The sequence below is a fragment of the Cynocephalus volans genome, chromosome 10, assembly GCF_027409185.1.
Source record: "Cynocephalus volans isolate mCynVol1 chromosome 10, mCynVol1.pri, whole genome shotgun sequence".
Lineage (NCBI taxonomy): Eukaryota > Metazoa > Chordata > Mammalia > Dermoptera > Cynocephalidae > Cynocephalus > Cynocephalus volans.
In genome coordinates this window covers 97,313,266-97,380,562 of record NC_084469.1, presented here as the reverse complement: position 1 = coordinate 97,380,562, position 67,297 = coordinate 97,313,266, and the positions used below count along the sequence as shown (strand labels likewise).

Here is a 67,297-nt window from a genome sequence, read left to right as displayed (position 1 = left end):
CCACTGGAAAGAACTAAAACTGGTGGCTGGGTGTGGGAGTGGGTTAAAGAGGGCCTCTCTGAGGAGGTAACATTAGAGCTGAGATTTACCATGGGAGAAAGGGGCAGCCATGGGGAAATTTATGGGAAGAGCATTCCTGGCAGAGGGCACAGCATATGCAAAGGCCCTGGGGCAGGACCAAGCCTGGCGTGTTGGAGGAACAGTGAGGAGGCCTGTGTGGCCGGAGCAGAGTGTTTGAGGGGGAGACAGGGAGGAGGGGAGAGCAGGGAGGGGACAGGGCAGGTCGTGCAGGGCCTTGTGGGGAGGACTTGGGCTTTTCATATTAGGTGGAGGAAGTGGTGGCTTTAGCAAGAGCAAAGGATTTGAGGGGCTGGGGAAAGCAGGTTGTATTGTCTCTGGATCCAGGGCAGGCAGTAATGTCATCTCAGTGGAATCGAGGACCTGGGTTCAAATCCTGCATCTGCCTCCTCCTAGCTAAATGAGTGAAAGGCAATGACTTGGTTTTCAGAGCCTCAGTTTCCCGTCTATAAAATGGGCTCAATAACAGACCATTCTCTGGCAGCGGTGAGGCCCAAATAGACTCCAGGCCTCAGGATGCTTAGGAGGTGCTGGAATAGGGTAAGGCGAGAGAGGCACTTGCCTCGGCACAAAACTTAAGGAAGTGTCACCAACCTGTCATCAAGATAAAGAATCTTCAAAGGAACACTGAAAAAAGCCACCGTGACTGCAAAAACATCTACAGTCAACAAAATATAAAAGTGTTAAATCATGAGAGGGGGCTGGCGGGTTAGCTCATTTGGTTACAGCACAGTGTTATAACATCAAGGTCACGGGTTTGAATCCCCATACCGGCCAGCCACTCCCCCCCCCCAAAAAAAAAATCATGATAGGACCTGACCCTGCACTTCTGACTCTGCCCCACACGCCTTACCCTATTCCCAGCGCAGTTGCACACTTGGGAGGCCTTTCCTCCCCAGCAGCCTCCTGATTAAACCTTAATTCCTCATGATTAAACCCAGGGAACTGGGGGCCCAGGGGGAGGGAACTACTGGCCGGGGCGGGCCAGGCTGGGCCTCCCTGGGGGACAGGAAGGCCGCTGAGTGGCTGGAGCAGAAGCCCGAATTTAATTAGCCCCTCAGGATTAATTACTGAGCCCAGGAACAGGCTGCGAAGTCTATCACTTGAGTGATGCCCGACTCCAGATCTACTCATCTGCACATCGTTTTCTCTGCACCAACTCCTCCTTCTCTTTGTTTTCCAACAAAACATATTTATTTTTAAAATGCACCTTTATATCCTACCATGAAATCCAGATATATATATTTTTGGAGTAGAGTAGATAGTGTATATAAATTTCAGGGGATATACATTGAAATGAATCTGTAACTGTTAAAAATGATCTCCGTGGGATTGCTTAGTACCATGGTAACAGCAGCCACCCCTTTGAGCACTGAGTACATGCCGGCTGTTTACACACTATCCTGAGCCATCCTATGCTCAGGATAGCTCTGTGTATGGGGGGGTGTAAGCTATTATCACCCCTATTTTGCATTTTTTTTTTTTTTTAGTGGCTGGCTGGTTCAGGGAGCCGAACCTGTGACCTTGGTGTTATAAGGCTGCGCTCTAACCAACTGAGCTAACCTGCCAGCCTCTCATCCCAGGTTTGCAAGAGCTTGTCCGACTCTAGGATTTGTGCTTTTGAGACACCAGAGTGGGTTCTGATGTGAGATCTTGTCCTGCAAAGCCCTGCTGGCGTGCCAACTTTTTGGATCCAGTTGAGTCCAGAATTTGGGATTTTTTTGCTTTCTGCCTCCAGGGGCTTTCCTTGGCCACTTCCTCCACCAGGGGTGCCTTTACTTCCTATATGTAAATCCTCCTTGGTCTTCAAAACTCTCAGGACAAATGTCTGTAGGAGGCCTTCTTTGGGTTAGCCCACCAGATTCCCTCTGCTCGGGCTGGGGGGTCTCTGGTTCTATCTCCCCCAGCCTGGGGTCTTCTTCAGGGCTGGGTCTCAGGACCCCACATGGCCCAACTTGGGTGGGATCCCCATAATCGGGGAGGGGGGGACATTCATGGGGTCTTTGGGGCTTGGGGAGGTGGAGGGACTATGAATGAGGGAAACATCCTTTAGGTCTAACATACCTGCAAATTGGTGCCAATCACCAAGGTCCAGGGTTCAATCCCTGTACTGGCCTGCCACCAAAAAAAAAAATTAAAATTAAAAAATAAAATGAAATAAGATACCTGCGAATTGCTCGGCATCCTTGGACCATTCTACTCACTCTCCTCCCTCCTGCGAACACTATTTTCCTCCTGTATTATGAGGGGCGAAACTGAGGCTGAGAGAGGGCCAATGACCAGGCTGAGTCACACAGCAGGGAGGGGACAGGGCCTGGAAGCCAAACTCCAACATGTGTCATGGACCACCTCCCTCATCCACTGCCCCACTCCCCCGCGGCATGGTGCAGATGGGGAAACTGAGGCACTGAGAGGCAAAATAGCCTTGCTGAGGTCACACAGCTGGTCACGGTGGTGGAGTTGGGGATGGTTCCATGGTGGGAATAGAAGGTAGACCAGGACAGAAGGTAGAAAGGGTGGGGTCACCTCAGGGCTGGCGGGGGGAGTGGCTCAGGCAAGGCAGAGACGCTGCTAGGAGTTAGATGTTCTGATACTGGGGGGGAGGGGCAGAGAGCTGGGACAAAGTCGGGTGGATGGAGGGTGTGATCTCCAGCTGGGGAGACTGAGGCCCCTGTCCCTTGTCTCCCTCCCCATCTCATTCCCATCTCCCACCTTCCCTTTTCCCTGCAGAAAGACTTAAAGTTGCCTGTTGCTGGCTGTTGGGGAGATTTCACTGTTTGCTGGGGTCCAGGGTCAAGGGAATTAATATTTTGGCAGCTGGCTGGTACGGGGATCCAAACCCTTGACCTTGGTGTCATCAGCACCACGCTCTAACTAAGTGAACTAACCAGCTAGCCCAGGGGAATTAATTGAACTGGTACAGGGTCAGGTGGTGGTGGTGGTGAGGGTCTTAGAGTGAGATCCTGCCACCTCCACCCCCCATCCAAGGCTTTCTCTGGTCAACCATAGTCCCATCACCCAGATGGGAAGACTGAGGCCCAGAGAGAAAAGAAACTGGCCTGAGGTCTCCCTCTCTCACCCCATCCCCATGACCCAGACTTCATAATGCTTCCAGCCTGGGGCCCCTCCTCTCCCCCATCCTTCCTCCTCTCCAGGGCTCTGTCCTGGGATCTGAGCCAGATTTTTGGTGCTGGCCTGTAAGGGGATCTGAACCTGTTACCTTGGTGTTATAAGGCTGCGCTCGAACCAACTGAGCTAACCGGCCAGTCTACATAGTGGCCTTCATGGTAGAAACTCAAACGTCTTAACAGGAAACTGGAGTCATGGGTCCCCATGAAGGTGGGAGTGGGTGACAGAAGCCTTAATGGTGGAACCCCAGCCACAGTGACTGAATGGCCCCTGGCACTGGGAATGGGGGAACTTTGGATGTGGTGACAGGAAACTGGAGTAATGGATTCCCAGGAAGGTGTCAATGCAGATGGCAGCTTTACCGGTGGTCCCCCCCGGGCAGGGCAGGCAGAGGATGAAGGTGTAAAGTTCTAGCCACACGCCTTCTGGGGCTGCCGACTTTACCCCTTCAGGTTTCTCAGGACCCAAAGGCCACCCCCTGCCCCCACACCTGGAGAGCTCCCAGGACACACACATGTGGGCACATGCATGTACTTGCCGAAGACATGCATGTACCCACAGCAGTGCCCACTGGGTGTGTGTCCCCCCTCCCCAAGCCACACACGTCAGCCCTGTCCTCTGCCTGATGCCTGGGAACAATTATAGTGTCAGAGACTGTGCTGCCGTCGCCACCACCAGACAGACCCAGCCTCATGTTTAATTCATCTCGGGGCTAATTATAGCCAGGAGGGTGGAGGGGCTTCGTAACCTTGGCCTCCCCTACCCACTTCTTCCTGCCACCAGGGTGATTGGGGGAGGTGGAGGACGGGAGCTCTGTCCCCTGGGCCCCCCCCCCCCCCGCTCTGGGCACCATGTCGGTTCTCCAGCACCTCCTCCCCGGGTACTGAGCATCCCTACAGACGCCGCAAAGACAGCGCAAACGGTGGTAAACGCAGGCAGGCACCGGGCAGGGCAGGGCGGCGGGAAGGACGTGTGGGGATCCCAGCCCTCCCTCCGTCCCCTGCTTCCATGGCTCAGGATCGAAAATGATACCTGGGATGAGGCAAGCTATTCCACTATCTTCCAGGCGGGTCCACCAAGGCCTGAGGTCCCACGGCAGATAGGGTCGGTGGGTCACAACCACCGACATTCAGGATCACTGATATCCAGCACTGCGGCTGGCCGTCACTGGTAGCTACGTGTATTGCTGCTGTCACTGAGCACTTACTACATGCTGGGCGCCGATCACAGGGCTGCACTAGGGTGAAGAGTACATAGACAAAAAAGTTAAGAAGCCACCAACACACGCAATCATCAAGATACGCACCATTTCGGGGCTGGCCCGTGGCTCCCTCGGGAGAGTGCAGTGCTGATGACACCAAGGCCCCGGGTTCGGATCCCATATAGGGATGGCCGGTTCGCTCACTGGGTGAGCGTGGTGCTGACAACACCAAGTCAAGGGTTAAGATCCCCTTACTGGTCATCTTTAAAAAAATGAATAAAAAGATACACACCATTTTAAGCCATATTTTATTATTTTATTTTTTGGCAGCTGGCGGGTATGGGGGTCTGAACCTTTGACCATGGTGTTATAACACCACACTGTAACCAACCAAGCTAGCTGGCCAGTCCCAAACTCTGCACTTGTATAACTTGTGTGAACATTCGGATCCACCCAACAGCCCAATGAGGTGGGCATTGTGATGATCAATGCCCCGTTTTATAGATGGGGAAACTGAGGCATGGAGTGGTGATGCGCCATGCTCAAGGTCACATGGCTGCATTCTTGTCCACTCTGCCCTCCTGCCTCTTGTCTTCTGCCCCCCTCCCCCTGCTTCCCTGTCCCAGCCCAGGACAGGGCTTTGTTCCCACCATACTTTCCCCCTTTGGGTCCCAACCTGTCCCGTTCACTTGCCTGAGTGACATTGCCTGAAATAGCCTCGGGTTAACTATACCAAGTTGCTGGCGAGCTGCCCTGTGTCCCCCGCCCATGGCCCCTCTAGAATAGCATTCCTTGGTGAGAGACAGAGACCTGAACTCCGGGGCTCTCAGCATTGGGCAGCTTGGTGCCCCTGTTCATGCCTCAGTGTCCCTATCTGCACCCTAGAGCTTCTCACCCTCTGGTTTCCTGTCCAGCAAGCCTGGGGCCCCTCCTTGCCCCCATCCAGAGGGCTACTTCACCTCTAAGTAGTAATGACCTCAACTGTAAATGCAACCTGTAAAATGCCTCAGGGTTAAATGCATAAAATGAATGCACGGAAAGTTTAGGGCAATGCCTGGCATACAGTTGGCGCTCAATGAGTGTCTGACGTCACTCTTATTCCTCCGGACCAGGAGCTCCCTGCAGTCACACGAGTGTGACTTGTTTGTACAGATGGGGAAACGAGGTTCCAAGAACTGGGATACCCCAAGTGGCAGGCGGAGGGAGGATTCGAACCCCGCGCTCAGCCTCCAGCGCATGCTCTTACCTCCCTCAACCTCTAAAGGCCCAGAGAAGGCAGATGCTCCCGGGCTGCACAGCCGCGCGGTGACAGTGCCGGGAAGGCACGCAGGGCCACTCCCCGGCGGTGGCGTGGCGGCGGCGGCGCTGAGCGTTTCCATGGCAGCCTGGCGGGAGCCTGCCGGAGCGATTAGGCGTCCCGAGGAGCGGCTGCTAAAAATAGCCTGCGCCGCACCGGACTCCTTAGCTGCTGGGCTTTTGGCTGCCAGGTACCCGCCCGGGCGCAGCCGGGCTGCGGGAGGACGTGGGAGAGAGGCACAGCCCGGTCCTGGGACCTCCCCAGCCTGGACGGGCCTCTAGGCTTGGCGCCTCTTAGTCCTCCGTCCTGGGATCTTCCTCAAAGGCAAATCTGACCTCACTCCTCCCCTGCTCTAAATCCTTCCTTGGCTCCCCATTGCCCTCGGGATCAAGGCCGGCTCTTCATTCCAGCCCTGCAGACTCTTGCTCCTGTGCCCCTCCTGCCCCCCCCCCCCCCGCCAGTTACCTCCCTGACTTCATCTCTGGCTGCTCTGGGTGACTTTCAGGGACTCAAACCCCCCACGTCCCACCTCTGGGCCTTTGCTCCTGCTGTTCCCTCTGTGTGAATCACTGCCCTTCCCTCTTCAGCTTTAACCCAGCAGCGTCAACATCACCTCCTGCAGGAAGCCTGAGGCCCCGCGCAGCTCAGGGGCCTCTTCTGGGTCCCCTCCTGACATTCTGATCACCCCCTCACTAACCTGTGAGCTCTGAGAGGGAGAGGATGGGTGTCTTGGTCCCAACGTCCCAAGTAGTATTTGGCACACAGTGGCTGCTCAGTAAGTGTTTGTGGGAAGAATGAGCAAATGAGATCATCCCACTGTGACAGAAGGATTTCCGGGAGGGACAGTGGTGGGCACTCAGACTGAGGGTCCCCACTGTCCTCTGTCCCCAGGCCAGTCAGCGATCTGCCCTCTCTTGACCAGGTTCACTCTTCTGCTTCCTTTGGAGTGCACAGCCTGGCTGTGTGACTCGGCTGATTCATTCACCCTGTCTGGTCCCCTTTCTGCCTTATAGCATCACCACAGACATGGGACTTAGAGGCTGAAAGGATCCAGCTCAGCTCTCCTGGTACAGCTAAAATTTGGAAGGGAGAGGACTGGAGAGATGAATGTGAAGAGGATTTAGGGGAGGAGGATGTCCATGAAGATATCTTGGAATTAAACGAAGTCTGTTGGAGAACAAGAAGTGGGCAGCTGCAGATGGGCAGGATTTCCTGAGAAGAGCCAAGAAGGACAGTTTCCAGGCTGGCCACAAGGTGGCGCATTTGGCAGGTACAGTTTGGTTGTAGCAGGTGGGCTGGTGAGGTGGTGAGTGGAGTCAGAGGGAGATTGGGATGGGGACAGGGGAGATGATGGGCATTTTGCAGCAGGGGAGTGTTCGCAGGGAAGAGGGAAAGTCCAGAATCTGCAATATGGACAGTGACAGTGCTCAAAACTCTTGATTATTTGAGGTCTGTGTTGCCATGAAATCATGTGACCATGACTGTGAAACTGTAAGACCAGGGCTTAAATATGGGAGAAGCTTATCATTCCCTGTCCTCACAGTCTGGGCATCAGCCCAGGCTGCAATGGCAGCCCCATAATCACCGGGGACCCAGGCTTTTTTGTCTTGCTCTGCCTCCTCTGTTCCCACCTTTCAGCTTATGGCCCATAATGGCTGCTCCAGCTCCTGCCATCGTGGCCACCTTCCAGATGGGGGCAAGAGAGATGGAGGGGATGGGAAGAAGGAGAAGAGGAGCACCTGTCCTTCTCTTCTGAGGTTGTAACCTGGAAGTCACGTGCTCTATTTATGCTTACATCCTATTGTGCATAATGTGTCAAATGGTAACCCTGAACTGCAAGGGAGGCTGGGAAATGCAGTGTTTAGCTGGGCAGGTTCTGTGTCGAAAGGAGAAAGTGGGGAATGCTATTGGGGGCCATCCCAGTTTCTGCTGCTGCATGGGTTGGGAAAAAGGAGTGGACATTCTTCATTCTCTGTGTCTTTTGGCAGCCAGAGTGTGAACATGAGGTTCCTGTCTCAGTACATAAGCTCAAGTCTTCCCCATGACCCAGAAGACACTGAATGATCTGCCACCCATCATCTCCCTGACCCCATTGCCCTCCACTCTCCCCCTTGCTAACTCTGCTCCAGCCACATTGGCCTCCTTGCTGTTCCTCCAACATGCCAGGCTCAGTGCTGCCTCAGGACCTTTGCACTGGCTATTCCATCTGCCAGGAATGCTCTTCCCAGATCTCTCTGTGGCTCTAATGTCACCTTCTCAGTGAGGCCTCCCTGAAAACTGTTTAAAATTGCCACCTGCCCTCTCTCCCCAATTCTTGCCCCTTCCTGATACCTTCCTTGCCCTATTTTTTTTTTTTTCTAGCACCTAGCACTCTAAAACCCTATAGATTTTATTGATTTACTTGCTCATTATCCAGGGCAACAGGAATTTCTGCCCGTTTGGTTTCTTGCTGCATCTCCAGTGCCTGGAACAGTACTTAGCACTCAGTAGGGGCTCAGCAAATATTCTGAAGGATGAAATTCAATCAACAAAGCAGGCACAATCATTCTCCCTTTTTAGAGATTTGGAAACTGAGGTCCCAGGGGAAAGGTGATTCAGCCAAGGTCACACATTAGTTACAGCCAAAAGATGGTCATATTACCTGGCCAGTTCCCTTGGTTTCTCTCTACTGGACCCTCTTTCTCCAGCTTCCCTTCCACCCCTAGAGTTACCTCTAAACTTCATTTCTGTTTATGTTTCCTGGAGCATGCTTCTGTTGCTTGTCGCCAAGAACCTGAGATGACCAAAGCAGCCACCTACATCATGCCAGGCACGGTGCCCGGTCCATTAGCCGCCGTGTCACATTGAATTGCCACACAAGTATAATAACATTTGCAAATTTAAAATCATGCCTAAAATACTCTTAGCTGCAATTTTATAGGCATGGAAGGACTGAGGCACAGTAGGGACAGAGAATGGTCCCAGTCACACAGCCAAGAGGTGCAGAAGGGGGATTCAACCCAGCTCTGTCAATTCAAGCCCCACCTGCCTTTTCATTTCCGCACCACTGTTAGATGAGGCGCGTTGCCACCCAGGATGGTGCAAAGCTGATGGGCTTGAGTTCAAGTCCTGCCTGGGATGCAGCCTTCCTGTGTGACCTCAGGAACCTCCCTTTTCCTTCTTGGCCTCAATTTTCCCATCTGAGAAATGGGAGTCCTAAAAGCCATTCTGGGAGGCTCACACAGAATGCCCCAAACCCTGGCATGCAGAAGGCGCTCTGCTGGGGAGGGGGGGGGGAGGCGTTGCTGCAGAAGCCCCCCATACCCCCTCCACCTTCCCAGCCTCGCTTTCTATTCCCTTGGCTGCCCCGTGCCAACTTTCTGTTTAGTTTAATAATCTCCCGAAAGTTTAATTGTTGTTTTATTCATCCGTGACCTTTCTCTCTCATCTGGAGACGTATTATTGCTAATCTACAAATTTCAAGAACCAGATTTATTTGCAAAACCAATTACCTGCCTATGCAAATGACCTCTTTCCTTGCCCGCCTCCCCAGCCAGCTGGCTGGGGGTGGGGGTGGAAGGACGGGGGGGGAGCCGCTGCCCAGCCCCCCTGAGAGCCACTGCTCAAACACTTGGATGCAAACTTATCTATAATTCCTCCGAGCGGGGCAGCCCTCTCAGCCCTGGAGTTAATTAGAATCTCAGTAATCAAGGGAGGCCCTGACCTCACACCTCTTAGCTCTGACCTCCTAAGGGGCCTCTTGAAGTGGCTGGAGGCTCTGATTGCCCTCCTATCTGGACCTTCTGATGGGAAGCATGCCTGTTCATTCATTCATTCATTCAAAATTCATTTTTTTCTTTTCTTTCTTTCTTTCTTTTTTTTTATTTGCACTTGGAGGGTACAGGGATCGAACTCTGAACCTTAGTGTTATCAGCACCACGCTCTAACCAACTGAGCTAACCGGCCAGCCCATTCATTCAAAATTTGCATCAAGTCATAACTCTGGTCCAGGCACTGTTCTAGGTTCTGCAGGCAGAGCATGAAACAAGCCATCCAGAAGGAAAAAAGTCCCCATCTTTATGGAGCTGGCAGCCTGGGAGAGAGAAAACAGGCAAGATAAATAAAGAAAATGTCTAGCATGTTGCGTGGCATGAATTGCAACGAAGGAGAAGCCAGGAAGAGGGTTGGCTGCCACAGAGCATGGACCCCTTTCTCCCTCCCTCAGCTCCAGCCACAAAACGTAGCTTATTCTTAAAAGGCCAAACTTGCTCCTACCTCAGGGCTTTTGCTGTTTTCCTGTGCCGAGAATGCTCTTTCCAGACCTCTGGGCCAGATTGACTCTTCCTCCCAGTCTCAGCTCATATGCCACCTGCTCAAAGAAGCCATCCCTGATTACCCCATTTCTGTCCTTTTTCTCTTCTTCCCATTGCTTTAAAATTCTCACTGCATCCTGAAATTAGATTTGTGGGCTATCGGTCTCACTCTACTTTAGTATTATCTTCTTGAGGACAGAGGAATTGTGTCCGTTGTGTTCACAGCTGTATTCCCAGCACTGAGAATGGTACTCAGGCACTCCATGAATATTTGTTGAATGAATGAATGAATGATGCAGGCTAGTCACAGCGCAGAGGACACCATAATGTCGTGCTGTGGTCATCATGGCTTCGGTGCTTCCCCGCAGCCTCCTGGAGTGGGTGAAATGTTCCCATTTCACAGCTGAGAACATCGAGGCTGCTAGATTTGGTCTGCGGCCTGGCCCGGGAGCTCCAGCCAGAGCTGGTAGGCTGGGATCAGAAGCAGCTCTCTGCCATAAGGAAGGAGGCGGGAGGTCCCTAATTGGAGCCTGAGCTGGGAGGCAGGTCCCCTGACCCCATCTCGGGAACTTAAGTCTCCATCTGGGCGAGGAGGAGCAACGGTGGAACAGGCTTCCATCTCCCTTCCCTGGGTTTGGGACTCACCCATCTCTGGTTTCCCTCCTACCTCTCTGGCTGCACCTTCTACACTCCTTTGTCCTCTGGTCACCTCCTATGGCTGATTCTCCTATGTCTCCCCAGACATGCCCCAGGCCCCTTACACCCTGCAACACCCAATCTGGGCTTGCAACGTCCCCCCAAACCCACTCCTCATCCTCCTGAGGGGCAGATCCATCTGCCTTTCCTTTGTAAGTGTTGTTCCCCGTCTGCCCATCACACTCTTCCACCGAGAAGCCCTTCCAAGACCCCCCAGCCGATCTGGCCCCCTTCCCCCCATTACACATCCTAGAGCAGCCCGAGCGATTCTCAAGGAACCGCCACAGTTTCAGCGATGGGGTTGTGTGTTCTGTGTTCCGTCGTTTGTTTAACATTTATCTTCCCCAGTAGACGCTAAGCTCCCATTGAGCAGGGCTTGGCTGTCTCTCCTATTCCTGTATCTCCAGCAATCAGGACAGAAACGGGCACTGCGCGGGAGATTAAGAAGTGTTTGTTGAATGATCAATCAATGGGTGTATGGGGGGGGTGTATGGGTGGGCGGGGGAGGGAAGCGGAAGGATGGGGGATGGGAGCTGGAGGGTTGAGGGATGGAAGGGGGATGGGGCATGAGGGGCAAATGGATGGGTGAAGGATGGATCCATGGGTGGGTGGGTGGGTGGGGGCTACGGGTAACGGGGTGGGGGCGTGTGAATGGCTGGATGACAGATAATGGAACCTGGCTTTAATGAACTGGGCAGCCCCTGGCGGTGGTCCCTGGTGAAGTCCTCCACCCCCAGCGTGAGAAATGGCTCTGGGGATTGAACCAACTCTATGTGTTGGGGGTGGGTGGGTGGGGGGCGGGATACACACAACGCAGACCTCTAACTCTCTCTGCTGGATTCAGATTGTCTGAAATGGAGCCTGGGGGAGCCAGGCCTGCTCGTGAGATTTCACACGACCCCCACCCCCACCCTCTGCCCTGTTCCCCGCGCCTGCACTCCTGCTGCCCACAGCTAAGCGCATCCCCCCGATGAGGGCCCCACTTTTATCCCAGAGTGTGCCCACCCCCCCGCCCTCCCGCCTCCCTCTTCACTTGATTCAGTGCCGGCCGCCCACCGATTCAATTATTCCGCAGCTGGGGAGGCTGGCAATTTTCTTTCGGGTCTGAGAAGCTGCCTCGGTCTCTGTGTGACTTTGAACAGCACGGAGACCCAGAGACAGAAACACAGAGACAGAAAGAGATGAGGTGAGAGATAGAAACGGAGAGAGACAGACAGAGAGACACAGAGTGGGAAATCAGGGTCAGAGAAATGAAGACAGACAGAGAAAGGCAGAGGTTGGGTTAATCTCACTCCCCGGGCCCCAGAGGGGCTTCCGATCTATCCAAAACAGCGGTCATCCCGCAAAGAGCCCAGAATTTCTCCTCTTGACCTCATTTTACCTCCTTCCCGTGACACACTCACATGTCAAAGGGAAAAAATAAAACAATAACTCAGCCCAGATTTTGCTGAAAATGACCTTGCTAATGGCCAGAACAGCTCAGAGATGAGACCTATTGGGAGGTGGTGAGCTTCTCACCCAGGGAGGAATCCAAGCACAGATCATGGACTAGATGTTCCTTTCAGATCTCAGATGTGTTCAAGATCCCCATGTATTCTGTATTGGGTTCCTAATTTTTTTGTTTGTTTTTTGAGTGCCAGAGCTGGGGTGGAGTGAATAAGGAGGAGAGAGGGAGTAGGGGAGGGCAGGGAGGGGACGGGGCAGGTCGTGCAGGGCCTTGTGGGCCGTGGGGAGGACTTGAGACTTTACCCTGAGGGAGGTGGGAGCCATGGAGGGCTGTAGGCAGAGGAGGGAGGGACCTGACTCAGGTGCTCACAGGCGCCCTCTGGCTGCTGCAGGGAGGATGGATTGTGTGGGACGAGGGCAGAGCTGGAGGATCAGGGCAGAGGCCACTGTACTGACTCAGGAGAGGGATGCTGGGAGGTGTTCCAGGCAGAGGGCACAGCATGTACAAAGGCCCTGGGGCAGGACTGTGCCTGGAATGTTGGAGGAACAGCAAGGAGGCGCGTGTGGCTGCAGCAGAGTGAGGGGGAGATGGGGGGAGGGGAAGGGAGGGATGGGCTGGGGCAGGTCATGTAGGGCCTTGTGAGAGAACTTGGGCTTTTGCCTGGAGAGAGGTGGGAGCCATGGAATGTTCTGGGCAGAGGAGGGATCGGACCCAACTCAGGTTTAACCATGAGTGTTACGGCTGCTTTGAGGGAGTATCTTGCCTCTCCTTTGCTGTGTGACCTTGGGTGGGTTTCTCCCCTTCCCTGGCTCCTGAGTTCCTCTCTCCATGCCAAGATGGATGGGGCCATCTCTGAGCACTTTCCTGGTGCTGACAACTTGGTCCCACTACCCGAGCAGCCTCAGGAATCTGTGATGTCTTCAGCGCCCGGTATCATGGGTGATTATCTGTAAGCGTGAACCGTCCCCATCCTGGGAGCTTTGCAGACAGTAATGAAATCGCCTAATCCTGTGATCGGAGACTTAACAGGGACATCCTCACTGGCGGGCACCTCTCCCTGGGGAGGAATTCCCAAAGCTCAGGCAAGAAATTGTTTCCTTCTCTTTCTGCCTCTCCCTGTCAGGAGCTTAAGCAAAATCAGCTGCTCCCTGGAGAGGGATCCTGGGGCTCTCATCATTCAGGCTGAGTTGGGGGTTGTATATGAAACCTACACCAATGAGCTGTGTGAAGCCGTGGCACCAATGTGCTGTGTGATCCTGGGCAATTCCATGCCCTCTCCGTTTCTCTAAACTGGCTCCTGATACTGTTCCCAAGCCCATGGTGAAGGCTGAAGTGTGAAAAGCACAAAGCAAAATCACCCCATGAGAGGCAAAAACCTTCCTTCTGCCTTTCCCCTTTCAAAAAGTGTGGTAAAATAGACATAACATGAAATTTATCTTTTAAACATCTTTAAGTGCACAGTTCCGTGGCATTAAACACATTCACATTGCTCTGCAACCATCACCACTAAACTGAAACTCTGTCCCCATTAAACACTCACTCCCCAGCCCCTGGCACCCCCCCCCCCCATTCTACTTTCTGTCTCTAGATCCTTTGGCTTTTCTCAAAGGTGAGACATAGAATGGGAGAGGAAAGTAGAGAAAAATTCCTCATTGCAGCTCAGAAGGACTGGCTCAGCACGGAGGGAGACAAGTCTGGCAATGTCAAGGCAGGATACAGAATGGTTAAGAACTTGGACACCTGGGATTGAATTCTGTCTTTGTCACTCATTAGCTGGGAGACTTTCCTCATCTGTAAACTGGGGTTCATCATAGTGTTACTTTTTAGAAGTGTAATGGTTAGCTATTGCTGTGTAACAAACCAATCCCAAACTCTGTGGCTTGAAAAAAATGTCTTATTACTCATATGTCTGTGAATTGGTTGGGGTTTGGCTGATGTAGACGGACTTTGGCTGGTGATGCTGAGAGTCAGCTTGTAGCTCCAGCTGGCTCAGGTCTGTTCCAGGTGTCTTCATTGTACGGCCCAGCTACCTGGGAATCTCTTCTCCTGGTAACAACAGGGGTACAAAAGAGAGAGAAGAAACAAGGAATCCTAAGGACCAGCTTTGGAACTGGCATGATCATTTGCAACCATCTGTTGCTGACTAAAACAATTCATATACCTAGGTTCAAGATTGGAGATGAAATTCACTCTGTCTATGGTGAAGCCACAGCAAGGGTGTGGTTGCAGGGAGTGCTACAGAATTGGTGCCGTTCAATCTAACACAATAAATAATGCTGCTTTTGGCTGCAACTAATAGAAACCCCAACTCAACTGGCCTAAGCAATAAAAAAGTCATTATCACACACAGTGAGGCATCTGGCTCAGGGTGGTTCCAGGGTGTTAATTCAGTGTTTCAAAACATCATCTAGGTCATTGGTTGTTACCTTTCTCTCCTCCATCATCCTCAGCCTGTTCTCTCATGATCGGTCACAAAATAGCTGCTAGAGCACCGGTCATCACATCCAAACACAAACACCATCCAAGAGAAGAATGGGGCTGTATTATCTTTTACGTGTCTTTGTAAGAGCAAAGAAGGAGCTGGCTGGTTAGCTCAGTTGGTTAGAGCATGGTGCTGATGACACCAAGGTCAAGGGTTCAGATCCCCTTACTGGCCAGCTGGGAAAAAAAAAAAAAATGCAAAGAAACCTTACCCAGAATACTCCCAGCAGACTTCCCTTCACATCTCACTGGGCCACATGCCTACTTCTAAACTAATCACCAGTAAGGGGTTTGAGTCATTCATGATTAATGCCCTAGGGCAGGGGCTGGAGTCAGCCTGTCCTGTAAGTCCATGGTAGGTGCAGAGGACGAGGAAACGTAAGCAAAATGAGGAAGGAAGGAGGGAAGGAGGGCTGTGGGTTGGGCGACCAGTTGGGTCTGTTCCACCCCAACAGAACCATAGGAGGTGTCCATGTTCTTTGTGTCCAAAGAGACTCCTGGATCAGCACCCCGACCTCTTTATTTATTTTTAAAATAAACTTGATACTTTAGAACCATTTTAGATTTATAGACAAATAATAAAGATGGTGTAGAGAGTTCCCATATACCCTGCACGCAGGGTATATAGTATTAACATTTTATACTAGTAGGGTACATTTGTTACAATTAGTGAAATATTGTTATTTGTTCCACTATTATTACTATTTGTTCCATTATTATTAATTATTTATTTATTCAGAGTTCCTCCGTTTTCCTCCAATATTCTTTTTCTGTCCCAAGAGCCCATTCGGGATCCCACATAACATTTTGTGTTCCTATCTCTTTAGGCTCCTCTTGGCTGTGACAGTTTCTCCAGCTTTTCTTGGTTTTGGTGATTTTGACAGTTTTAAGGAGGACTGGTCAAGTGTAATATTCCTTCATTGGGATTTGGCTGATGTTTTCCTCATAATTGGACTGGGGCTATGGGTTTTTTGTTTCGTTTTGTTTTTCTGTGGCTGGCCGGTATGGGGATCTGAACCCTTGACCTTGGTGTTATAGCACCACGCTCTCCCAAGTGAGCCACTTGTCAGCCCCTCTGCACCTCGCTTTTTTTCTTTCTTTCTTTTTTTTTTTTTATCGTAAAGTATCTTAGCAGTCCTTCTGTAAGATTTCTTATTCTTTTATACAACTGCATAGTACTCCATGGCATGAATGGATTGTCATTCTATCATTTATTTACCCCTTACACTTTTTCTAAGCTTTCTATCCAGGTCTCACTCTAGAGCTTATTATGTCTTTAACTACTAAGCTACAAGGGTACTTCAAAAAGCTTGTGGAAAAACAAAATTGAAAGATAATACAAATCTTTCCATGAACTTTTTTTTTTTTTTTTGGGCAGCTGGCTGGTGGAGGGATCCAAACCCTTGACCTTGGTGTTACCAACACCATGCTGTAACCAACTGAGCTAAGTGACCAGCCCCCATGGACATTTTGAAGTACTCTCCTATTCAGCTAAGAACCCTTGCTCTCCAGGGTGACATTAAAAATATTTAGCTACAAGTGTAGCTGGTGGCACTGACTAATGAGCATGGATGCTCTGGAGGAGGTGCCAGCAGCTCTGTTACTGGCTGGACCTTGGGAAGGTCCAGGGCTTCTAGGCAAGGGCCAGGCAGAAGACTCCAGCTATTTATCAAGCCTTCCTGGACTTTGATAAGCCCAAGGTCATAGCCAAGTCTAGGACACAGGTTGTCTTGTTCCCTATCTGCTGGCATTGAGGGTCCGAGCCCTCCTGAAGCCATTTTCCACCTGATCCTTCTTCTTGAGAGGATCTAAGGTGTCAGTGAAAAAAAAAAAAAAAGCTAGCAGGTCCTTGCAGAGCTTCCATAGGAACTCTGCAAACAGCCAGGACTAGATGGCAGGGAGGGGGTCCCATCTCTGGTAGCCAAAATGTCCCAAGAGCCCCTGGCCAATCTCTGACTGATCCTGCATGCCTGGAAGACCATTCTTTTGTTTCTGAACCCTCTGGGAGGGTGGATAAAAAAAGAGAGTACTGGGATGCCTGGCGAGGTGGAACTTAACATTTTTTAATCAGTGGAAGCTGCCAGCCACCTTTCCTTTGTAAAGTGGAGACAGCTAAGCTCCTTGAAGCAGAACTTCTTCATTTAGGAAGAGTCAATTGAATGATTCCTCTTGGTTTTATTCATACTGAAGGCAGGTGGGTGCCCATTGTTCTGGGGAAATGGTGATAACAGTGCTGTTGCTGGGTGGGTTGGTCAGCGGCCGCTGCGCACCCAACACACCATCCCCACCTCCCGTGGTTTAAAGTACTGAGCATTTAGTTTTGTTCTTGAGTTTGCAGATCAACCAGGTGATTCTTCGAGTCTCAACTGGGCTCATTCTTGCCTCTGCACTGAACTTGGGGTCGGGCAGGCAGCACTGCTCATCTTGACTGGATCCTCTTTCTTGTCTAGGGGTGAGGTGGCTATTGGCTGGGACAGGGGGGCTCTCTTCCATGTGACGTCCCATCTTCTGGCAGACTAGCCTGAGGTTATTCCCAAGGAAGCTGGACTTTAAGGGAAGAAGTGAGCAAGACCTCTTGAACTTGGAAGCAGGTCTTACTCCAGTTGACCTTGAGATGGCAGTGGACCCAGCTGACCCCTTGACTGCAGCCTTGCAAGAAGTCCTGGAACAACGGACAAGCTAGCTAAGCGGTGTCTGGACTCTTGATCCACAGAAACTATGAGATAATACATGGGGTGTTTGGAGCTGCTACGTTTGTGGTGATCTGTTGTGCAGTAATAGCTACCTAGTACTAATGCTTGGACAAAGGCCACCTCTCCCCCAAATTCTTTGAGGTTCAGGCAGGGCTGGCTTCAATCTGGGCACCAGGGAGGGAGGCTGCCACCCAGTGGAGCAACCCTACCCATATCATCTGGAGCCCACCTTTGCATGCAAAGGCTGCTTACTGCAAACACCTGCGACTCCCTCTCTGAAGGTGCTTTCCCAGCTGTTGGAGCACACTCAGTCCCCTGCAGGCCAGGCCAGAAGATGGGAGACTTAATGCAGACCTCAGCCTTTATGGATGAGGAGTTAGGAGACAAATACTTCAGCCCCCTCGCCCCTCTGTTGGGATAACCCCAAAGTACTTTCTATGTAGTCTCTCAAGGGCTCCCAATAGACCACACAGCCACCTGCTCCCCAACACTCCCTGTGTTGGCTCTTTCCCTCCCAGTCTTTCTTTCTTTTCCCCTCTTGATGCTTCCTGGGGTCACCTTCCAGACACCAAGAGGATCATTTCTGTGTCTCTTTCTTAGGAAGGCCAATCAAAGACACCCAGGGCCGGCCAATCTGAGGACAATGTACCTCTGACCTCACTGATTGGCTCAGGACCAATCAGAGAAAGTTCCTGAACATTTGGTGGACTTGAGAGGGAAGTTCTGCTGTGAGGGAGAAGACCTATTTTCCTTAAGGGTTGACAGAAGTCAACCCTGGCCGAGTTGACAGAAGTCTGGTCCTCCTGGGAGCCATCTGATCACCACGTGGAAGAGCCTCCCTGTGAATGGAGCTAACAGAGAGGAAAGCGGATGATCTTAACATGATTTTAGCACCTGGATCGAACCATCGCTGAAGCCAAAATTTTTACTACAATAGCTCTTTTTTTTTTTTCTTAAGCCAATTTGAGACGAGTATTTTTGTTTGTTTGTTTTTGTGACTTCCAAAGTCCTGGATATTGAAGAATGAAGCTGGTAAAGCTGGTCTCATGGGCACTGTATGAGTTTGGTAGGGCTGCCATAAAAAGGTAACATAGACTGCGTAGCTTCAACAACAGAATTTATTGCATCACAGCTCTGGAGCCTTGCAAGTCTGAGACAAGGTGTCAGCACAGTTGATCTCTTTTCGGTCTCTCTCCTTGGCTTGTAAATGGCCGTGTCTTCCCTATGTCTTCCCATTGTCATCTCTCTGTGTGTATCCGGGTCCTAATCTCCTCTTTGTATAAGGACACTGTCAGATTGGGTTAGGGATCACCCTAATGACCTTGTTTAAATTTAATTACTTCTTTCAAGACCCTCTCTGCAAATACAGCCACATTCCAGGGGGTTGGGACTTGAACATATGAGTTTTGAGGGGATACAGTTCAGCCTAAAAGGGACACCAAGAGGATGACTTCTCTGTGTGGAATCAACAGCACCTCTCTAACTGCAGAACTGTCCTGGTCGGTCCCAGGGGTTGCTGGGGATGAAAGGGGAGAGATGAGGCCCTAACACTTGGGTGGGGGGGAGCAGTTAGAGATAAGAGCAGCCAGCTAAGCAGCTTTAGGTCTGCAGCTTGGTAGAAGCCCTTTCTGCAGAATGACCTTAGAGCAGACTGGTTAAAGATGGAGACGCTGGTGCCAGAGTACCTGGGTTCAAATCGCAGCCCCAGAACGTATCTGCTGTGTGGACCTGGGCAAGTTAGTAAACCTCTCTGTGCCTCAGTTTTCTGCCTATGTAAAGTAGGGGTAAAGATGCCTGATGGGCTCTGCTTTGGAGACTGGGGTTTATTTTATTTTATTTTATTTTATTTATTATTATTTTTTTTAATTTAATTTTTATTTATTTATTTATTTTTCTTAATTTTATTTTGTCGATATACAATGTGGTTGATTATTGTGGCCCATTACCGAAACCCCCCTCCCTCCTGCCTCTCCCCCCTCCCACCCAACAATGTCCTTTCTGTTTGCTTGTTGTACCAACTTCAAGGAATTGTAGTTGTTATGCCTTCTTCCCCCCCCACACCGGTTTTTTTTTTTGTGTGTGTGTGTGTGTGTGTGTGTGTGAATTTATACATTTATTTTTAGCTCCCACCAATAAGTGAGAACATGTGGTATTTCTCTTTCTGTGCCTGACTTGTTTCACTTAATATAATTCTCTCAAAGTCCATCCATGTTGTTGCAAATGGCAGTATTTCATTCGTTTTTATAGCTGAGTAGTATTCCATTGTGTAGATGTACCACATTTTCCGTATCCACTCATCCGATGATGGACATTTGGGCTGGTTCCAACTCTTGGCTATTGTAAAGAGTGCTGCGATGAACGTTGGAGAACAGGTATACCTTCGACTTGATGATTTCCATTCCTCTGGGTATATTCCCAACAGTGGGATGGCTGGGTCGTATGGTAGATCTATCTGCAATTGTTTGAGGAACCTCCATACCATTTTCCATAGAGGCTGCACCATTTTGCAGTCCCACCAACAATGTATGAGAGTTCCTTTTTCTCTGCAACCTCGCCAGCATTTATCGTTCAGAGTCTTTTGGATTTTAGCCATCCTAACTGGGGTGAGATGGTATCTCAATGTGGTTTTGATTTGCATTTCCCGGATGCTGAGTTATGTTGAGCATTTTTTCATGTGTCTGTTGGCCATTTGTATATCTTCCTTAGAGAAATGCCTACTTAGCTCTTTTGCCCATTTTTTAATTGGGTTGCTTGTTTTTTTCTTGTAAAGTTGTTGGAGTTCCTTATATATTCTGGATATTAATCCTTTGTCAGATGTATATTTTGCAAATATGTTCTCCCACTCTGTTGGTTGTCTTTTAACTCTGTTAATTGTTTCTTTTGCTGTGCAGAAGCTCTTTAGTTTGATATAATCCCGTTTGTTCATTTTTCCTTTGGTTGCCCGTGCTTTTGGGGTCGTATTCATGAAGTCTGTGTCCAGTCCTATTTCCTGAAGTGTCTCTCCTATGTTTTCTTTAAGAAGTTTTATTGATTCAGGGTGTATATTTAATTCTTTAATCCATTTTGAGTTGACTTTAGTGTGTGGTGAAAGGTATGGGTCTAGTTTCATTCTCCTGCATATGGATATCCAGTTCTCCCAGCACCATTCGCTAAAGAGGCAGTTGGAGACTGGGGTTTAGACCCACCTGTGGTAGCCTTACCTTCTGAAATCTTAGCTCCACTGATGCTCTTACCCTTCTGCTGAAGAACTTTCCATGGCTCCCTATTACCTGCATCCAAGTTCCGACTCTTCCACCTGGCATTTGGGGCCTCTCAGTGGTTCAGTTCCACCTCTCTTTTTGATATTCTAACAGTCTTGTGTAACTTCTGGCCTCCATACCCTTGCTTAAGACATTCCACCCACCAGGCATTCCTACCTCCTTCTCTCAGTCCCTCCAAATTTTCTCCAATCTTTCTCCATGCTGCCCAATTCACATGTTGCCTCTTCCGGGAAGCCTTCGTGGGCTATCTTGAAATTTCCTCTGGTCTCCCATAGGACTTATCGACACCAATAATGTTCAAAGTGCTTGTCACAGCTCACATGACACTCACATCAGATCTCTGATGTAGATTCTATTTCTCAAACCCATTTTGCAGATGTAGACCCTGCAAGATTAATTTCCCGGCCCAACATTAGAGGAGAGGCTAGGATGGAGACCCAGGCCCCTGGACCCTAAGATGTGTGCTCCTACACCCTACTTTCTCTCCAGCTGGTTAATCCTGCCTCTGAGTGTTTCTACGATGGACTGGGCTGCACTTCCTTGCCTGGGTGGTCTTCATACAATTCCTCCACCATGATTTTCAGGATGCTCTGCTGTGTCACTCCGGCTCTCCTTTGCACCAGAAAGTTGGACAGAGACCTGGAGTGGGAGGGACGGAGGGTGCTGAGGCAGAGGGGAGAGGATGGCAGAGTGAGGGCTGGGGTGAGATTGATCATCTGCAGAGGCTTGGGCTTCTGTGCCCACGTGGCTGGTGGCTTTTGCCGAGACATGTGGCATTGCAAACTCAGCACTTGGCTCAGCTGCCCCTGACCGCCACCGCCCCAGCCTCTGCTGGAAAGAGAAAGAGCCTGCTGAGCCCCTGATGCTTCCATATAACCTGAGCAGGGTCCTCAGTGGCGTCCACTGAGCAGTACAACCCTGGCGTTCTCCCCAGAGGCGGGGAGGGCAGTGGACTGTAGCCGGGTGAATTGGAGTTCAAGTTCTGGATCTGCCATCCACTGGGTGAACTTGGGCATGCCCTTCAACCCCCCTGAGCCTCAGAGTTCTCCTTTGTAAAGTGCTTCTCCAGACAGTCAGCTTGAGTGTGAATTTTGGAGGCTGATTAACAAATAGTAGTTGCTCAATAAATGATAGCCAAGATAATAGCAACAGCACAAATCACAATAGTGGTTGCAAATAACATAGGGGTTAAAGTGGGAGGTTGGGCTTTGCAATCACACATGCATGGGGTTGAATTCCAACTTTGGAATTTATGGGATGCCAAGACCGTGGGCAAGTTGTTTAATCACTGGGAGCCCTAGTATTTTGATCAGTGCAATGGGTACAGTGGTATTTTGTGCCTCTTGGGAGCTGTGAGGAGGAGGTGGGGAGGCCAAGAGGGCAAAATAAGACACACAGTGCTCAAGGTGTAATCTACACTCAATACACACAACAGACTATTAATATTCTTCCCTGGAGGAGGTGATGCTGGCCACAAGGTGGTCCAGGTCAGGTGATGTAGTTGCAGAATAATAGCATGGTCTGCAGAATAATGGCCCCCCAAAGATGTTCATGACCTAATCCCCAGAATCCATGAATATGTTTGGTTACACGGCAAAGGGGAAATAAGTTTGCAGATGGAATAAATGTTGCAAATCAGCTGACTTTAAGAGAGAGAGAGGGCTGAGCCCGTGGCGCACTCGGTAGCGTGCTGCGCTAGCAGCGCGGCGACGCTCCCGCCGCGGGTTCGGATCCTATATAGGAATGACCGGTGCACTCCCTGGCTGAGCGCCGGTCACGAAAAAAAAAAAAAAAAAGTTAAAAAAAAAGTTAAGAGAGAGAGAGATTATTTTGGATTATCCAGGGGCCCAATGTCCTCACAGGGTCCTCATAAGAGGAGGCAGGAGGGTCAGAATCAGAGAGAGACTGGAAGATGCAGATGGAGGAAGGGGCCATGTGCTGAGGGCTGCAGGAGCCTCTGGAAGCTGGGAAAGGAGGGCACAGATCCCCCCCTGGATCTTCTAGGAGGAACCTACCCTGCCCACACTTTGATTTTAGCCCAGTGAGACCCATGTTGAACTTCAGACCTCCAGAACTATAAGATAATAAATTTTTATTGTGTTTATCACTATGTTTGTGGTTATTATGTTACAGCAACCACAGACGACTAAGACAGGCAGTCACTGGCACTGGCATATGTGGAAGGTCAAGAGTATGTCCATTGTTCCCTGCCTCCTGACATTCGTCTTCCTTTCTTCCTCACTTGCAGAATCACTGCTGGATTGAGGAGGATGAGAGATGGCATTCAGTTAAGACTACATTTCCCAGACTCCCTTGCAGCTAGTTATGTGTGGCCATGCCACTGAATTCTGGCCAATGAGATTTTAGGAGGGCTCTGGGAAGGCTTTATAAAGAGGACAGTTCACTGGAGAAAGCCTCCTTTGTCCTTCTGTCCTCTTTCCTTCCTGCTGCCAGACCAAGGGTGTGATGTTCGGAGGTTTGGCAACCATTTTGGGCCATGAGGAGCAGCACGGTAGACACACTGAGGAAGACAGAAGACTATGGGTTTTTTGTTTGTTTGTTTTTTGTGTGTATTTTGGCAGCTGGCCAGTATGGGGATCCAAACCCTTGTCCTTGGTGTTACAACACTGCACTCTAACCAACTGAGCTAATCAGGCAGCTCAGGACTGTGTTTTTAAATAGCCAAGTTAATCAGTCCTGGATGAATCAGTCATCCATTTATTTAACAAGCATTTACTGAGCACCTTCTGTGTGCCAGGCCTTAACCAGGCACTGGGAACATGTGAACAAAGCAAAAAATTCCTTCTGTTGGGGAAGGTGGCAGCAGACCATAGACAAATACATAGAGTTAGGAAGAAAAATGAGGACAGTAAAAGAGAGGAGGGACTGATCAGTGAAGGCTCTTGGAAGAGGTGCCTTTTGATGAAAGACCTGAATAACTTGTTGCATAAGATGTAAAATGTTTCTTAATGTTGAAACATGTTAACATGGCGTTTCCTATTCCTTGCCGCCAAAAGCATTGATATTGGTCTTTCACTCTTGGAGTTCTTACACCATATCCATGGAGTGGGGGAAGGTCTATGAGTATCCCATTTTACAGATAGGAAGACCAAGGCTCAGGAGGGATGAGGATATGCCCAAGATCACACAGTGGATAAGATGAAGAGCCAGGATTTGAACCCCTTAGGTGGGGCAGGTAGCTGGGAGCCATGGGAGGTTTGGAGCTGGGAATAACACAGTGAGATACATGTCCTGAGAGGAGGATCTGGTGTGGTCTGGAAGATGCATGAAGAGACAGCTCCAACCTTCACTCTTTTGCTTCTGTGGTCTCCCCTGCCTGCACCTGCGACGCCTTCTCTTTCCAATTCCAGCTGCAGCTACACCTCCTCCAGGAAGCCTCCTTAGCTTCCACTATCCCCCTAGCCCCATCATGTCCTGAAACTGAGAGCTCAGAAGGTCTAGGGACAGTTGCGGGTCCCTCCCCCGTGCCCAGCCACAGTGCCAGCATATTTATGTATTGCTCTAGAAAAAAACTGATTACATTCCAGCCTGACCTTCTCCCTGTCGGTGGGGCCCATTACTGTGTCAATCATGTGGCTCTGAGGGGGAAAAATTATTTTATCTTTAACGATATTTAAAACTTCTTAGCAGGGCTGTCATGGGGACTGGGTATCTGCATCCTGAGAGCTACTCTTTTGCTTTCTCTCTGCCTTACAGAAACTCTTGAACCTTCTGATGTGCAAACTAAATTCTCATCCTCTTAGGCCACCTCGTCTCCAAGTGGGGCTCATCCATCAGAGACCCATCCAGATCTCACTCTGTCACGGTCTCTCTCTTTGTATCTCTGTCTTTGACTCTCTCTGTCTCTCTCTTTGTTGGTACTGGGGAGACCCAAATAATCCCTCCTGAGTTTCGAGTGCTCATTCACTGTGGGCTCCCACAAATTATTTCTTCCTCCTGAGCCCCCTGTGGTGGAGGTGCCACAATCATGCTCATTTTACAGTGTTGGAGACAGACGCCCAGAGACACAAAGCCCTTTTTTCAAGATCACACAGCAATTAAGAGGTCAAACTGGGACAATTTCAACCCCTGTCCACCTGTCACCAGAAATATCTTTGTAACCACTCTTATCTGTCTCCACATAGAAAGTCTACTGTCCTTTCCCTTCAAAAGCTGTGTGGCATCTTGAAGTCTTTGGAAAGCTCAGCTCTCAGAGGTGGGTTTAAATCTTAACTCAGCCACCGTGTGACCTTGTGCTGGCATTGAATATCCTCCTGTCTCGATTTCCTCATCAAGGGAATGGGCATCCATCTGCCTTGCCCCTTGTGGGGCTGTTGGGAGTTGGGTCCTGAATGTCACGGTAGCACTATCAGATAAAGTACAGGATGCCCGGTTCAATTTGAATTTCAGATAAACAACAAATATATATATTTTAAAAGTAAAATTATATCCCAAATATTGCATGGGATATTCTTATACTAAAAATTCAAATGTTGTTTGTCTGAAACTCAGATTTAATTGGGAGTCCTGTATTTTTATTGCCCACAGCTAGCAATGCTGGCACAGAGCTCTGGAAGGATAGAAGGTTCTGGATATTGTGGGGCAGACGCATTTGCATGCACAGTACCGGCCCTTCCAGGCACTATGGGCACAAAGAGGTCTCCAAACAAAGTGTGTTGGGAGACTTGTGAGCGATAGAGTACATGTCCCTTTGCTGGAGCCAGGGCCCATCTCGGTCATTTGAAAATGGTGGCACCCATCAGGGCTTGGCCCTGTCCGGCAAAGCTGGCCAGAAGCCCAGCACTCCATGAGGTGACACAGAACACGGCAAAACTCAGGTCACTGTCTCCCCGTCCCATCTCCCTGCACCCCCAGCCACCCATCACAGCCTATCCCCAAGGCCGGTGGTCCTGTCCTCAAGGTGTCACTACCTCCCTTTCTAAATTTCACCCTGGAAATCAATTAGGGTCTGGGCAAGTTGATTATAAATCAGCTATTTTCATAATTGTTATGTCTTTAATAAATCAAAGCTGCGCCCGTCGCAGGCAAAATGGAGCTGTTCTCTGGGGGTCATTAATTTCCCAGGGGAAGACAGGACCGCGGCCACATTCCCTCGTCCTCCACCCAATCCAGAGAGGCTGCTGGCCAGCCGGGGAGTTCCTGGACCCGGGCCGGGCTGTTCCATTATGGAATTGCTTAAGCAGCGTTTTAAATAACAAAAAGGGATATCATTTAATTTTTTCGCCACGTGGAAATCAATACACTGTCCTTCAGGCGGCCTGACAGATCGTCTTGGCGAGCTTCTCCGAGTTAATCCAATTTCCCTGGGTCTGGCTGGGACCAGCCGGGCTGGGCGAGGCCTCCCACGTCCCGGCATCAGCCCAGGCTGCAATCTGTGGGCTCAGCGGGTTCCCAACCCTGCCCCATAAGCGCTGCAGGGATATACAGCGGGGGGGCGGGGAGGTGGAGAGAAGCCATTTCTTTAGACCAGGGATAGTTTTGCATCCCTCAGGGACATTTTTTGTCGTGACTTGGGGGGCATTACTAGCCAAGGACGTTGCTCAGCAGCCTACAGAGCACAGCACAGCCGCACGACAGAGACCGATCCAGCCCCAAGTGTTCACGGTGCCAGCGGGGAGAGACCCTGTTTTAAGGCGATTCACAGAAGGCAGTTCAGAGGACTCCTTCATCTTGCCCATTTTTGCTTCCGAATCCTGTGTCCTGCTTATTCCAAAGTTCAGAGGGACAAGGCCTGCTGTGACAGCAGAGAGACGTGGGTTTGAGTCCTGGGCCAATTCCATAGTAGATATTGAGCACTTACTGTATACCAAGCACCATTCTAGGTATTGGGGGTCCAGCCACCGATAAGATGAACAAAACACCTGCTATCTTGGAGGCTGGCTCCACGGGGTTGTTTGTTACCGCAGTACAACCAGCCAAGCCATCCAGACTGATAGGAGACATCATAGCCCTGCTGGCTGCGAGATCTTAGGAGACTCACCTCTCCTTTCTGAGCCTGAGGAAGAGGAGATGTGTTTGTTAGCAACATGGGAGACCTTGTAGGGCGAGGGGCAGTTCTCAGAAGGTAAACTGAGTCCATTGACTTCATTATAAACCTGGAGATGCATTCGTGGGAGAAAAGGCCTCCTTTCACCTTCCCTCCTGTTTGCCAGAATTGAAGATTTGGACCCAGAAATCCTAAGCAGGAGGCCTAGGGGTGCTGTAGCCTAGGGACTATGAGATCAAGTCCTGGCTCTACCACCCACTGGCTGTGTGATCTTCAGCAAAGGACTAGACCTCTCTGGTCCTCAGTTTTCTTATCTGTAAAAGGGACATGTTACACGGGAGGTGAGGATTGGAGGCTATCACAGCCCAAAGGACCTAACACAGCTCATAACAAATGGGCAGTAATATTGGCTGTGGACTAAAATGACCATCAAGTGGACTAATTCCCAAAGAGAACCCTCTTGGGCACAGACTCACTGAGCCTTAGGGCTGAAAGAGACTCTAAGAATACTTGATTCCAATTCTCTCATTTTCCACGGGGGTGGGGTGGGGAAACTGAGGCCCAGAGAGGACCAAAGAAGTCCTGGCTTGAGTAGCAGCCAACTTCCTGATCTCTCTTTCCAAGGACTCCACTGCTGCGCTACCTGTGTCATGACATACAGGGAGAGGAATTGGGAGAATAGGGGAAGCAGGAGGGGTGGGCCAGCCAGCCATGTGGGGGCCTCTGTTTGAGCAAAAATCTGGAGGTAGAAAAACCTGCAGTTTGAAGGAAGAGGCTAGGACTAGATCTCAGAAGAGAGAATGAACCTTAATTCTTGATGACCAGCTGAAAATGCTGGATCAAACCATTCCTGAAGCCCACCCTACTTCTAAACTAAATGCAAACCTGGCCTCACGTTGCCTCGTGAACTGCTGAGGCTGGAGGATATGATGAGCTGGTGGAATGGGCTTCTCCCCTGGTGCTGCTGTGACTTGCAGATTGTCAGGTTGAATCATTTGGACACCTTCATCAGCTGAAACCATGGAAGGGGCTGGAGCACAGAAGTGATTCCTTGAAAGCTCCCAGTGATTGCACTTTCCTTTCCCTGGCTGGTTTGGAGAAAGCCTTGGGTCTGAGCCGGCCTGCTGGGATCCCCCAATCCCTCTGTGTCCCCCCCACCCCACCCCCAGACTCGCTGCTGGGCTGTCATCACTGCGGGAGAGCCTGGGAACAAAGACAAGAATGACCCATGATTGTGACAGAGGACTCTGCTCTAATTTTCCCAAATGGGTTTTGAGCTGCTAATGCGGCCCCCCGCTGGGTAGGAGATGGAGCGCCCGGCAGGGCCTCTAAGCCTAGAGCATTCAAGGCCAGCCCGCTGCAGTCGGAGCCTTCCCCCGCTCACTTGCTGCCCTGGCTCCTGGGAAACCTCCAGTCCTGGGGGCTCTGAGTGGAGAGAGTGGGGCAAGACCTTCTCACCTTTTGAATATGGCCAAGCCAGCATGGGTCAGTGGGACCAGTCCCTGCAGTGGGACGTTAGGGATGGCTTTAGGGTTTAGAGGAACTAGACTCTTCCAGGGATGGGTGTGGAAACTGAGACTCAGAGTGGGGCAGGGTCTACATTCATTGGCGAGAGTCAGGGCTCAGCCTGGGGCTCAGTCTAAGGTGCTGGATAGGGTCAAGGGTCAGTCCATGGTCAGGAGATCCACATGATTTAGATTAATCTCAAAGAGGGCACCAGGTTGGTGTTTGTTGCATGAATAAGGGAATCCTCCAAAGACCTCTGCAAGGCCTCAGGGATGGAGCCCTGGTGATGGAATTTCAGACGCTGTGATGGTCACCACAGTTCTCCTTGTACCCTTAACTCCTTCAAGGTTGGATGTGGTCATGACTCTGACAGGGGAATTGAGAACATGTGGCTTCTCTCCCCTACTCCCCTCCGCCAGCCCTGGGAGGTGGGAGGTGGTGGAGATAGCTGTGGGGAGGGAGGTGGGACAGACCTAAGTCTCCATGCGGAGGGCAGAAGCCAGGGCAGGCATGGGGACGTGATCAGGGGCTCAGCCAGACCGTCCTGCAGGGTGTGGAGCAGCCATCCTGGGGTACAACGTGGGGGGCTGAATAGAGCCACGTAGGACCAGATGAGAGCTTGGTCAAGAAGCGGGTACCAGGGTCTGGCCAGGGTCACGCGGGGATGAGCATTGTCTTGCCTTCCAAGAGAGCCTCCAAGGTCTACTTTTGAGGTTCTTTCCATATGACGTAGTGGGTGCCTCAGTCACAGAGACTCTGGAGGGACGGAAGTTTACAAAGACCCTCTATGGCTCCCACCTCCCTTGGAGTAGAAGCCCAAGTCCTCCCCATGGCCCAAAAGGCCCTGCACCACCTGCCCCGTCCCCTTCGTGCCCTCCCTTCCTCCCACTCTGTTCCAAGCTATGAACCTCCTCGCTGTTCCTCCAACACGCCAGGCTCAGTCCTGCCCCAGGGCCTTTGCACGAACTGTGCTCTCTGCCTTGAATGCCCTTCCCCTCAATATTCACATGGCCAGTTCTGTCTCAACTTTTCACTGTCTCAGCTCTAATATCATGTCCTCTGGGAGGCCCTCCCTGATCTCCCTCACTTAGGCAGCACACCTGGGTTTCCCGATCTCCTCGCCATATTTATTTTGGCCCCTCAGTTATCAAGGTCTAACATTTTTTTGTTTGTTTATTTGCTAACGTGTTTTTGTCTTGGTCCCCAGCCCATCCACGGTGCCTAAAATAGTGCCTGGCACACAGTAGGTGCCCAATTCATGCCTGTCCATGGATGGATGAATGCCACCTCTTGTATGCCTTGGATTAATATTTTAAAATAAATCCTATAATTACCTTGGAGAAAGCACAACTATTTGCATTGGATTGTGTGGTTTGTGCAGTTGAAGCATCGTTAAATATTTTGTTAAATATTCTCTGCCAAAATAAACCCGCACTTCTGGCATTTCTTCAGTTTTTGATTTCTTCTGGGGCCTTGGCAGTTGGAAATGGCCTGGGACTCACTTGTACCTAAGAGGCCTGCTTCTGTGTAGCAGTCCCTTGATGAGCCACGTGGGATTAGATGATTGGCTAGAGAGTTACCCAAAGGGTGGGATTGTGTGCCGGGGGCGCTGTTGGGTGCCGGGCATGTGATGTTGAAAACAACAGATGCCCTTGCTCCTGTAACAGACAGGTCTAGGGAGCTGACTGTTCTGGGGACACAGCAGAGACCAAGATGGAGCCAGTCCCACCTTTACCGGGCTCACAGTGACCAGGGAGTGACAGCAAAGCATGACCACAGCCATAAAGGGGGACGCACAGGCACTGTGGGAACCCAGAGGGGCTTCCAGGTGGAGGTGTTCTCCAGGCTGAGAACTTGAGAGAGAAGAGAGGGAGTTGGATGGAGGCTGTGTAGAAGGGTGTTCTAGACAGAGGGAACAGTCGTGCCCCATGGATGTCAGGACTTCTGACTGTAGCCCAGCGTCCTCTCTAGGTCTAGCTGCCACCCTGGCCTTCTCCCCTGGACGTCCTCCAGGCCCTCTACCCTCAGGGCCCAACCTGGTCCCAGCATCTCCCCCCAGACCTGCTCTTCCTCTTAGGTCCCCATCTCAAAAGTGGCCCCACTGTGCCCCCCCCCACCCTGAGTTGCAGATCTGGACGTCAGCTTCCTGTCCTACCTCCTCTCACCCCCACCACAGCCTGTCTGTCCCCACATCCTGCCTGCTGTCCCTTCAAAGCCTCTCACCTGTCTTTCCCATTCTTTCTGCTTCCTGGCTCTGCCCCCCACCCCCACCTCTTCCCTGGTTCCCCAGTATCCCCCCTGCACCCTCCGATTGTCTAAAAGAGTCATGATCTCACCGCCAGGACTTTGCCTTTGGCTGCTGCCTCAGCTGGAATCACTCCCCAACATCCCCTGTCTTGGCTCCTTCCAGATCATCCTTCAGGTCTCTGCTCAGAGTCACCTCATCCAGGAAGCCTTCTATGATGCCCCCTCACCCTGTGCACCTCCCAGACAGCTCCGTCACCCTGTTATTCAGCCTGCCTGATCCTAAGTCTATCGTCTTCCACAAGGGCAAAGATTTTGTTTTTTGTGGGGCAGTGTTCTGTCTTGGTCGCCTCTCTATCCCCAATGCCCAGCACAGGCTCAGGCACACAGTCGGTGCTCAATAAATATTTACTGAGGGCAAAAAATACCCAAATGATAGCATGGAGTCAGATTTCCTGCCTCCCACTGTCCAGGGTGGGCAGGCCCCCACCCTTTGCAGAGACTCGGTTCCATCAAACCAGCATTTCTGTGTCCCTACTGTGTGCAAGCTGGACCCAGAGGGGAGGCTCGAAGGATGTTTAATACATAACGGCAGAACAGAAGATCTGGGAAGTAGCCTCAGGGAGAGAAAACCTCTGAGATTTGCAGGGGTGAAGGTCTCGCCCAACCAAATTTCCTTGGAGTGTCTCTCTCTGGCTTGGACCTGGGACCAGGGCCCAACAACACCAGGATTTTCATGCCCTTTTTCTTCAACGAAACAGGAAGGAAAAATCCTCATGAAAAATGCCTTCCTTTAATTCCTCAGGGAAGCAGTTATATTTTTTTCCCGTGTTATTAAATAGTTTGAAACGACCAAGGCGCCGCCCGTGAATGGTGCTGTGATTAACTCTGCGTCCTTATTGGGGCTTCCTGACCCCCACATCCCCCTCCTCTTGACCCCTGTCATGAGTGGATCCTGGGGAGGGGGGTGTTAGCGCAATCAAGCGCAGGTGGTGGCATTTAATTTTCTGACAATAGCAAGATTCCCTGCCCAGGGACACAGCCACATGTGTCATCCAAGAAAATAAAAGGCTGGGGGTGGGATTGCAGAATCCTCCGGGGGTGTTTTGCTCGAAGTCACAGAGACTATAGTTTCTGCTTTCTTTTTCTGCACCAACCCTGTGCTTTTCATGGATTTACCCACTTTATCCTCACATGGGTTTCTGACATCTGGACTATTATGATCCCTGTTTTACAGATGGGGAAGGTGGCCCAGAGAGGTGAAGTAACTTCTCCAAGGTGACACAGCATGGGATGACAGAGCTGAGATTCGAACCTGGGCAGGTTGGCTCTTAAATACCAGGCTGGGTGCCCCCTTCCTGGGCATCCAAAGGCAGGTCCTCCCAGCTCACAGCCCTACTGATGCTTCCTCAGGCCCGGGCCACGCTGAGGCTCTGCACACTAGAGCTGCATGAGCCTGCCTCTGTGCCCCATTCTATCCACAAATCGTCCTTGTCCTGCTCCGTTCCCTAGTTCCAGGCTGGTCATACTCCCGATCTTTGCCCAGGCTGTAACCTCACATCCTCCAGGAATCCGTCAGCTATTCCCACCCATTCAAATCTCACCTGCTTTCTCTTTGGTCCTCACAGACACCTGCCTAAGGGCCTTTGAGCTTGCTGTTCCCGCTTCCTGGGACACCCTTCCCCATTCTCTCTGAAAATCCCTCCTCTGAGAGACCCTCCCTGACCCCCATGTTGTGTGCCATCCCATCACTGTCATTGATCTCCTTGGGTGTTTAGTTTCCTTCACCCTGTCCATGGGTACAGGGACCACAACAGTCTTGATCACTGATGAATATTTGCTGTTAAATTTCAACGCTAAGAGTCAAGCTCTATGACCGATTCCCATTTTACAGATGGAGAAACTGAGGTCCCCTCATATGCTGAGGATTTGCCCAGACCCTCCATTCTAGCCCCCTCTGGGCCATGACCTCTCAGAGGGTAGATGTGGAGGCAGAATCATGGCCCCCCAAAGATATCCATGTCCTAATTCCCAGAACCTGTGAATATGTCACTTCACATGGCAGAAGGGATTCTGCACATGGGATAGAGTTAAGGACCTTGAGGCAGAGATTATCCTGGGTTATCCAGGGACCCGTTTCCTCACAGGATTCTCACAAGAGGGAGGCAGGAGGGTCAGAGTCAGAAACTGGAAGATGCTGCGCTGCTGGCTTTGCAGACGGAGGAAGGGACCATGCACCAAGGGCTGCGGGTGCCTCTAGAAGCTGGGAAACGAAGACACAGGTCTTCCCCAGGAACCTCCAGGAGGGACCAGCCCTGCCCACACCTTGATTTTAGCTCAATGAGACCCATGTCAGACTTCTGACCTTCAGACTGTGATACATTTGCATTGCTTTAAGCCACTAAGTTTGTAGTAATTTGTTACAGTAGCCACAGGAAACTCATACGTTGGCCAACTCTGAACAGCCTTTTTACTTACACCTTAAAATACCCTCTTTAAAATATCTCTGAAGTTCCCACTTCATTGATTTTAATACATTTTAGCGTCAAAGGTGTTTGTGTGAAAGGGCGGTGGGCACGGGGAAGCCCCCAGCCCCAGAGTTACCCAATCTGCTCCCATCTCCACCCTGCCCCACTCACCCTGTGACTTTGCCACTAAGCAGCCTTAATTTTCTCATCTGAGAAATGGGAATAAATGTTATTGCTCATCCCACTGGGTGGTGGAGAGCCCCAAAGACAGAAATGACCAGGGCAAGGTTTTGCCACGTGTCCTATGACGTGGCTAACATGGCCTGTGTCTGGCCCCTTCTGGCCTTACCCTCTCCCATCTCTCTCTGGGTTCATTCCTGTGTCCTGCAAGCCATTTTCTCCACCAGGCCTTTGCCCATGTCGTGCCCTCCACCTGGGTCTCTCTTTCTGCCACTTTACGGGCCTTTTTTGTGCTCACCCTTCAGGTCCTGAAAGACCTGAATGACCTCCAGGAAATGGTCTCAATTACTGAGGTTACTCTGGGTACATCTGACTGTGCCTTTTTGTCCCCTATCAAAGCCCTTATCACCCTGGGATGGCTGGACCCATCCGTTTCAGTCACTGCTGTGTCCCTGGTGCCCAGAACACAGTGTGGCACACAGTAGAAGCTCAGTAAATATTTTGGCCTGAATAACTGAATCAATCAACTTACAATAGATGGACAATTATTATACAGAAAAGGCCCAGAGATGCAAGGTGAGGCTCCTGTAGCCACCTGGGAATCAGTGTCAGGATGGCATTGGAATGATGGCATTTCGAGCTCCATCTGGACACCCTGACCAGCCCGCAGACCCTCTCCCCTCCACCCTGGCCCCAGCAAAGAGACCTGTATTAGGAGTTCACCTCCTGAACCGAGCTGGGTATCTTTGTGCAAGTACTTTCCACCCTCTGAGCACTCCCAGAATCTTACATCCCTTCAACGTGGGAACATAAGGGGTCGCTTATTCGTGACAGGGCACAGAGACAGCAGGCAAATCCCTCAAGGTCACACAGCAAGTCAGGGGAAGAGAAGGGACTGGCCAGATAAGTTTTCCTTCCCAAGCTTTCCAGGCTGGGGATCACTGATGACGGTCTTCCCGGCATGGGCTAACAAGGGTCTGGTGGCTAAACCTAGACAGGCCTGCTGAATTTGCTTTTCTGCATATCTCAATGCAACTACCCCGGCCAAGTTCATCCGCCCAGTGCCTCGCCCCCGCCTCCCCCCACCTGCCTTTGTCAGTATCTCCAAGGGGCAGGCGACAATCCCCTTCGATGGAAGCCTCCACCAAACACTAGGAGAATCTCTTTTATTTTACCCTGCAGATTTCTTTATTTTCTCCCTCCTCCCACATCTCAGAGAGGAAGCGATTAGATTAACGGCAGAAGAGGACAAGAAAAGACGAACAAAGACGCCCTCATTTCGGGCAGAATGGGGGGATTTGCAGGCGCAGAATGTGGACGCAAAGGTGGAATTGAGTGGTTTGAATGGAGTCAGCGCTGAGCAGAGGATTCTACCCGCTCAGGGCACAAAGGCAGCCGGCCACGGCCTCCCCGGCAAAGCCGCCAACACCTGCTCCCTTTTTAGCAACCACAATAGGCAAGTTAAGCCTCAGCCGCGGCCTCCTGGATCCCAAAGGCTCCTAGTCCATGGGGCTTGGGAGGACACGAGGGGACAGCAGAAAGCTCGCTCAGTGCAGGACTGTGAGTAGGGGGCTCTGGCAGTGAGAACAGGCTGGATGCAAGGCTGGAGAATCCAGGGCTTGTGTTTGAATCCCAGCTGTCCTATTCATTCAGTGTTTCCTGAGCACCTACTAGGTGCTGGGCCCTGCGCCAGACCCCAACAGCCCAGCAGAGAACGCAACTGTGTGTGATTTTGGGGATGGGGCTTTGCAGCTCTGGGCCTCAGTTTTCCGCATCTGTTAAATGGGATGATGTTCATGCCCATCTCCCAGGAAGTCAGAATGGAAAAGACCCCAGAAAAAGCTTGCGATAGGTGACATTCGGGTTCCTCCACCTTTGCAATGTGGCTCTTTGGGGCTGGATCCTTCTCTGTGGTGGGGCTGTTCTGGGCACTGCAACTATTGAGCAGCATCCCTGGCCTCCACCCACTCCATGCCAGGAGCCATCCCCGGTCATGACAAGCACCAATGTCCCCAGACACTGCCCAGTGTCCCCTGGCATGCAGAATCACCCCCAGTAAGAACCCCTGCTTTACACGGTTGTTATTATTACTAATTCTTAGAAGTGGGGCTGGCCGGTTAGCTCACTTGGGAGAGCACAGTGCTGGTAACACTAGGGTCAAGGGTTCGGATCCCCATACTGGCCAGCCACCAAAAAAAATTTTTTTAAGTAATTGTTAGAAGTGGCTTTGCAGGGCCAAAGCATACGTTCATGTTTTAAAAACTTTAACAGATGGTGTGAACTCTTCATTTTACAGCCTCAGTATCAATATGGTCAGGTTTTAACTATGACCCTCCCCATAGCTGGACATATCGTGACCAATGAGACCCGTGAGCTCCCCGGCCCAAGGCGAGACTGCGGGAGGGACTTCCCACGCAGTTCCTCTCCCACCTCTGCTGGAATCCTTTCCCTCGGCCCCTGGCCTCTGTAAAGAGGGGAGCCCACACCCCATCCTCTTCACCCTGTGTTAGGTGGTCTGCTCCTGGGGGTGGGTGGACCCCTTCATCGAAGTGATGTGGACGTGCCGGATCTTTGGCAGTCGGGAAGGGAGTTGGACTTCAGGGGCCGGCGCTTCCTCCGCTGGGGAAATAATCCGCTTCTGTCTGGGGCTCTGATGATGGGCTCCTGTCACCGGCTAGAGAAGGAAGGGTCAAAGGAAGAGGGGTGGGGCCCTTTGTCAGGACCCAGGCCTGCAGATTGGTCAGCATTAAGGCAGAGAGAGGGGCTGTTTGAGGGCCTGATGTCTCAAGGTACAGGGAGTCCCTAGCACCTTTCACCTGCACTGATTCATTCATTTATTCATTCATCAGTATGTATCTCCCCTTTCTCAGTGCCCTAACCTGTACCAAGCTTTAGAGACATGTTGGTGACCAAGACACCAAGACAGACCCAGCCTTGCCCACCCACAGCTTGCAGTCCAGTGGGAAGACAGACACGTGGCCCGGCGGTCACAGCACGGGTGTTTAGAGCTATAATGAGGGTCACGCAGGCAGCCACAAGAGCCCAGAGGAGACAACCTCTAAGCTGGGTCTGGACAAAAAAGGAGGGCCTTGCTGGGTGAGAATGGAGGGTCGGGAGCCTGATCAGATTTTAGAAGGAGCCTCCTGGGGAGGATGGATGGGAGGCCTGGAGATCAGGGAGGAGGCGGGGTGGGAGCCAGGCGGGAAGGGGTCAGGTTTTGGTGGAGAAGCAGGGGAGAGAGAGTGCACAGGATGCAGGGACAAAGGCATGAGATGAGGCTGACTTCTGAGCCTGGGATTCAGGGACCAGGCAGACACTGGGGTTTCCCTGAGACAGGAATAGGTTTGGGGGTAACGCTGAGGCCATCCTGGTCCTGACTGGGTCTCATGCCCTGACAGGGGTCCCTCTGTGCTTCAGTGCAAACTGGGGCTGGGGGTGAGGGCGGTAAGCAGCAGTCGGGGAGCCATGCAAATGGGTCGTCCTGAGCGCTCCGAGTGACGGGCGTTTATTAGCTTGAGAGCCGCATGGGTTTAAAATAGCATCGTGGCAGCAACAAAAGCAATTTGCTTTCTGAATTTTCATTCTGAACGGATGATCTGCTTTTAATCAAGCAAGGCGTCCCAAAATGCTCTTAATTACCCTGAGTCAAGGGCTCAGCAGTAATTTTGATGTCGACTTTCGGGCATGCATGTTTAGGATGGCCTGATTCACAACCGGTGGACAGACGGGGGTGCCACATGCCGGAGCCAGGTCTTGAGATAGAGAGGTCAATTTTGGGCTTGACTGCGTAGCCTTGGGTGAGTCTCTGTCCCTTGCGGAACCTCAGTTTCCCCATCTGTACAACATGGATAACTATAGTGCCTCCGTGATGAGGATGAAATGAGATAGATCTTAAAAACTTCTCAGCATTGGCCAGGCAGTTCATTCATTCCTTCGTTCAGCCATTCAACCAATATTCATCAGGTGCCTACTGTGTGCCAAGCCATGTTGTAGGCATCACTGCAGACTCGGCAGCAACTGAGACAAGCGAAGTCTTCCCTTTGGGGTCCAGCAGGGGAGGCAGTCCCAAACACACCACATGTCCTTGATTCTGAGCTGCACGATTTTCTTGTTTTAACGTCTCTGAAATTGGGAAAGGTCCTGTTCGTCTGTGCTATGATTTCATTGGAAGGGCTGTCTTCTTCCCTAGCAAGGTTTAAAATAAACGTACACCTTACATTGGATGGTATCTCAGAACCCGTGGAATATAGTCATAAGTAAGTATGTGGCTGGGTGTGTTAGAAGGTGAGAAAGACTACGGAGAGAAGGAAGGGAAGATGGTGCTTTCAAAGGCTTGACATAAGCAAGGAGTTAGCGCTGCAACCCACACCACACCAAAGGTCATGGGCGTGGAAATATCTGAGTCATATGCGGTAGGTCACATCTCATGTTAGAAGAAAATCAACCAGCATTTAGGGTCTCACTGAGGAAAGAGCTCCAAGTGTCTGGGATCAAATCTCCCACCATGTATTGATGGTGGGATCACAGAAGGGACCAGAAGCATTGGGTAGTGGCTCTGTGAGGCTGCCCTGTAGAGGTACCAGGTTTTGTTGAAAGATTGAAATCCCAGCAAATTTGAGCAGCTTTAGACCTTCTACTGCGGTTTCAAATCCCCTTGGTGGAGATGACAAACCACGTGCCTGCAGACCTGGGAGCACCCTGGCCAGGAGGAAGGCAGATTGGAGGGAAAAGCAGGTTCTGGAATCAGATGGATCTGGGGGCCAATGCCAGCTCCATCACTTCCTTGCTATGTGACCTTGATTAAGTGACGTCACTTCTTGAGCCTAGGTTTCTGGTCGGTAAAAATGGAGACAAAATCACCTCTTACCACATAGCATGGGTATACAAATTAAATGAAATCGCTCAAAGAAATGCTCAGTGTAGCACCTGGACCATAGGAGAGGCTTGATAAACGTTACCAATTAGGGTCTGAAGTCTTCCTTTTCACTTAGGATCTGTGCCACCTCCTGCCACCTCTTGCTGTCCCAACTATCAAAAGCTCCTATTCCCGTTGTATCCCTTAGGATAGGCAAGGTTTTGCTGCAGTAACAAACAGCCCCAATGCTTAGAGGCTAAGAACATCAAAGGTTTATTTCTCACTCACATTGTACATTTATTATGGTCTTTTGGGCTGGGAACCTGCCCTATGCCACCTAATTCTAGGCTTCTGGCCAATGCAGCAGCCACTATCTGGAATATTGTCTGGAGGGTCTCTCACTAGCAATAAATGCTCTGGCCCAAAGGTGACGCAGGTCATCTCCCATTGGCCAGACTAGTCATACAGCCCCACCCAATCCAACCAATCACAGATGCCAGGAAGTACAATCCCATAACACGCTCATGTAACAGCCAGCTACTGCTGCGTGACCAGCGTCCACCCAATCTCTTTGGCATGCAACCACAAGTATTTATTTTTCATCCTCACATCTGCGGGTCAGCCAGACTCAGTTCTCACCTGTGAATTGTGTCCAGATCTGGTCCACGCGTTTCTCATCTTCCTTGGCTCAGTGGCTTTTCAGGGAATATCTGTCCCACGGCTAAAGGCAGGAACAGGAGGAGGCATGCAGACACATGCAGTGACTCTTAAGACCTAAGTTCAGAATTGGCACACTGTCCCTTTTCCTCACATTGCCTTGGCCAAAGCAAGTCACACAGCTGGGCTGACATCAGTGGGGCAGAAAACTTCGTCCCATAAAGTCTGGGAGAGATTGAGTGAAATTTGCTGAATCATAATCTAGTCTCCCACATCTCGGAAGGTAAAGATCAGGAAATATGTAACTAGAGCATTATTCATTACCATGCTGAAACCATATACATAAATGCCCAGTTCATAACCAGGAAGTCCAGGGGTAAATAATCTTCAGGAACGGCTGGATCCAGGAGCTCATTTCTCTCAGTGTCTCTGCTCTGTCTTCAGGCTCCACATTGAAACCCTAACAAGCTGGCTTCAGGTTTGTACCCAGCAAGGACAGCCTGCATTTTGATATTTCCTTTTCAGGTGTCACATCTCTCAGATAGCATGCGACAAAGAAACAGCAACCTCCATCACTTGATTGACACAGAAAATGAGCAAATTATAGCCTTCTTTTCTCACTGCTCCCTTCGCACTCTCAGTCACACTGAGCAACTCATCCTCTATATAACAGGCTCTTTTCCACATGTTCCCCCACCCCCAGCCTTTGCTCACACAGTACCACCCCCCCCACCCACCCCCGCCACATTTTCTTCCCTGAGGGGAGTCGGATTATACAATCCAAGTGTCATAGGCTCCCAGGGGGCCGGGTCAGAGTTATTTGTGCCGTTTCTTGATCCTGCAGTCCCTTCTCAGATCTGCCCGCAAATGCATTTGCTTGAACCCAAGTCAGCAGGGCTGGAATGTGAACCTCTTAGCTGAGGTCAGAATAATACAGGGCAGCAGCCAGCTCGGAGTTTGTTTAATTGATCGCCTCTTAATTGGCTGCTTTCTCTGATGGTCCTGGGGGGAGGGGACAAGGTGGATTCTGGAGATTGCCTCGGGAACTTGGTGACCGCCCCACCTCCCCGTCCAATGATGCTGGGACCTTGCTAAAGCTCAGGGCAAAGCCCAGCCCTCTGGGAGTTCCCAGGCTGGGGAGAGAAAGAGCTGGACTCAGACAAGCCCCCAGCCCCAAGTGCCAAGTGCTGGGCTAGAAAGTGCGAGCCAGGTATGGTGCAAAGACGAGAGCACCGTTCTGGGAATCCAGCATACCTGTGCTTAAATCTCACTTATCCACTCTGACCTTGGCCTAGCCACTTCACCCTGCGTGCCTCAGTTTCCCATCTGTATAAACCAAGGAAGGCAATAGCATCTAACTCATGGAGCTGTTGCAAGGAGTTAATCCATGAATGGCAGGGGCTGGCAATTGTATCCTGTCAAAATTTTTGGCTTGGCGGGCCCTAAGATCAACTTTGCTACTGTTTTTGTGAAAGCAGCATAGATAATATGAAGGGTCTTTCAAAAGTTAATGGAAGGATTATATCATCTTTTTTTTCCCCCTTTTTTTTGGGGGCTGGCTGGTATGCGGGGATTGTATTATTATCTTTTAATTCAGTGTTTCCACCTACTTTTTGAAGTACCTACTTTTAGACACTGAAATGTGAATTTTATATCATTTTCATGTGTCCCAAAATATTATTCATTGATTTTTTCTTCCCCTAACCATTTGAAAATGTATAAAGCAGGTGGGCCAATTAGCTTGGCTGGTTGGAGTGTGGTGTTACACCACCAAGGTCAAGGCCAGCCACCACCCACCCTGAAAAAATAAGCATAAAAAGAAAGAAAGAAAGAAGGAAATAAAATGATAACAAGCCGAACTTTCAGGAGAGAGCAGAACTGTGGTTACTAAGGGGGGAAGTGGGAAGGGGAGAAGGGATAGTGAGAGGTTGGTTAATGGACACGTAACAGCGAGACAGGATAAAGAAGGTCTGTGGTGTATGGCAGAGCTAGGCCGCTATAATTAACGACAACTTACTGCATGTTATCAAATGGCTAGAAGAGAAGAGATCGAATGTCCTCCTCACAAAGAAACGATTAAGTTTTGTATGATGAATATGCTAATTACCCCGATTCAGTCATCACATATTGTATACGTGTATTGATATTCAACTTTGTACCCCACAAATATGTATAATCAATACGTTTCAATAAAAAATAAAATCAAAAAAATAAAAAGGTACTAAACAAACAGGTGTTTGCTGTATTGGGCCCTGGCTGGCCCCTGACGTACAGCATTAACAATAGTATTTAGCACACAGAAAGTGCTCCACACGTGCTCCTGTTATTGTTTTTAATTCAGAAGTCATAAGGGGGCTCTCGAAGTTAGGACGAGAGTGAGTAAGGACCTCAAGCATCCATCTTACCAAGGAGGCTGCTCCTCTTCCCAGCTGTGTGACCTGGAGAATGTAGCTTTGCTTCTCTGAGCCTCAGTCCTTCCATCTGTACAATGGGCACCACATCACCTCCCTCAGAGTTAAAATGATGACTCATCCCTTCACCCTCTGCTCTGGCTTAAGGGGACATTCGTCTCTGCTTCGTGCTTCTGGGCCTGTGTTCTTGGTGACCCCCCCACCCAGAACTCACTCCCCCATCTAACCCATTAGCTCCATCTCATCCTTGAGGGTCAGTGCAGAAACTACCACCTCCAAGAAATCTTTTCCAACTCCAAGTTTGGATCAGGGACCTTCTCTGGGCTCCCCCATCATAGAAAATGTCACACCATGTTGGGAATATCTATACTAGACACAGGAGGATCCAGGGCTGGGTATTTTCTAAGGTAAAAAAATATGTATGGGATTTAATACATCTTTCTCCTTCCCTCCCTCCCAATTTCCAACTTCTCATACCCTTGGCCTATCCTTCCCTCTTCCTTTCCTTTTTTCCCTTTCTCCCGAAAACCCCCTAGGGCCCAGACCCATTGGTAACTCTCCCTCCCTTTGTCTCCTGTGATGGACAAATCCTATGAGGGCTCCCACAATTCCTGCCTCCTGCTGTTCACACCCTTTGTGGGATCCCCTACCCTTGAGTGTGGTCAGGACCTGTGATTTGTTTCTAACCAGCAGAATAAGGCAGAGGTGATAGGATGTCACTTCTGTGATCAGTTACCTTATATGAGACTCCATCTTGCTAGCAGACTTGCCAATCTTTTTCTCTCTTACTGGCAGGTGGCTATGATGTGAGCAGCCCAAGGAGAGGGACATATGGTGGCAAGGAACTACGGGTGGCCCCTAGAAGCTTAGAGCAGAATCTGGCTGATGGCCAGCAAGAAGCCAGGACTTCAGTCCTACAGCCACAAGACAATGAATCTTGCCAACACCTGAGGGAGCTTAGAAGTGCATCCTTCCCCAGTCAAGCTTCGGATGAGACCACAGTCCCAACTGTACCAAAACTGTAGCCTCATGAGAAACCCTGAAGCAGGGGACCCGGCTAATCCATGCCCAGATTCCTGACTCACAGAAACTGCAAGATACTAAGTGTATTGGGGCTGGCCAGTTAGCTCAGTTGGTTAGAGCACGGTGTTGTAACATCAAACTCAAGGGTTTGGATCCCCATACCAGCCCACCACACACACATGCACACACACACACACACACACACACACAGACACACACACACACACACATGCACACACACATGTGCACACACACACACATACACACATTGCCTAAAGCTGCTAAGTTTGTGGGTATTTTGTTACACAGCAATAACTAACTGATACACCCCCATTTAAACATTTCTTTCAAGGAGCATCTACAATCCAGGTAACATACAAAGAGCCCCAGATTCCCAGCCCAACATTCCTGGGCACCACCCTCATGAGGCCCAGGGCCACGGGGTGAGGAGAAGCTGCCCTGGGTCTCTTGCAGGCAGGGCTGGGCAGCAACAGTCAGAGAGAGGTGGCTAAGGACATGGTGGCTCTTGTTCCCAGGTCTGTGGGGACCAGACCAACCTGAGCAGGAGGAAGCATTAAGCCCATGAAGGCCTGACCATGGGCATGACCCTTCCACTGTCTCCCTAGACCTGGCGCTGTGTCTACACTGTACAGTAGGTTCGGCATGAGATGCTTGTAAGTGTTGGTGACTTATAAGATGCCATTTGTTGACCCAGACAGGGGATTAAATTGTAATGAAGAAAGAGAAAATGTGTGTTTATTCTCTTTCAATCCTTCTAGAGTCACACTGTCCGGTATGGTAACCACAAGCCACACCTGGCTGTTTAAATTTAAGTTAATTAAAATGAAATAAAATTTGATCGGAAGCAAAGTCTTGAAGAGATACTTGTACAACCATGTTCACAGCAGTATTATCCACAGCAGCCAAAAGGTGGAAACAACCCGAGTGTCCATCGAAGGATAAATAGAGAAACACACGTGGTCCATCCACACAATGGAATATTCTTCAGCCTTAAAGAGGAAGGAGATTCTGACACCTGCTACAACGTGGATGCACCTTGAGGACACTGTGCTCAGCGAAATAAGCCAGAGACACAAGGACAAACACTGTGTGATTCCACTCACAGGAGGTCCCTAGAGTCATCAGATCCACATAGACAGAAAGTAGAATGGGGGGTGCCAGGGGCTGGGGAGGGGGATGAGAACTGAGTGTTTCATGGGGACAGAGTTCCAGTTTGGGAAGATGAGAAAGTTCTGGAGATGATGGTGCTGATGGCTGCACAGCCATGTGCATGTGCTTAATGCCATGGAACCGTGCACTTAAAAATGGTTCAGATGATAAATTTTATGTTGTGTGTATTTTACCACAATTTTAAAAAGTCAATTAAATAAGTCAAATAAAATTTGACATGCAGTTCTACGGTCACACTCGACACACTGAAGTGCTCAGAAGCCACGTGTTGCTGGTGGCTCCTGTACGGAACAGGGCAGATATGGACCATTTCCATCATTGCAGAAAGTTCACATAGAGTACACCAAGAAAGAAGAAGGTGCTTCAGCGCCTCTTCACGTGGGCTGAGTTTCCTTTTAAAGAGTGAAGAGGCCTTCGGTTCACAGCTGGGAGCCAACAACAGAACTTAGTACCTGGGTTTGGTGTTTGCTGTAGAACCCACAACTGTTCACCAAACAGCAGCCAGAGGGCGCCTGTGAGCACCTGAGTCAGGTCCTGTCTGTCCTCTGCCCACAGCCCTCCAGGACTCCCACCTCTTTTGGGGTAAAAGCCCAAATCTTCCCACCAGGCCCTGCATGACCTGCCCCGTCCCCTCCCTGCCCTCGTCCCTATCTTCCCCCCCCACTCTGCTCCAGCCACACGGGCCTCCTTGCTGTTCCTCCCACATGCCAGGCACTGTCCCGCCCCAGGGCCTTTGCACAGGCTGTTCCCTCTGCTGGCAAGCTGTTCCTTCAGAAAGCCACGTGGCAGCCTCCCTCACCTCCTTTGGCTTTTGTTCAAATGTTTCTTCGGTGAAATCCTCATTTTCATCCTAATGAAAAATTGCAAGCCCTGCCCCCTACTCAGAGTTTGGAGCCAACTCCTTCCTATTCCACCCTCCAGACAAGAGCCTGGGGCTCACATCTGGGACTCCCTGAACAGTGCTCCTAGGATGGGGGGGTGTCTAGAATACCCTGGCCTGCCCACGACCTTGTCCTCAGCCTGGCCTGGCCCCAGCTCGCTCTGCCCCCTCTCTCCAGGAGCTCAGAAACTCGCCTGGCACACAGATGCCAGACGGGAAAATTAATTGGGCCTTCCTAGGGCTGCTCTCCTCGCTCCCCGTCAATAACAGCCATAAAGCGGGATTTATGTGGCGGTGCTGGCTCCCGATGCAATCTGGGAGGAGGGGCAACATTCTAGAAAAGTCAATCCCTCACCACGGGAGCGGGCGGCTTCTGGGCTCCAGGACCAGAGCCATCTTCCTGCCGCTTTTCTTTGGGTTGGGTGGGCAGGGAGGGAGGACAATTTTCCAGCTTCTCCAGTCTCAGGTCAGGAATCACATATTTAATTATATTCCATATTTATAAGCACCTACTGTGTGCCAGGCCACATCCTAAGTATTTTTGGAATGTCAACATTTTTAACTAAGAGATAGGAGTTATTTTGATGTTTCTTTTACCAACAAGGAAACCGTGGCACGGAGAGGTTAAGCAACTTGCTCAAGGCTGCACAGTGAGAAAGTGGCAGAGCTGGGATTTGAACCTGCGCCGTTACATTCCCATCCCATGTTCTTAACTGCTGCCTGCTGCTACCTTTATGTGTCTGGCATCTACACCACAACTATTTGAGGCTCAGAGAGGTGAGATAGCAGGGCTGTGTTCACCCAGCAGGCGAGGGGTGGTGTTTGGATTCGAATCCGCTTGGTGGTGGATGCCCTGCCTTGATTCTAAGGGTGTTGTAGCTGAGGGATAGCCTCTTCTCTTCCCACTGGGGGCAAGTATGTAGGGAACACGTGGGAGTCTGCAGTTCCCAAACTCTGCTCTTATGTCCTTTTTCCTGAGCCAGCTCCTGCTTCAGTCACACTTGTCCCCAGCTTAGGGGTTTATGGGGACTGTTCTGTGAAAGGTACAATATAGGCAACTGGGGAAGACAGTCACAGATTGACTTAACTGAGGGCTGCTGGCTGCAGCTGGAGCTGTCCAATAGAGCCTGCCTGAAGCCTTCATATATGCTGATGCCTCAGGTGTTCTTTGCTTTTCTTTCTCTCTCCCTCTTGGGTACAGGCTCTTCCAGGCATCCCTGGGGAGTTGGAGTAGGATTTGGATTGAAATCTCAGCTCTGCTGTGTGACCTTGGGGAAGTGTCTTCTCCTCTCTGGGCTCAGCGTCCCTCATCTGAAAAGTGGGGATAATAATAGTGGAATTGTACAGGTACACAGAACGGGCATCGACAGTAGAGCGTCCAGCCCTGACTGAGCACTCAGTGATCAGCCAGTCCTTTGCTATTATTCTGACTGTTTTTATGTCATCCTCCAACTGCAGACAGGGAAAATGGAAGCTGCAATCTCCTTCCTCCCAGAATCTTTCCCACCATCCCCAGACCAAATCCAGCGTCCTCCCTTTTCGGCAGGCGCCGCAGGGACGGTTTTGATGGACATGTTTTTTGCACAGAAAAAAGCTGGAGGAATTGTATTTTGCCAAAAGTGTCAGCTGCAGAGAAAATATTTCCTGCATCTCTGGCGAGTGTTGATGTGTAAGAGCCAGTGCACTGGTGGGAGGTGGAGAGGGGACAGAGCAGGTCGTGCAGGGCCTTGTGGTCTACAGGGAGGACTTTGGGTTTTATTCAAGGGGCACTGGGGAGCCCTGGGAGGGTTTTCAGCGAGAAAGGGACATGATCTCCTGTATGTGTAATTAGATCCCTCTGGCTATGTTGGGGGCATGAGTTGGAGGGGAGCAGAGTGGAGGCCTGGAGGTCAAGGAAGAGAATCCTAGACCCTCACCTGCCTCAGGAGCACTGGGAAGGGGGGAGGAGGACTCAGAACAAGCACCCTCACACTGGCGGGGGCAGTGGGAGGTGTCAGCAGAATCACCTGAAATTCAAATAAACCAAGGTTCATCACGTCGTAGAGCGTGTCAGGGCTTTGTTCCTTTTCATGGCTGAGTAATATTCCATTATATGGCTGGACCACCTCGTGCTTATCCATTCATCCATTGGTGGACATTTGGGTTCTTTCCACCTTCTGTTATCGTGAATCATTGCTATGAATGTGTGTGTGCACGTTTTTCTTTGAACGCCTGTTTTCCATTCTCTTGGGTACATACCCAGGAGTGGAATTGCTGGGTCATGTGGGAACTTTACGTTTCACTTACTGAGGAGCTGCCAAACGAGTATTATTATTTGCAAACCAAGGAAAGGCTACCAAGGCCAGTGGGTGGCAGGAATGGGTCTCAGTGGGCTGGGTGAGCTGAAGCCCCTGCTCCGGCTAGAGTGGGTGGCCCTCCTTAGCACCAGCTGATTGTCACCGTGGGAAAATGTGGGCCCAGCATGGTCGGATCCTCTGATTTTTCAGAGCAAGCCACCGTTCTAGACCTCTGTGAAATTTCCAGATCTTTAAATTTGCTGACTAATTTAAAAACCAAAACCTAAAGCTTTGATCAGAGCAGACACATCTAGGGGCTGGACATGGCTCTGGGGTTGATAGTTCACAACCTTCTCTTTCCACTGGTCTGCAGGGTTTGAAGGCATTCTAGAACATTCTTGATGTTTGTGATTGGAAACAAAGTAATAAATTAAAGGGGCTGGGGAGGTTCTATCTGCAGCCGCAGAGGGAGCCGCAGTAGGGGTCCCTCAGTGGGTCCCCAGCAGACCTGTGGTGGCCTGGCTGGGCCCGGGAGACAGACTGGTGGGTCAACCTGAGAACCAGCACAGGTGAGGCTGGGCTGTGAGCCGGTGCTCCTACGAATAGGCAGGCCAGAGGTCAGAAATGGAAACTATTAAAACCATTCTTATGAGTTTCCTGTGGCTGCTGTTAACAAATGGCCACAAACTTAGTGGCTTAAAACAGCACATTTATCTGACAGTTCTGGAGGTCAGAAGTCCAAAATGGGCCTCACTGGGCTAAAGTCAAGGTGTGGGCAGAGTTGGTTCCTTTGGAGGCTCCAGGGGAGGACCCATGTCCTCCTTTCCCAAGTTCTAGAGGCGCCCACAGCCCTCAGCACATGGCCCCTTCCTCCGTCTGCAAAGCCAGCAGCGCAGCGTCTTCCAGTCTCTGCCTCTGACCCTCCTGCCTCCTCTTATGAGGATCCTGCGAGGACACCGAGCCCCTGGGAAATTCAGGATCATCTCCCATCTCAAGGTCCTTAACTCAATCACACCTGCAAAGTGTCCCTTTTGCCATGTGTGTTACCATCCAGCGACTGCTGCAACAAAGTCCCACAAACTGGGGGGCTTAAAACAGACATTTATCCTCTCACAGTTCCAGAGGCCAGAACCCCAAAATCAGGGTGTCCACAGGGCTGTGCTCCCTCTGAAGACTAGGGAGGACCTTCCTTACCTCGTCCAATGTCTGGTGGCCCCAGGTGTTCCTTGGCTTGTGGCCGCATCGCTCCAATCTCTGTCCCCATCTTCATGTGGCTTCTCCTCCATGTCCCTGCGTATGTCTCTGTGTGTCTTCTTCTCTTATAAAAACACCAGTCATTGGATTTAGGCCTACCCTAAGTCCAGAATGATTTTATCTTGAGATCCTTAATGAATGACATCTGCAAAGACCTTATTTCCAAATACAGTCACATTCTGAGGTTCTGAGTGGACATGAATTTTCGGGAGGAGACACTATTTAACCCAGTACACCATGCAAGGTAACATATTCCAGATTCCAAGGACTGGGACGTGGACATCTTTGGGGGGCATGTTCTGCATACCATGCTGTCCATCCTATTGTGTCCCTCGCCTGGTCAAAGCCCTGCCATGGCTCCCCATTGCCTTAGAGCAAAACTAAAACTCCTCATCGTTGCCCAGAATCTGCGTCCCCCTCCCTATCTCACTCCACTCACGCGGTCTCTGTGGTGCCCTTCAAACAGGCCAAGCTTGGTCCTGTCTGAGAACCTTTGCACCGGCTGCACGTCCCACCTGGAATGCCCTTTCTTAACCTGTATCTTCTCACAGCTGTGTCTCACTCACCTAGAACTCAAAGCTCGCCTCTTTAGAGAAGCCTTCCCAGACCACCTGGGCTGAATCTTCCCAACCCCCCATGAGAATATATCTCTGTTTTGATCCCCAATCTCCTACCCTCGCCCCCCACAGTCTGTCTTCCCTGAAGCAGCCACTAGAGGGCACCCGTGAGCACCCGAGTCAGGCCTAGTCCCTCCTCTGCCCACAACCCTCCCTGGCTCCCAGCTCCCTGGGGGAAAAGCCCAAGTTCCCCACAAGGCCCTGGTCAGATGTCACTTGCTCAGTGAGGACTTCCTGACACCCCTCCCCCCATTTATAACTTTCTCCATCTCTGACACCTGAACCCCCTTCCCTGCTTTATTCCCTGTAACATTTATTATCCAACATACTGTATAATTTTATAGTGTTTATTGCTCATGGCCCATCTTCCCCACAGGGTGCGGGGTCTGGCTCAGTTGCTGCTAAGTCTGCAGCCCCCAACCCAGGGCCCGACAATAGGAGGGACTCAGATGCTCCAGGTGGCTTCCCTTCCATCCCATAGCCTCAGTTTCTAAATCTGTCTAATGGGTCATGAACTGTTTGTCCCTGGGGTCACTGAGTTCTCTAGCCATCCCCCAGGTGTGCAGAAGTGCTTGGCCAGCTGGGCTCTGGCACACAGTAAGCACCCGACCCTCAGTCCCTCTGACCATCACTCAGACCCAGCGTGGGAGGTGACAGCCCCGCAGATGCCGCTGGCTTTGGCTGCATCTCTGGGGCCAAGATGCTGTCACATTTGTTAAATTGCAGGCAGGCAGCTCCCGCGGCTGTGGCGCTGAGGACAGGCAGGGACGTGCCTGAGAACATCTAGAGTTCTTGAGTCTCAGGACTGGGCCCTGGGGTGCAGGCCTGGGAGCCCTCCCGGCTCCTCTCTGGGCCTTAGTTTTTACCTTGGCAAACAGAAGAGGCCTTGAGATCATTGAGGCATCTCTGAGTTCCTTCAGCCACATGCTGCTGTGAGTTCCTGACTAAACCCTTGTGTGGCCTTGAGCCTCTCTATGTAAAGTGCAAGGACGAAGAATAAGAAATAAGGTCTGAACATGGGGGTGACTCTTCGTGAGCTCCCAGGGCTCAGTGCTCAATAAATGGAAGTCATAACCTCCTCAATATAGCTAACATTGATTAAGTAACTACTGTATACCTTGCCCCACATCTAGAACTTTATAAGGATTTTAGATTTACTTTAGGCCTCAGAACAGCTCCATGACATAGGATACTTTCATTATCCCCATTTACAGATGAGGAAACTGAGGCCCTGAGAGGTAAAGGCATTCCCTCAAGCTCACACAGCTGAGAAATTTCAGAGACTGAGTTGGACCCAGGTCTCTCTGATCCCAAGTCTGGGCTCTAAACCACTACACTCTCCCTTCCCAGGAAACATCAATCCAACAAACAGATGAATGGCTATTAATCCTTCAAGAAGGGGGAAGGGGCTCTTGACCCCTTTCCATAATGACACAGGGTCCCAGATATCCCCCGAGAGCAGGGTCATAGCCTCAGACCCCTGCCACCTAGACAGCCACCACCTTGCAAGGATGCAACCATGGAAACAGATTCCTTTCTCAAACCCAGGGCTGAAAGCTCCCCTGCCCCCTGAGACTCCTCTGGAAGGGGAAAGAGAAAAGGGAAAGGAGGGGAGGGAGTGGATTTCCTCGCTTGTCCATGTGCAGCCTCCTTTAAAGAAAAGCAAAATATAAAAAACCAGAGAGCCTGCAGGCTGCGTGTGAGCGTGCGTGCGTGTGAGCACACTCACAGATCTATGAAATATTTAGGTGGCGCCCAGTGTGTTTATGGCCGTAATTAATCTTGTGTCTCGTTGGCAGAGAGCAGAGCGTGAAGAAATTACTTTTTGAGGCCCGGGTGAGGCAGAGGCTGGTGGGGCTCAGGCTCCTTTTCCCAGCGATTGGGGTATGCAGAGGGTGGGGGTGCTAGGATTTGTGGGTAAGCTTGTCACCCCAAGTTTAGCTTCAGGAAGCTTCTCCTAAGGTCCCCTCTACCCCCATTCCTGCCCCCCTGCCCCCATTACAGTCATAAAGTCCCTAACCCAGTTGGTACCCGCTGAATGCTGGGCACTGTGATTTTGGTGGTGGTGGGTGGGGTGTTTCATTGTGTGTTAATAGCTTTATTGAAGCATCATTGGCATACGATAAAGAGAAAATGTTTCAAGTGTACAGTTTGATGAGTTTTGACATCTATATGTCAAGTATATATAAAATGTATCAACTTATACACTTGAAACAGTTCCAGTGTATCATCTGTACACTTTAAATATTGCAGTTTTTAATAGATATACAGTCATGCGTCACTTAGCGATGGGGACGTGTTCTGAGAAACGTGTCACTGGGTGATTTCATCATTGCATGATCATAGAGTGTACTTACCACAGATGGTATAGCTTCTACACACCTAGGCTGTATGGTATGGCCATGATAATTTTAGGGGACCACCATTAGATATGCAGTCTGTTGGTGACCCAAACGTCGTTATGCATGACTGTACGTACACATCCGTATTCAACTGTAAGTGTGTGAACAGAGAGCGAGCAAACCCTTGAATAACACTGTTTTGAATTATGTGGGTCCACTTATATGTGGATTTTTTTGCAATAAATATATTGGACCATTCTTGTTTATTTGGGGGGCGGGGGGCAGCAGACCAGTATGGGGATCCGAGCCCATGATCTTGGTGTTTATAAGGCTGTGCTCTAACCAGCCCAGGTAACCAGCCAGCCCAATTGGACCATTTTTAGTTAGGTAAATTGCAGATGCATGACATTAACTTTTCAACAATATGTTTGTTTATGGGTGAGGAAACTGAGGCACAGGGAAGTTCTGGCCATGCAGCCAGGAAGCATCTGAGGGGGTTTTATATATATATACACATATATGTGTGTGTGTGTGTATATATACGTCTGTGTACACACACGCATATACACATACATACATATATATGTATATGAGGGGTCTTCAGAAAGTTTATGGAAAGATTTGTGGTATCTTTTTTTTTTTTTTTTTGGCAGCTAGCCCGTGTGGGAATATGAACCCTTGACCTTGGTGTTACAACACCTCACTCTAACCAACTGAGCTAACCAAACAGCCCCATATTATCTTTTAATTGTATTTTTCCATGGACTTTTGAAGGACCCCCGTATATGTATGTATATCTGTAAAACTATCAGCACAATCAGGATAGCAAATATTCGTACACCCGTCACCCCCAAAAGATCCCCTGCGTCCCTTTCTCCCCCCCCACCCAGCCCCCCCACTTTTCCAGGCAACCCCTGGTCTGCCTTCTGATCACTATGGGGCAGTCTGCATTTTCTAGATGTCACATAGTGTGTGCCCTGTTGTGTCTGGCTTCTTTCACTTGGTATAAGGATTTCGAGGTCCCCTGTGTTGTTGAGTGGATCAGCGCCCCACTCCTCTTTACAGCTGAGGAGCGTTCCGTGGCATGGGTGGACCAGGTTTGTTTATCCTGCACCTGTGGATGGACATTTGGATTGTTTCCTGTTTGGGGCTGTTATGAATAAGGCTGCTTTGAACATGCGTGTGTAAGTCTCTGTGTGGATGCAGGCACTCGTTTCTCTTGGGTACATAAATACCTAGGAGTGGCCAGGCTGGGTTGTACGGTAGATGTGTGTTTCACTTTTTAAGCAATTAGGGGCTGAGCATTTTAAACATGATGACAGTGTGTCCCAGGGGCTGGGCGTGGATCACTCGGTTCCGTCCATGAGATGGCTCAGTGACCAAGGGCATATGGTTTTACAGAAAGGGAAACTGAGGACAGGCCATGTGACTGGTGAGTGTCAGAGCTGGGACTCCAACCCGTGGTTTGGCCCAGAGCACCACCCCAAACTGGAACGGAACTTATGGGCACCTTCAGAGTCTCTCTCTTTCCCTAGTTGCTCGTGAGAAACTCTGATTCTGCATGGAGTCCCCCTGAGGGCCTGGTATCCAGTAGGTGCTCAAGAAATGCTCACAGCCACCAGGTGAGAGCCATAAGTCCAGCTGCAAATCAGATCTCACTTCTGCCCCATCCAAAACCTGCAGTGGCTCCCTAAACTGCAGAACGCAGTGCTTCTGTTCCAACCACACCGGTCTCGCTATTTGCAGAATACCCAAGCATGGTGCTGCCTCAGGGCCTTTGCGCCTGCCATGCCCCCTGCCTGGAACGCTCTACTGTTCACCTGCAAACGGGTACCTCCTTCTGTTTCTTGAGTTGAGGTCTCAACTCAAAGGTTACCTCCTCAAGTAAGTCCTCCCGACCTCCCCGTCTCCATTAGCCCCACTCTGTCCCCTCAGCTGCAGAAGGTTATTTCCTCTCCCTAGCCCTTTGTACCCTTCAAAATGATGTTATATATTTACTTCAAAAAAATTACACACTTAGGTATTGCTTACTAAGCATGCAGTTAACTTGCGTTAATGCATTTAAACTTTTTACCAACATATCCACTCACAGATGAGGAAACTGAGGCACAGGGCAGTTCTGGCCATGCAGCCAGGAGGCATCTGAGGGGCAGGGAGCATGTGCTTACTGTCTGCCATCCCCCAGCTCCAGCCTGACCCATTCATAGTCTCATGGGTCCTGCACAGGGTCTGGCTCAAGCATGGTGGTCACACAGCCCCTGTTTTTACAGATGAGGCGCCAGAAATCTCCGGGTGGGGAGGTGCCCATGTCGGGGTCTCAGGACTACCAGCCCCATGTTCATACCACCCCCAGAGCTGCAACCAGGGTGCCCGGAACTGTGAGCCCGGGAGCCTCGAAGCGCCTCAGCAGGCGCCGGCTCAGACGGCGAACAGATGCTCGCTATTTTAAACCCACTGTTAACTCATTAAGACAGCTGTTTCCCATCCCCAAAGTCGGCGGAATTAGAATTAAATTCATTCCAGAATTAAACACACACATACACACACGCACACCCCGCCACCATTTGGAGGCAAAACTTGTTAGCATTTAGGCAAGCTGTGTCTCCGAGCCTGGGGACAGGGCTCAGCTTCTGCCTGACAAGTTACATCATGGCCCAGTGGGTGCCAGCTGGGCCTGTGGCCAAAATACCCCGTGGGCCCAGGTTCTCACGTCTGGCCAGGCTTCTGCCATTAGAGCCCATCTGCCAAGTGGGCTCCCCCAGGATCTCCCTCTGACCCCCAGACCCAGCGGGGCCCAGATGAAATTCAATGCCTACCCCTGAATCTGCTTCTCCTCCTGGGTCCCCACCATCACCTGCCACGCGTGGCAGAATCCAGGTGTCACATCTCTTCCTTGTGTCCCCTCACCGTTCACGTCTGAATGGCTGGGACTTCCTGGTGATGCTGCTTCCAGATAGCTTTGCCCCACCCCTACTGCTACTGCACTGGTCTGAGTCTCCACCACCTCCAGCCTGGGTGCCTGCCCCAGACACCTCCCCAAGCTCCCAGAGGGAGCTTCTTAGAGCTTAAATCAGATTGTATCACTCTCTTGCTTAACATCTTCTAGTACAGGGCTGCCCATTAAAGCTTCCTGGGGTGATGGGAATATTCTAGATCTGTACCATCCAACCTGGTCACCCCTATGTAGTCATCCCCACAGCCACATCCCTTGAAATGTGGCCAAGGTGAATGAGGAACTAATTTTTTTTTTTATCTCATTTCATTTTGATGAATTTAAATAATCGCATGTGGCCCGTGGCTCCTGCGTGGGTTGTCCGCAGGCTTTGTAGCGGATGCTGTTGGCCGTCCACTCAGATCCCCCGGCCCCTCACCATTTCCCCGAACTGCCGGCTGGCATTCCTGCACTGGCTCTCTGCCTGAGATACTCTGCTACTGCCCATGGCAGGCTGGAACTGTCACCGAATTCATGCTGCTCCTCCCAGCAGCGCCCGACTAATGGTGCATTGGTTGGTGCATAAACACCCCGGCTCCTCGTCCGCGGGGTGGGACAACTGGGAAGTGCATGCTCCACACAGTCTCCCAGAGGTCCCCCATGGGACTGAGCCCCACCTGCCCATGGCAGTCACCTGCTCATGAATGCCACCCCTATGTGCTGCTTCTCTTCTTTCTGTTGCTTCCCTGCTCCCTTCTTGCGGCTTCTTGGAATTATCTCCCCAATACACGACTTGTCCCCCAATTCTTTAGAATGCAAACTGTTCATCAGGGTCTACAAGACCATCCGTCACCAGCCCTGTTACCTCTTTATTCCCAGCAATGCACGCCAGCCATGCTGTAATCTCCTGTTCCTCAGACACACCGATCCCCTCCCGCCTCAGGACATTTGCCCACGCTGTTCTCGCCCCCTGGAACTCTGCTGTTCCCCATCCTGTCTCTCCCTGCCAACCCCTCCTTACCCTTCAAGTCTCAGTTTAAATGCCCCCACTCAAGAGAGGACATCTTTGATTACCCTCTAGGCCAGCCATAGCCTCCTTCTCAGACTTTTTTTTTTGTTGTTGTTGTTGTTATTTTAAAGCTTCCTGTTTTTTGGGTTTTTTTAAAAAAATGTTTTGTTTTGAAATAGTTTTAGGCTTACAGAAAAGTTGCAGAAAAGGCACCGAGTCTCTGTATACCCTTCTCCCAGCTTCCCCTAAAGTTAACATCTTACATAACCACAGTGGGATGATCAAAACCAGGACATTAACATGGGTACATTGTTGCTAATGAATTTACTCACCAGTTTTTTCACTGACGTCCTCTTTCTGATCCAGGACCCCATCCGGGATCCCCTGTGACATTTAGTGGTCCCATCTCCATAAGCGCTTCCAATCTGAGACTGTCCCTCGGTCTGTCCTTGTCCTTCACAATCCTGATGCTTTTGGAGAGCATTGTTCAGGTGTTTTGCAGAGTGTCCCCCGGTTCGAGTTTGTCTGATGTTCTCTTGTGATCTGATGGGAGCTCTGCATCTCTGCATCTCTGTCCTGAGTGCCATGGCGGGGGAGCTGCTATGTCCTCTTCACAGTGTCCAACTAGGAGGCACACAACACGTCTCATTGCCCATGCCATTAACCTTGATCCCCTGGCCAACGTGGCTTCAGCCAGAGTTCCCTCTTAGGAACTTACATTTTTACTTTACCTGTTTTATTCCTTTTTTGGTGGCTGGCCACTGTGGGGATCGAACCCTGGACCTTGGTGTTATCGGTACCACACTCTGACCAATTGAGCTAACTGGCCAGCTTCCTTCTTACTTTCCAATGAGTAAGTATCTTGGGGGAGTTACTTTGAGACTATGCAAATATCCTGCTTCTCCTTAAACGTTCACCCAGTAATTCTAGCATTCTTCGAATGATTTTGCCTCTTAGACACTTTATCGTATCTCCTCATGTTTTATTTTCCTCATGGGACTCATCAGTACTTAAAATATTCTCGTTCATTTGGGCATAATTCAATGTTTGCCTCCTATGCTGACAGGAGGCTGGGGACAGGGTCTGTCTCAGTCACAGGGCTTGACACATAGTAAATGCTTAGTGAATAGTTGGTGAACAAAGAAAAGAAAAAAAATTTACACCAATTGGCAAATTCCAGGTGCTCAGGAAGTATGACTTGGTGTCATCCCAAGAAGGAGGTATGTTCTAGAAGCGAAGATGGTAGGAGATGCTAGATTCTAGGAGTGTTCATCCATTAATGAATACCCGGAGAAAACATAGATGCTTCTAATCTCCCAACAGCTTCCTTGGCCCTGCTGGGAGTCTGTATACACAGCTGATGCTGCATGGATCTTGCTCTCTGAAATCCATGTCCAATAAATCTACAGTAATCAAGACAGGCAGTATTGGCATAAGGATTGACAAATAGATCAATAGAACAGAATCGAGAGCCCCGAAAAAGACTCCTCCCAACCCCCAACACACAGACAGTCCTTTGCTTTTAAAAAACCCAACGATGAAAAGCAAGTGTTTTCAACAAAAGTTGCTGGAACAACCAATGACCCATACGGGGCAGAAAAAATGAATCCTAATCCCTACCTCACATCCTACACAAGATTTAATTCAAGATGGACTGTAGACTAAACATGAAAGCCTAAATTGGAAAGACATCAGAAGAAAACAAAAGAATATTTTTGTGGCTTCAGGGTAGGCAAAGGTTTCTTAGGACCCAGAGAGCAATAACCATAAAAGGAGAAAAAGTTGGTCACTGTGACTTCAGTAAAATTAAATGCTGCTCGGCAAAAGATCCCAATTAAGAAAATCTAAACCCAGAGCAGAGTGAGAGAGCGGTGGGGGTGGAGGTGTATGAGGACAGGTCCCCAAGGCTGGTTTTTTGGACAAGACAGATTTTTCTACCTGCCTATCTTGCAGCAGTAACAAGCCTCAGCTAAGGGCCACAACCTCAGAGGGACCTCATCTGCTCTCCACGTAGAGATGGCCAACATTTATTGTGCACCTACTCTATATGGCACACCTGCTATTATTAGGCACCCGCCTCAATGATTTATGTATGTAATTGAATTGTAAGCCAGAAGATGTGACATAGATATCATGACACAATAGTCATGACCAATCAAGAAGATCTGTAAAGAAAATAAACAGAAATTTAGTCCTTGGGCTCTTTTTATTTTAACACTTATTTTGTTGGTTGAATAGGGAATCCAGTCACATGGTTTGAAATCAACAGTGAAAAGTATAAAGTAGTATGCACACGGTCCTGTGCTCCACGTTTTCCATTTTATAACAAAGCCTTTCCATGTTCATAAATAGAGAGGGTCTTCATGCTTTTTCACGGCTGCATAGTACTCCACTGCATGGATGGACCAGGAGTTATTTAACCAGTGTTCTCTTGATAAACTCAGTTGCTTCCTCTATTATGTGATTAGAACAATACTGTGCAAGACCAGTGTCTCTGTGAGGTAAATGGCCACAAATATAATCTCTGGATCAAAGAGAAAGTGCAGTTTTAATTGGACTTTAGCAGAATTATTGTGAAATATTACATTCCATGCAGATGCACTGGCAGTTTTGCTAACTATTGCCTGCAAATTCCATCTCTAGGGAGTGTGTCCATTTGCAGTGCCACTGGCAATGAACAGGAAGGCTTGCTTGCTGCATACATGCGGATGATAGAACAGGGCGCCCCCAGGCAGAGGAGCTGGGGCTGCCCCTTTCTGGGGATGGGGAGGGCTGGCAGTTGCTCCAGCAGTGGGAACGAAGGTCAGTGTCCCCTTGAGATTAGTAGGGGCATCCTGAAGTTGTCAGGACAAAGAGTGTGGGAGTCATTACTATGGGGCATTGTGAACTTGCAGAGAGAGAGAGAGAGAGAGAGAGAGAGAGAGAGAGAGAGAGAGAGATGCAAATACTTTCTTAGCCTGGAGAGCTTGGCCATCTTACCAATCATCACGGATCTTTCCTGACATCCTCCTTGTCAGCTGGAGGCTGAAAAACCTCCTTAGCAAGATGTGGAGAGGGAGGGGACAAGTGAGGAAGGACAGAGAATCCCTTTCCTTTGCTTCCTACCCACAGCCAGAAGAGTGAGGAGAAATATTTAAACTTGACACAAAATTCAAAGTTTTGATGAACTGAAACTGCCCCGGAGGGTCCCAGTCTGTCCCCTTCTCTCCAATCTGTCCCCTTCTCTCCATCCCCGCAGGCACCCTGGTCCAGCCTCCACCATGGCTCCCTTGAATGGCCACACCAGCCACCTCCCTGGTCTCCCACTGCTGCCCTCACCAACCTTCAATCTATTCTGCATCCAGAGCCAGAGATAACTTTTCAAGATGTGAATCAGATCCTAGTCCTCCACTGCTTGGCCCCACCCATGGCTCCCTTTTGCCTTTAGAATATAAACAAAACTCACCATGGCCCACTAGGACCTTCACAATCTTCTTCACCTTCCTGCCTTTTCTTCCCTACTCTCCCTCTCTGTTGAAGCCCCACTGGTCTCTCTGCTCTTCCTTGAGCATACCAAGCTGTTCCTACCACAGGACCTTTGCACATGCTGTTTCTTCCAGTTGAATCTTTTCTCCCAGCTTTCCCATGGCTTCCTCCCTCACTTCAGGTTTCCATTCAAAAGTCTCCTCTTTGGGGAGATCTCCCTTGACCTCCCCAGCTAATGATGCCCTCTCTCAATCACAATTCCTGCTCAATTTCCTTCACAGCATTTAAATGGCTTAGTTTCATAGTTAGCTTATTCACTAGTTTATTTTTTGTTCACGTCTCTTCTCCTTCCAGCTAGATCATAGTCTGTATAAGGTCAGGGATTCTGTCTTTGTTACTGCTGTATCTTTAGTGCCTAGCACAATGCCCGGCACACAGTAGGTCCTCAGAAATAGGACAGGCACATGTGTGTCATAGTAAGGCAGGCCGGCCCTGGGGTCAGACTGCCCCTGTTTACATCCTGGCTCTCTTATTTTAACTCTGTGACCTGGGTCAGGATACTTGAAGTCCATGGGCCTCGGTTTCCTCATCTGTGAAATGGGTTTGGCATCTACCACATGGCGCTGATAGGAGGATTAGATGGGTCAGTGTGTCATGAACACTCAGCACGGGGCCTGGCATGCAGCAGGTGCTCAACAAATACTAGCCCATCATTTGTTGACTCCTGAGTTACCCAGATAAGACTTAGGAAATGCCAGCCCCTTGGAATCAGGTGACATGAATTTGAGTCTTTGTCCCCAACTCACTGGGTGAGCTTACGCTGGTTCCTGCCTCTCTCTGGACTCCACTTCTCCTGCCATCCATGAGGAGGTGGAATACAATAATATCTGGCCCCAGGCAGCGTGGCCCATTGGTGTGTGTCTCTTCTCTCCCAACCCCTAGTCACCATGAGCCCTGTGCAGAATGTGGGCCACTAGACAAGGTGGTGGGGCATGTGCAAGCCCAGGATGTCATGCTGTATAGATGGATCTCTCTTCCCGGCAGTGTTTTCTGTCTCCATAAGTTTAATGTTCCTGGCACAAAATCTGGGACCTTGGAGCAGGACAGGAGAGAAGACAAAAGAAGCTGTCTGACCTCAGACAGCAAATGTGTCTAATTTGCAGCCGGACACCCAGCCTGGCCGGGGTCCAGATGGGACGAAACCAGCGGGGCAGGAGGGTTGGGAAGTCTGGTGCAGGGGAGCGGGGACGATGAGGCCTGGTCCAGCCTCTTCTCAGCTGTGGCCCTTGGCCGGGGGTTGTCCCCTCTCTGTACACCAGCTTCCTCCTGGGAGAGATGGGGAAGATCACAGCTCCAAGCCCAAAGGGTGACAGCAGGGCCCATGGGCAACTGTGTCCAGAAGACGTTTACTGGCTCTGCCTGGATCACTCTCCTTCTACAGCTGGGGAAGCTCAGGTGCCGGGAGGGAGAGAGACTCCCTCCCCCCAGTCAACGAGGGGCCTCCAACCTAACTTGCCCCTCTCACCCCTTCAGGCTCATCTGGATCCAGGAAGACAGCATCCTGCACCTTCAAGCTGCCAAAATCCAGTGCATATCAACCACGGGACAGGCGACGGGCACGGTGCTGGGGAGGGGAGACAGGGAGGCAGAGAGAGACAGAGATAAACATAGACCTAGAGAGACATGCACAGAGACACACGCAGAAAGAAACACGCTTAGAGAGAGCAGAAGAGAGAGGACGTTAGACAGAATGACCAAAGGGGAGAGGGACAGAGGGACAGACTGAGAGACGTGCTTAAAGAGACAGGGACAGACAGACACAGGGAGAAATGGGGAACAGAGGAGCAAGACAGAGACACACAGCAGCCTCAGGAAGAGGGTGACGAACAGAGATATTGATACAAAGACACGGAAAAACTAAGACAGAGCAAAAGTTGAGAGAGAGAGAGAGTCTAACAGAGATTCGTTAAGAGACAGAAGGACAATCAGACAGAAAGATACATAGAGAAAGGAGAGAGAGAGAGGTCCGAGTTGGCCTGCGGGTCAGTTTAGCAGCGATTTATCACTGACCCTCACAGACCACCCCTAGCCCCCAGGCTCACCCTGAACTCCTCCTCCCACCCCTGGCCCCCGTCCCATGGGACCTCACTGGTCTCCTGAATCACAGTCCCCTTGTGTACGTATGTGTATTGTATACCCGACCATGTATGGGCAAGCCCAGCGTGGGATTTAGCAGGAGATGCACTCAAGGAAGGAGATATGTCTTCAGCTTCTGGGGAAATGAGGGTAAACACAGGACACATCCCTTCCTGCCGTTGGACACGTGTTTTGTGTCTAACAGTCAGAGGAGCCAGAACGTCTCCAGTATATCCCCTCCAGGCATCACTGACAGAGGTCCCTGCTAGAGATGTTTAGGGAGGGCCGCAGGGGTGAAGCAGAAAAAGAAAATTAGACTTATAATGGTGCCTTATACTGTCCCTTCCCCTGTGAGCTCTTGGAAGCCTCACAGATTCCTTACGGGAGACTCTGTCCCATGCTTCTCTCTTGGCTTCTGGTGGCTGCCAGCAACCCTTAGCATTCCGTGGTTTGAAGACCATCACTCTGACCTCCGCCTCATTGTCATGTGGCGGTCTTTCCTGTGTGTCTCTCTGTCTCTTCTGATAAGGACACCAGTCCTATTACATTAAGGGCCCACCCTGCTTCAGTATGACATCATCTTTGCTTGATTATGTCTGCAAAGACCTTATTTCCAAATAAGGTCCCATTCACCTTAGCGTTAGGACTTCAACATCCCATTTTGAGGCCACAGGTCAACTCACTACCCAGTGCAAAAGGTTTGTCTCAGAGAGGAGAGAAGTGAGACCAGAAAGAAGGAAGACGTGTAAGATGCATGGATGAGAAGGTGACTTCTGGGGCTCATTTGACTAGGGACCTCTGGCAGACACCATAGAACAAGCCTCAGATTTGTCTCAACAGAGGAACAAGGGGTGGGGCTGTTTACCCAACACTTCCCATCTGTCACCGGCTGAGGGCTGCTCCAGGAAGCATTAGGCCAACAGAGAAAACCTAAAGAATGGTAGCCTGGCAAAGTGGGTTGAGGGGAGAGAATTCTGTTCCCTGCAGAGGGAACAGCATTTGCAAAATTCTGGAGGTGAGCAAATTGCGGTGCTGATGGACCTCACCTGGTATGTTGGTGGAATCTCTAGGAGATCCATGTGGCTGGAACAGAGTGAGTGACAGGGAGGGTGGCAGGAGGGGGAGGAATTTGGGTTTTAAGAGCTGACTGCATGGTGGGGAGGGGCCTTGAACAAGTCTGGGTCCCTCTGGGACTCTCAGACGGGGGTAGCATGGGCACTTTCCTCAGTGGGGCTCTGGCAGACGAGTGTGTGTGCTGAGTCCATGCTGCCGGTGGCCACCAGCCTACTTTGCAGCACCCCTGGGCCTCCTTGGGTCCAGGAGCTGAGGATGCTCTGAGCTTTCAAGAAGTTTTTCCAGAGGCTGCCCAGGGCCCCCAAGTCAGGGACCTAGGAATGTTGTATCGGCCCCAGGCCCAGGTATCTGGGGATGCTTGGGTGGCAGGTTGTAACTGGATGATGTCACAGAGGCCAGAGGTATCTAGAACCCTGTGAGCTCCTGGCCTCAGTGTCATTTGCCAGCAAGGCCACGTGGGTCAGCAGCTCCTGAGACCAGCCCCACAAGACACTATGCACGCTGGGCTTTCGTCAGGAGCAGCTTCAGTCTAGAGCCACCCAGGTCCAGCTGCTCTGAGAAACTGCCTGGGAGCCGCCCATTCAAACTCCCCTTCATTAGCACCCCAGCCACAGCCCCCCTGGAAGGCCCTAGAGATGCCTGAAGGCCTCCCATCTGCCGTCCCCAGTGGGACCTAGCTGCACAAGGCCAGAGGAGGCAGTGGCCATGGGGCGGCAGTGGCCAGCCCTGGCCTTGATGGCCTTTAAGGCTCTGTTGGTCCTGTTGGTGCTGCTGGTGCCCTCAGGGGCGGTGGTGCAGGCCATCCTGGATGACAACTCAAGCACGGTGGACTTTGCAGATTTGCCAGCCCTGTTTGGGGTCCCCCTGGCCCCTGAGGGTGTGCGGGGCTACCTGATGGAGGCCAAGCCAGCCAACGCGTGCCAGCCCATCGAGGGCCCGCGGCTGGGCAACCATTCTCTGGGTGCCATCGCGCTGATCCGCCGCTATGACTGCACGTTTGACCTCAAGGTGCTGAACGCCCAGCGGGCCGGCTTCGAGGCAGCCATCGTGCACAACGTCCGCTCTGACGACCTGGTGCACATGGCCCATGTCTACGAGGACCTGCGGCGCCAGATCTCCATCCCGTCGGTGTTCGTGGGCGAGGCCGCTTCGCAGGACCTGCGGGTCATCATGCGCTGCCACAAGCCGGCCCACGTCCTCCTGCTGCCAGACTACCCACCCTGCCCCGACCTGGACTGCCACCCAGTGCTGGCCGTCTCCTGGGTGCTGGGCCGCACCCTGGCCCTGGTCTTGTCCACTCTCTTGGTCCTGCGCCACCTGTGGCTCTGGCTGCGGGGCTGGTTGACCCGCGAGCCAGTGGTCAAGACCCAGACCCGCCAGAAGGCCCAGGTCCGCACCTTCACGCGTCACAACGATCTGTGCGCCATCTGTCTGGACGAATACGAGGAGGGGGACCGGCTCAAGATCCTGCCTTGTTCCCACACCTACCACTGTAAATGCATCAACTCCTGGCTCTCCAAGGCTGCCCAGCGCTCCTGTCCCATGTGCAAGCAGTCGGTGGCCAGCACTGAAGATGGTTCCGACTCTACTGTTGACAGCTTCAGTGACGAGAGCCCCTCCCTGCCTGGGCACCAGCCCCCCATCTGGGTCATCCAGGCCCGGCTGCGCTCCCGGAGGCTGGAACTGTTGGCCCGAGCCAGCCCATATCACCGCTGCAGTGCCACCTCTTTGGGGGTGGCTGAGACCTCTGACAGGTCCCCGGGACCCTCCTGAGACCCGCAGCCCCTGGCCGGCGGAGATCTGGGGCAGGGAGGATGTCACTGAGGACAGTTTCTGGTCTGGAGAGAATAAAGTGGGTTTGAAGGCGGATTCTCGCTCTGGCTGCTGTCCGGCCACCTGGCCTCTGGCTGGGGCTGCAGGTGGGGTCCCCATGGCAGCCGAGCCTTGGGCTGGCTCTTGGTTTCTGCGGTGAGTGAGGAAATATGAGGGCTGGGGGTATTTTTAGGGCTGCTGTGGTCATGGTGCCATAAGACGTGGACGTGCAGAGTCCAGCCCGGGGCACTCGGATGGCTGTTCCTTGACATTCTTACTTATTTTCCATTTAAAGTTTTTCTTTTAAAATAAACGTCTTACTTTGGCATCACTTTACATTTCCAGGAACGTTACAAAGGTACTAGGGAGAATTCTCAAATCCCCTTCACGGGGTTTTCCGCGCCGGTCACATCTTACAGAACCACAGTCCCTTTGCCACGAGGAAGAAACTCACACGGGTGCGTTACAATGAACTAAGCTCGAGACTGTCTGGACTTGTCCATCCTTCAGGCTTCTTTAAAAAAGTAATCATTTAATTTTAATAATTAAATAATTGGAAATGTTTATGGGGTACAATGTGATAGTTTTCAAGCTTTTTATCATGGAAAACGCCAGACACACCCAAGTCCAGAGAACAGAATGATGACCCCCCACACCCCCCCATGTACCCATTACTCAGATTCAACCATTTAACCCTCATGGCCGCTCTGGTCTCTTCCACTCACTCCTTTCTCTCTTGTTATTGTGAAGCAAATTCCAGACACTATATTCACCTGCAGACATTTCCATTTGTGTCCCTAAAGCAGTAGCTCCAACTGGTGTGGAGATTTTGCCCCCAGGGGACACTGGGCCATGTCTGGAGATGTTTTTGGTTGTCATGAGTGGGGGTTCTCCTGGCATGGAGCGGGTGGAGGCCAGGGACGCTGCTCAGCACCCTCAGTGCCCAGGACGTCCCCACCACAGAGGATGACCCAGCCCCCAATGTGCACAGAGCCCAGGGGGAGAAAACCTGCTCTAAAAGATAAAACCTCTTAAAAGACAACCTCACAAACGCCAATATCGTGTTTAAAATAACAATTCTTTAATACCATCAAATCTGAGGATACTGCAAAAAGTTCATGGAAAAATAGAATTAAAAGATAACAGGGACCTTTCGATGAACTTTTTGAAGACCCCTCGTATCCATACAAAGCTCACATTTCCATTTTTCTTCTATGACATATATTTTTTGGGTTGTTTGAAGCGGGACCTGGATATAGTCTGGTTTTGTGGATGGTCTCCTAAGTTTCTTCTTCGATAGCTTCTCCCTCCATCTCTCTCTTTTAATTTTTCCTTGCAATTTATTTATTTATTCTTTTTTTGGCAGCTGGCTGGTACAGGGGTCCAAGGGTACCCTTGACCTTGGTGTTACAAAGCTGTGTTCTAACCATTTCGCTAACCGGCCAGCCCTTCTTGCAGTTTATTTGTTAAAGCAACTGGATCATTCACACTGTGATGCTCCCGGTCTGGATTTTCCCAATCATGTTCGTGTGCTGTCGCTTAACACATTAATTTCCATCACTGATATTTCCTGTGAATTTGTAGTTGGGTTCAGAGACGAGATCAGAGGTGGTTTAATTTTACAGTGAGCAGTTAAGGTGCTCCTTTGGCTTCCAGAGCCTCCCCTCCTCAGGAAGGCTGGGCCACGTTAAGGGGTCTTTTGGACAGTGGGAGACAGGGGGCTGCTTGGCTGTGCACCAACGGGAAGTAGCCACCAGGTGAGACCATGGGAGGAGGAGGGTCAAGGTCATCTCTACAGCTTCCTGTGGAACGGTGTGAACGCAGGTGTCACGTGCAAGACTCAGATGCAAGCCCAGCAAACCTCCAGTGAGTACCTACTCTGTGCCAGGTGCTGTGTCCAGGTACTTGGACACAGCAGTGAAGAGTCCCTGCTCTTGTGGGGCTGATATTCCAGAGTGGGAGATGGAGATTTCGGCTGCAGATACATGCTAGGAATAAAACACAAAGGAGTGATGAGATGGAGAGAACTTGGGGATGGTTAGAAGCGTCAGGAAGGAACATTAGAACTGAGGCTGGAAGGGCAAGAAGGAGGTGGTCGTGCATGAAGGGTGTTCAAGGCAGAGGGCACAGCACATGCAAAGGTCCTGGGGCAGGACCGAGCCTGGAGTGTTGGAGGAACAGCAAGGAGGCCTGTGTGGCTGCAGCAAAGTGAGGAGGGGGAGAGGAGGGAGGGGAGGGAGGGGGTGTGAGGGAGCAGGGCAGGCAGACCTTGTAAAGCTTGGTAAGGAATTTGGATTTTATTCTGAAGTGCTGGATAAAACCGTTGGAGGGTTTTAGTAATTTGGAGGAAATCCCTCTAAGCAATACTTCCAAGTCCCCACTTTCCAAATGAGACAACAACAGAGGCCCAGAGTGGCCAAGTCATGTGGGTGGTGTTGGGATTTGAACCCGGCAGGCTGGTCTTGGTGGGTTGCAAGCACATCTTCGTGTTTCAATCAGAGGTTTCCTGTTTTACACATGGAAAAACTTACGAATTGTGCTCTGCTGTCTGCACTTCACGATGTAGCTGGGAACCTCCGAGGTGGCTTAGGGGACGGGTCTCCCTTCTTGGACGGATGACAGCACAGCATGGGCCCTCGGTCATAGCTCTGGTGTGTGTGTGGTGGGGGCACCAGAAGGTGGGCTGAGGTTCCCGCATGAGATTCCTGGGGGACCAAGGCTCTGTGGTGAGGACCTCCCATCCACTTTCTGAGGGACATCATTTCCAGCCTGGTGACACCCCCTTGCCCTGATCAAATGCCACAAATGGAGGCTACACTACCCAGGGGCCACTGCCTTGACCATGTAGATGGCTCTCAGAGGCTGGGGCTGCCCAGCAGGGAGGGACAAATGTAGCAGTCCAGCTTGGGCATGGCTGTGGGATCCAAGACCTACCCATAGCAGCTAAGCACACAGGGCTTATTTGCTCAGGAACGTGAACTGTCAGTCCAGGGATGGCAGGGAGGCTCCACAGTGTCCAGGGCTTGGACTCTTTCCATCTTATGGCACCACCTCCTCATGGAACAAAGCAGCTGCTTGAGCTCCAGCCATCATGTCTGCATTCAAGGCAATGAGGAGAAAGAGACAAGGAAGGGCTCACCCTCTCCCTTTAAGGACACTTTCCAGAAACCCCACAGGCCTCTTCTGTTCACACTGCATTGGCCAGAACTTAGTCAAGTGGCCACATCTGGCTGAAAGGATGCTGGGAAAAGTAGTCTATTCTGAGTGACCAACTGTCCAGATGAAAACACGGGGTTCTATTACCATGCAAGAGGAGAGAACAGATATCAGGGGTATCCAGCACTGCCTGTCACCTGGACACATTTGTGGAACCTGGACTGCATGGCTGCCCAATACATATTAGTGAAGGAATGAATGAATCTCCACACCTCTAGCTTGAGCCTCCTTCCAGGGGGAAGTGAGCTCACTGTCACTGGGGATGGAAATCAGCTCTTACTGAGGTCCTGCTGTGCACCAGGTCCCCAGCCAGATGGCTTCACTCCACCATTCAACCTCTCTGAGCCTCGGTTTCCCCACCTGTAAAACGAGGATGGTAATAACACCTGTGCTGCTGGGTTTTCTAAAGTACAGTGCTTGCCACCTACTAACTGCTCCATCAGCATTTGTTGACCAACTAAGTGACCTGCCCACAGCCCAGTTGTAATCCAAAAGGAGGTGCCTGAGCCATTCCAGAGAATCTGGAAGGCTTCCCGGAGGTGGTGTCTTCTGGACTGAGATCAGAATGAGCAGCGATCGGCACCATGAAAAGGAAAAGTGATCCTGGCAGTTGGAACAGCATCAGCAAAGGCCCTGAGCAGCCTGGGCTGGCGTCCGGTGAGTGCTTAATAAGTGTTCATAGAGCTCCCTGCCCCCACTCAGATCCTGCCCCCTCTGAGAAAGGGCCTCTGCTTTATCCCAGCCTCCTCAGTCCTCCAACAGCCAGGCCTGGGCCCTTCTCCAGCCGCCTCCAAGAAAGCAGATGCTGCCAAGGACTGACTGCCAGCTTAATGAGGCTGGCCTGTGCCAGCCCCTCGGCCCCCGCCTCAGCTGCAGTTCCCCGTCAGCACCAGCGGGGGCCCCCTCCTGCCCATTCAGGCAGTGCCCCATCTGTGTCTAAAAGGGAATGTAGCCAAATGGGGAAACCGAGCCTCAGAAGAGGGGGACCAGCCTCAACGAGGCAAGGGGCTGCAGCAGCCACCAGCCTGCTGGGTGCCCGGCTGCGCTTTCCTACACAAACTCCTTGCATCCTGAGCCAGGTTCCTGTGTATACCCCCATTTTCCCAAGGGGGCAACTGAGTTGTGAGAGGGGGATGGGACTCACCCAGGGCTACAAAGCTGGAAGGTG

General features: G+C 50.8%; 1 protein-coding gene and 1 non-coding gene across 2 annotated transcripts; both read left to right on the top strand.

Annotated features, from left to right (window-relative positions):
- Positions 1-14,722: 14,722 nt before the first annotated feature.
- On the top strand, positions 14,723-14,797 carry TRNAI-GAU (transfer RNA isoleucine (anticodon GAU)). Its single transcript has one exon. It is a non-coding gene; the product is annotated as a tRNA-Ile (tRNA).
- A 44,475-nt stretch (positions 14,798-59,272) lies between these two features.
- Positions 59,273-62,874, top strand: ZNRF4 (zinc and ring finger 4). The gene is given in 3 exon segments (XM_063109970.1): positions 59,273-59,346; positions 59,425-59,512; positions 61,702-62,874. Coding segments are annotated over 3 exon segments (1,335 nt in total).
- Positions 62,875-67,297: the final 4,423 nt, after the last annotated feature.